At 36.8% G+C, this 72,089-nt stretch overlaps 3 protein-coding genes across 3 annotated transcripts; 2 read left to right on the top strand and 1 right to left on the bottom strand.

Annotated features, from left to right (window-relative positions):
• The first annotated feature begins 22,446 nt into the window (after positions 1-22,446).
• Positions 22,447-32,576, top strand: LOC117322400 (ornithine decarboxylase-like). The gene is made up of 11 exons (XM_033877278.1): positions 22,447-22,564; positions 23,035-23,131; positions 23,534-23,610; positions 24,225-24,397; positions 25,120-25,257; positions 26,464-26,629; positions 26,824-26,971; positions 27,921-28,033; positions 28,705-28,910; positions 29,899-29,972; positions 30,421-32,576. The coding sequence occupies exons 1-10, from the start codon at positions 22,478-22,480 to the stop codon at positions 29,927-29,929; spliced, it is 1,236 nt and encodes a 411-aa protein (XP_033733169.1). The 5' UTR covers positions 22,447-22,477; the 3' UTR covers positions 29,930-29,972; positions 30,421-32,576.
• A 2,136-nt stretch (positions 32,577-34,712) lies between these two features.
• LOC117343639 (ornithine decarboxylase-like) lies at positions 34,713-37,960 on the bottom strand. Its single transcript, XM_033906087.1, has 6 exons — positions 37,940-37,960; positions 36,515-36,611; positions 35,972-36,048; positions 35,448-35,620; positions 35,075-35,212; positions 34,713-34,887 (listed from the first exon to the last, which is right to left on the bottom strand). The coding sequence occupies exons 1-6, from the start codon at positions 37,958-37,960 to the stop codon at positions 34,713-34,715; spliced, it is 681 nt and encodes a 226-aa protein (XP_033761978.1).
• Positions 37,961-39,939: 1,979 nt separating this feature from the next.
• On the top strand, positions 39,940-40,494 carry LOC117343631 (uncharacterized protein K02A2.6-like). The gene has a single exon (XM_033906075.1). It carries the CDS (start codon positions 39,940-39,942, stop codon positions 40,492-40,494), a length of 555 nt encoding a protein of 184 aa, XP_033761966.1.
• The last annotated feature ends 31,595 nt before the right edge of the window (positions 40,495-72,089 follow it).

The raw sequence follows: 72,089 nt of genomic DNA, 5'->3' as shown, positions 1-72,089 counted from the left end.
ATAGCTGGTTATTGACATATATGTCCTCGTCCACCTTGCTGTCGTGTAGTTGATATAGCTTTCTCCGCTTGTCTACTCGCTTCTGCTTACTTAAGATGGACTTTGATTTTATTTTCCAGTAATCATATTTGTTTTGGTCATTTTCCAGGTTCCTGGCTACAGAACTACCCGGAGAGATTGGTGATCCAACTGCCTCACAGAGCTTACTGATGGAGTGTCCTGGTCCATGATTGATACAGTGAACAGCACTATGAGCTCGACCAGCAAAGTTCCGGGTAAAGTTCATACTCTTAGGTAAGGATCGCTTTATACGTCGGTTAGCTGACTCAACCTTTTGTGTGTTAAGGTTCCATGCTGTCTTCTTAAGGATACTTTCTCCGAGCCGTAAGTCTAAACACTGGTCTAGTATTGTGTCCCTCTGTTTTCCGGGTGGGATCTTAAAATCACTGTCCAGGTAGGTGCTTTTTTTGAGCCAGTCACCATTACAGACTAAGGACTTAGTCTTACATAAAGTGTGTCTACCTCGGTAGCACAGCTTTATGGCTTCACGTGCACGTTGAGCTGAGATCTGTAGCTTTTCGGGATCACCAGCATGTATTTTGTACATGGCTGACATCTCGGACTGACACCTGTTGGCGAGGTCTGCTGAGAATCTGTCCTTCTGTTTTTCTCTCTCAGGTTTAGTCTTTCCTGGCATAAAAGGTGTGAGTGAGGCTAATTTCTTTAATGTTTTCCTCTGATTTCTAGCTACATGAGTAGTATCCAGGAAGTGATGAGGCCGTGTTGATGATTCGCCACTCTCATACAAGTCCACTGCAGCTTTATATGTCTTCGTGTCCGGATCAGTCACAAGTTTATCCACCTCCAGCCCGTCCTGTAGCATGTCAACCAGGATTTCCTTACTCCATGCTCGCTCGTTACCAATGGAGGAACCAAGGGGTAAGTTACCTTTACACCTGTGCTGATGTTCATTTTCACAGGCAGGTTGGATGTTGCACAGTTTACTTTTTGTTGCCATAGCAACAATGTCCTTTTTCCTGGTGATTGTCTCCGCTGCTATCTGTACACATTGGGTCCCAGCTTGAAATGGTGTATGGCCTCCTCCAGAATAAAGCGGGTTATTATATGTCCCATCCATTTCCAGGTCGATCAGGTGTTCCGGATTGCCCCTGTACTTATTTACCTCCCTGAGTCTTCTCCGTCGACTACGTAGGTCACTCGTGTTGGTGACGGTGATTTCGTCACATACCTTGTTGGCCTGTTTCTGCATCCCCCAGTGTGATGGTGCTTTCACATTAGCACTTGAAAGGATGCGGCGTAGTGATGTGGTACTTATTGGTGCTTGACTCAGGCCAATATGGATGCCTCTGTTCATCTTGGCTGCCTTACGGCCCGGGGAACCCGGGGTCTGAACTTCTTCATAGAGTGAATACATGTTGGACATGTAATGACATTTTGAGCACACAAGTCTCACTCGGCATCCCAGTCCCCAGGACTCTTCAGTCCTGTAATCCCATTCCAGGTCCCTCCAGCAGTTCTCAGCTGTTATCCGATGTTCGTGGTAGGCAGCGTTGAACATGGTCATTATTTTCTCAATGCACACTATGCGATTAGTCGAGTTTTCTTCTCTGAAAGTAAAAGAGAAATGAAATCAGATTAAATCAATGTTTCAAGTCAGTATACATAAAAAATGAAGTGTCAGACAGTTGTTTCTGGAGAAACCTGTGTATAAGGACCACTGGTCGTTGTAGACAGGTCCACTGGTCGTTGTAGACAGGTTTTTTGGTAGCACAGTACCAGGCTACTTAGAAATGAGTCAGGAGTTCAAGTCATGTCTTGCGGTCAAGTTTAAGTGCTTATTGTGTAATTGTTTTGATGCAGTAATTTTTTATGTGATTGCTCTAGTTCACCCAGTTACATTAATGTACATGCAGCAAATAAAGCTGAGATGAGTTTTAAGTTTATTTCTCTTTACTACAATAGATTTAGCTCAGATGAGCTTATTCTACTATCAATTAATATCACTTGTAATATTTTTCTCTTATTATCATAATAGTTTATTATCATAATATTGATTATTATAATATATAATATTTATGATATCAATACAGTTAAATATTTATGTAATACATTAATCAAACTTATTCTGTTCCTATTAATGATGTATGATCATTGTATTTCAGGACTTTGAAGATTTCCTTACCTGGGTGACTGTTTGGTGGTTTCCGGTCTGGGACGCAGAAATCTGTATGCAGAGCTGTCAGTTACAGACGAGGATGCAGGTGAGTCAAAAACTGCATCATGCATATTCTTGTCCAGTCTTACAGTACACTTTCTTTCTGACTTTCTCAGATGATTTCTTGTATTATATTCACCTTTGTTGTAAGGAACATGCCCTTTCTTGTACAGTTGGTACTTGGTCTGATTTTTTTGGGTTTTAGCCATTTTCTTTCTGTGCTGTCCTGTTAATGGTCTCTTGTAAAGTGGTCACTTTTAGTTAGACTGTCTTCTATTTGTATATAGAATGTTTCTATACTAACACAATTCCAATAGGGATTGTATGTTCATCTGTCAATGGCTCTCATCTTCTCCATCTTGCTGTCAACAATCTGACCCCACCTCAGCCAGTACCTCCTTTTCTCAGTGCAGGTGCCCCTTTTCTCTCCCTCCCCTCTTTCATCTTTGTTTATTAGTATACAAAAGGCCTCTGGAGTCCTATTTTGAAAGACTCTGTGCACCAAGTTTGGCTGATTTTCTGTTTTCTTTCAAAATCTGTATATCTCCTTTATATTAAGGGGGTACCTGTCTCTGTCAGGAATTATCTCCCCTTAATTTGAGACAAGTCCAACTTTTTCTTTTCTCCTCAGAAAGAGTAATCATATAGGTAATAAAAAACTAAAACACCTTTAATACAATTTCAATATTTAATATATAAATTGTAATAAATCTATGCTTTGCTTCAATTCACAATTTCACTTTTTCAGAATAACTCTGCTGGTAGGTGTCCGAGGATGAAGCTGTGACCCGGACTAACCAGTGGGCAGATGAAGTTCATGTTACAGTTTTGATATGTCGATGAAGTATACTTTCCTTCTGAGGTAAGAATTTAAAATTTATTTTCCTCTATAGGGAACAACCAACCAATTGAAAAATAGACTTTTGAAACTTGCCCCTGTGTATAGAAAGTTGAGCCAAGGATAAAATATCTGGCTGCCACTGATTGGCCAGTATATTATGCAGTTCCAAAACAGATATGTGGCCTGATAGGTAACTATCCATAGATAATGTTGATATAAATTTGGTAAGTCAGATTATTATTTTTTTCGAAAGTAGAGGTCATGAAAAGTAACAGGTGAAAATGTCAGATTTCTCAGATTTTTTAGTGCGGAATTCACCCAATTTCAAAATGGATACCCTGGAGAAAATTTGAGCTGAAGGACCCCACATTTTTTTGTAATCAAGTGTTATATGAGACCCTATACTTTAATTATAGATGATAATTTTCCAATTGAATTCAAGAATTTTAATGAGATACTCTAAAACGTTAACACTGAAGTCTATGGAAAATCAATTGGTTGGTTGGTCTCTTATAAGCTTTACGGGTTTTGGTCCCAGTTCCGAGTTCCGTTTAAGAAAAACTGAAATACTATGTATTAGCTTTATTGATTAAGGTCCCAGTTCCGAGTTCCGTTTAAGAAAAACTGAAATACTATGTATTAGCTTTATTGATTAAGGTCCCAGTTCCGAGTTCCGTTTAAGAAAAACTGAAATACCATGTATTAGCTTTATTGATTAAGGTCCCAGTTCCGAGTTCCGTTTAAGAAAAACGGAACTGGGAACCAGTTCCGAGTTCCGTTTAACCAGTTTCGAGTTTCGTTTAACCAGTTCCGAGTTCCGTTTAAGAAAAACAAACAAACAGAGTCATTTGGGTGGCTGAGATGTACAAATGTACATGAACCTATATAAATGTGATATCATGCTCGAAGTTTCAGGGTTATGAATATATCATTGCTTCTTGGCTGACACATCAGTTTTAACATAATACTGAGCACCACGCTCCACATAAACAACAACAACAACAACATCAGTTTCCAAAGTCAAATCAAAAGTTCACAAATGAAAGTCACGAAATAAGTAAAGTGGAATATTATAAATGTTACCCTGGAAACAGCAGTAACATGCCTTAATACTTGAGAAAAATAATAACTGAAGGTTATGCTGCCGCGTAACGCCAACTGGTTACCCTGGAAACAGCGGTTACCAGTCTTGATTATTAGGTTCACATTCAGTAACGCCGATATGAGACAGCATGCCTCCAGTATCTGACTTCAGTCGTGCCGAGTTTAAAATCCTCTAAATCCCTCCCAGATAGTCTATCTGTTCTTTAAAAGCTTTAACAGGAACTGGCGCTATAAAAAAACAACAACAAAAAACAACAACAACAGCAGTACCATTCCTTTAATTAGGTACAGAGACAAGGGAAGGGTGGGTGGGTCTTATCAGAAATTGATATCTTTGTGACATAAAATTACACTTGCCTTGCTTTGGCTGGTCTTGCGTGAAGGGGGATGTAATGAAAGGGAGGTAACTCTAATAGGTAAAAAGGGGCCAACACCCCAATCTACTATCAGAGCAAAACAACACTAGTTAAACTGTAATAACCTGAACGATTCAGAAAGAATACTTCATTAATTGATATAGGTCATTGAATTACGAGGGATGATTGATATGTTGTGAGTCTCGTATTGTAGGAGGTTCTCAAGGATTTCCTTTTAAAGTCCTACTATTCTCTGACTATAAAGGCCCGTGTACCCCAGTACTGGTCTCAATTGATTAGTTTATATCGACGAGGTAGCATTCTAAAATATACAGGACAAGCAGCGTTTGCAAAATGAATAAAATCGGTGAAATATTTTTATGGGATGCCGAAGGTATTCTGCTAATAGATTATCTCTAAAAGGTACAAACAATCAATGACACATACTATGCCTCACTTCTTAGGCAGTTACGGGAAATATTAAGCTTAAGCTAAGTTAAACTAAAGGTGTATTATTCCTTTAGGATAATGATCCTGTTCACAAATCTGTCATTGCCATGGCTGCCATTCACGATTGTGGCTTTAAATTGATTGGCGTCCGCCTTATTTACTTGCTCTCTCTTAGGCACCCAATTTCAGTCCGATGATTATGTCATACATGCAGTGGATGACTTTCTGCACAGCCAAGAAAAGATGTTCTATCAAAGTGACGTTGAGGCCCTGGCAAAAGTGTCTAGATACTAAAGGGGATTATGTTGAAAAAAATACAATATGTCCGGCAAAATTGAAATCCTTCAATATGAGGCTAACAGCACATCAATCAGCCTACTATCGACAGTGGACTCGCCTCCAAAGCAGAATTGTGAACATATTCGTCCACCCCGTCTGATTCAGTATCATCTCTGTGTCTGATATGATGGCTGCACACACTACGATGACTACAGAAAAAACTGCTGTAAAAGTTGATACTGGGCAGATTCATATCAAAGACAGTTTTTTAAGTGTGAACAAATGCCACAGCACTTACGACAATTTGAATTATAAAGTATGTAAGTGAAGCAATATCAGAAAAAAATTACATAATTGCATATAGTAGGAATTACGCAATATCCATGTTGTTGTTTGCATAGTTGTTACTGTGACAAAAAATGTCAAATATATTTGCGCAATGGGAAAAAAAGAAAAAAAAACAAAGTTATCTAGCCAATCACATGTAAGACAACTATTGTGTAATGGGTAATACTATCTTAACTGTGTACAATTCCACTGCCCTAATATATGTCTTCAGAAAGCGATATACAACTAGCATATAAAGTGAGTGGTCGCATTATTTAGCATCATTTTACGGGATCATTTACTTATACATGTCAGTAACACAAAGCAGATGACGTGCGTTTTAGTAATGGTGGACGGTTCAACGATACCAGGTTACGAAAGGGTACTCGTTTTCAGATGGAATCTCGGTATTTGAAAGTAATGAGATCATTTGACTGTATACACATAGCAATATATTCCCTTATGTCGGTGGTATTTCTACGGGTACTCCGGCTTTCCACCATCTCCAAAATCTGGCAAGTCCTTAAATGACACTTGCTGTTAATAGGACGCTAAACAAAATGAACCAAATCAAACCAAATCAGGACCTGACCACGGATATATCTACTAAATAGTATTACAGATGTCATTTTTCTTATCATCACATAATGAAGAGTTACCTCCCCTATCATATTTCATAACTTTGTTCTGTCGCATGCCTGGTATCAAAGACCAATATTGATATAATGCAAATTATCCTAAGGATAAAGTGTCTAAAAAGAAAACTAGATAGCTTTACGTAATTTCTTTACTGCGAATTAGTAGAAGACTGATAGTGGAGGAGCGGGTCATGTATCACGGAATATCAAAAAGACGAAGTAACAATTGACAGTATCAAGAGGAATAATCGGGAAATATATCAGAAACAGAATATGATAAATAAACCATTTTAGACAATTGTTATCGTAAACAATCTCATCACAGATTATGTTAACATAGACATCCACATCACATACCATGTACGAACAAACAACTAAATCGCAAAGCCATGTCAACATAAACAACCACATCACAGACCATGTCAACATATCCAACCATATTAAAGACATGTAATTATATAAACAACCGAATCACAGACTATGTCAACACAAACAACCACTTCAAAGACCATGTCAACATATCCAACCATATTGAAGACTGTCAACACAAGCAACTGCATCACCGACTATGTCAACTTAAACAACCACATCCAGACCACGTCAACGTAAACAACTACATCACAGACAATTTAAATATATAAACAATCATATCACCGATCATGTCAACTTAAGCAACCACATCACCGATTATGTCAACTTAGGCAACCACATCACCGATCATGTCAACTTAAACAACCACATCATCGATCATGTCAACTTAGGCAACCACATCGCCGATCATGTCAACTTAAATAGCCACATATAAAGTCTTATACACTTATAATGATTTGTTGTGTCATCTTCTAAATTGACGGTATTAGATATAGAATGCACTGACACATTTCCGAGAAAGTATTTTGTGTACTTTATAGCATGATTTGCTCGTGTGAACTTTCTTTCATGTTTTGGAGTTATATGATTATTTGGTATAGACTCTTGTGGTTGGCCCATGCAACTGATATAGCAATAATACATATTTTTGGTCCCATGCAACGAAAACAACGAACATTTATATACCACAAAATAGTTCATGTTATACAGTACATAATCTTTCATCATTTATCACACTTTATCTGGAATGATTCGAAAAAAGTGTTTGCATATCTGTAACGCGTAACTGTCAGTATAGAAGACATTTACAAAACAGATTCGGGACATAATTTATATTCACACTTATAAGAACAAGAAAGAATAAATCAGAAATGTATATCCTATACTATGAAACTGATATTGTCGCGACGTGGTGGCAACGGCCATGTCTGACCTAAATGTTATCAAGTATCTATTTAAAATTCTGATACCCGATATTGTCGAGAATAATTTACAGTTCAAATTAGTACTCAAATGATAATGTTGCAGAGGAAGTACAGATAGGGTAAAAAAAGAATAAAAGAACCAAAATAGAAGATGCAAGAGAACTAAATTCAATTCAATATCAGCTAACGATGGTTTTTAGGTACTGTTTGGTACTATATTACATATGATTCAATTTTACATAATTATATTTACATATTTATCGTTATTTCCCTATTTTTTCTGCCCCTCAAAGTATCCCCCCTCCGCTTATGCGAAAATAAGTAGTATCAATCAAAGGAGACCATGGGTGACAGATGACGAACAAAGGACATTATTGCTTTGGAATAGGTTCGATGTGTTTTGTTTTTTAAACCTCTAGAAATAAGTTGTGTAAACTTTGTTATTTTCTTGTGCACATAGTTATATGTGAATATACTAAATGAGAATAAAAAACCGTTGTTTAAATATTAATGGTTTTACCTGTGCTAAAGTATGTTGTTATCATTAAACATCACAATGTTAACATATGTGGGTTAATCCTGCGCCCCATTCTGCTCATAAGTATATTTATGTAAAACATATTTGTTGTACATTGCTGCAATTTGTACATTCCGATGTTAATTAATCAAATAGGATAAAACAACATTAATCAATAGGAGTTCTGAATGTAGCTTAATGAAAACATGGCATGATCCGCATAAGACTTAAACTTTCACTTTGTGAGTGCATGCATGCTCGCAGCTTGGATCTGCTGTCAAGGAAACGACGAGAACGGTGCCGAAAACTTCTACACCATACCTAATGCCTTTGGGAATCATCTATAACTAATCAAATTAATTAACAACGATCCATTGCATTCGTCTATCAACGTTTGTTCGTTTCTATATGCCGACTTGGGATAATTAAAACTCTGAAGAGTTCCAACACCGACGTATGATAATAGTTCTAGAGCACCCCATTGCGCTCAATTAATATTTACGAAACAAATAATAGCGGGAAGGTATTTGTACATGAACAACAAAAAGTGCTGTACATGCTTACAAAAATGTAAAAAAAACATCAAGAATTATAATTAAAGTAGTCAATTAAATGACACTTTGTCAATTGATGCCATTTTCAAACGCCGTTGAATAGTTATACGTGAATAAATAAAAGAAAACCGCACTTTTCTCAATTTTCAAGGTACAATGAAAAAGTGCATCACATTTATTTGTACGAAAAATATACGTTTATTGGATCCTCTGGTTATACGTACGACCAAATGTTAATGTATTATTCCGTGCCTGTTACACGAGGAAGGAAGAAAACATTCTGATAAGGACGTTGGATACCGAACCTTGAATTCCGGTTGTGAACACATACATAACTGAAAAGGACATTATCAAACAATGCATTTATGAAAAGAACATAATAATTTATGTATTGTTTGATTAATAATGCAACATTAAGCACCATGCGAAAGCAGATCTTGACTATCATTACAAATTCTTATTATTTTAAAAGAATTTCACATACATTCATCATGGCAGTAATATGTGTTTTGTTTAGAGATTAGTTATATGTGTTTTGTTTAGAGATTAGTTATATGTGTTTTGTTTAGAGATTAGTTATATGTGTTTTGTTTAGAGATTAGGTATATGTGTTTTGTTTAGAGATTAGTTATATGTGTTTTGTTTAGAGACAGTAAATGTGGTTTTGCGATAAAATTTAATTAAGTTTCCTGTGTGACAGGACTTATAATATTTTATGCAAGATGTGGTGTATAATAACGCTAACGAATACAGTCACTTTTATTAATTAAAATATTAAAAAAAACATTACGTCATCAGCATTTGCTGTAAAAGTTCAGTCTAATTTTATGATTTTACACTTATAGCCATGGCATAGACAGTTTGAATTAATATCACTCAAAATTTTATATGAGATGACATTCCTCAAAATTAGGGTAAGTGGACCAGTGTTGAAAATTCCATTCAAGAAGGACAGTGGTAAATGTTAACATTATCGTCAATTGGAATTATCATTTGGTTCTGTGGTTCCTATAGGAATGCACGGACACATTTAAGAAATAATATCCGTACATTAATATACACGCGACGACAAATGACGAACGATTGCCTTAGGACATGTATTCGATTTCCTTAAACTTTCACTGTGTCAGTGCATTCATGATCGCAGCTTGGATCGGCTGCCATGGCAACGACGAATACGGTGTTTTTGCCACAGTGTTCAATATACAAAATTGTATGTACAATCAAAACCTTCTTCACAATACCTTTTACCTTTGAAATTCATATGTTAATAATTAATGAAATTGATAACGATACATTTCATTCGTCTATCAACGTTTGATTGTTTCTATATGTTGAATTTGATACAACAAACACAGCAGAGTTCTTATACCAAAACATGGACATTAATACTTGCTCTGTGTGTTGTCCTAGTGCACCGCATCACCAAATCCAATACTAATGAAACTGATAATAGCGTGAAGGTATTTTACGTGAAAAACGAACAAAAACCAACAAAACAACTTAACACTCTTAAGGAAATGTTAAACATTGCCAAAATCATTTAAAAAAAAAAGGAAGTCAATAAATTGGCACTCCGTCAATTTATTTCAGTTTCTAATGCCATTGAATAATTAAATGCGAATAAAAAGAAGATTGTACAGCACTTTTATCTAGTTTCTAAGTACAGTGAACAATGGTATCACAATCATTTGTACGACAAAATACGTTAATGGAGTGTTCTTGCCACATGTACCGACCAAGTGTTAATGTAGTCTTTCGTACCGGTCACATGACCGCACAAGAACACGAGGACCGAAGAAAACATCCGGATTTGTACGTTGGACACCGAACATTGAAATCCGGTTGAGAAAACATGCAGGACTGACGAGGAAGTATTTAAATAATGAATTTATTTAAAAACATAAAGAATTTATTCTGATCAATTATTAATGCAACATTTACCCATATGCGAAAGCAGGTCTTGCCTAGTGGTAAAAAAATACTTAAAAGAAATGTCGCATACACTGATCATTGCAGTTTGGTTGGTTTGGTTTGTTCTTGTTTAACGTCCTATTAACAGCCAGTGTCATTTAAGGACGTGCCAGGTTTTGGAGATGGAGGAAAGCCGGAGTACCCGGAGAAAACCACCGGCCTACGGTCAGTTCCGGGCAACTGCCCCACGTGGGTTTCGAACTCGCAACCTAGAGGTGGAGGGCCAGTGCTAAAGTGTCATGACAACTTAACCACTCTGCCACTGTGGCCACCATGGCAGTAACATATGCTTTGTTTAGAGATGCAACAGGACTTTATAATTTGCTATGCAAGATGTGGTTTAAAACCGTTAAAACATATAATTACATTTATTTAAAAAATATCTAAATTATAATTCATAACATCAGACACCTGCCATGTTTTAATCACAAAAACTAAATATTAAGAATTGACAATCGTCCAGTCCTCTACCCGATGTTACTGGAACTTACAAACCACTGTGAATAAACAAGTTGTGTGATAAATAAGTTGTGTGAATGAACAAGTTATGTTATAAACACGTTGTGTGATAAACAAGTTGTTTGATAAATAAGTTGTGTGATTGATAAACAAGTTGTGTGATAAACAAGTTATGTTATAAACACGTTGTGTGATGAACAAGTTGTGTGAACGAACGAAAGGTAAATGTTAGCATTATGTAGAAGGTCAACGTATTCCAAACAGATGATGTTGCTATCAGGTGTTTTATCGGAGACGCATCACCGGCTGAGATACTGTTCAGCTACAGTCAAAGACGGGAACATTCTGTGGTGTAGTAGACATTTGCACTTGTTTCGTGGAGGATAGACTTTGTAGTGAACAGAGGGATGAGCTTTCAGTCTGTTTGGCTATAATATAGTGATATAGTGTAGTGGTGTAATATATATATGTGAGTATTAGTGTAGATTAGGACTTTATATACATATATAGATTTATTAATATTTGTGTAAGAGTGGTTTATAGCGTGTGTGAAAGAGTATGCCTTTTATGACCAATATGTTTTTGTAGATAATGTAAATAAATGTAAATATTGTAATCGAGACTAATTTTATCAATAACAACATCATCTGTTCGGCATACGTTGACAATGTTTGGTGGCAGCAGTGGGGTGATTGTGATGTTGTTTGTAGTTGTGAATGGGTATGTTCGTTGCCTTAGTGAGATCCTGTGTTGACCATATTCAATTCCCCGTTACCCGCTATTGTTCATATTATTGAAAAGGTTTATGATGATTACCGTTTGCTTCCTTGGTTGTTGTTTGTTCATTTTGGCGTGTTTTCATTGTGATATATCTATTGTTGTCCTTCGTGGACCTGCTCTATTTCTCTGTCTCTCAAATCCCTTTTTTATGTTCCCTCAGTTTTTTTCTTTTTGTAATTGTTGCTACCAGCGTCCCTGATAGGTCAATAAATGGCACGTGTTTTATAGTTGTGGCGTGACTAAGTAAACTAATTTTAAGCACCGTGTCCTCGCTTGGAAAGATAAAACAAATCGTCAACACCGAACCGAAATCGAATAATCTATGAAGACACATTACTAGGTTTAGTTTTGCTCAAGCCCAAGGTTTGTTTTGATAGAGGAGAAACCAACCGACTCATTCAAAGAGGTAGACTAATTCTTTATAGAAGTTAAATGTATCGGCGATTTTCATATAGCTTTTACTTGTTCGTCAATAGTTAATATTTATATTTCCACTTAATTCAGACTCAATGATCCAATGAACACAGTTAACTCAAGTCATTTTTCAATGAACTATATCAAGTCCGGCGTAGGAATACATTTGTTGAGCTTGGACTATATTTTTAAATTCCTTTTCAAAAGTGATCATATTTATATGAAATGAATTCCATTAAAAATTACATTTGTTTTAATACGTTATTAAGTTTGTTCACGAAAGAAATCCTGAAAGTAATAACCATGTGTAGACGAAGAGTGATGACGTACATTTCGGTAAGTTCCGTGGTAGACTTGCACTAGTCCCTTTTTGTCAAGGACAAAATATTATACAAAAATATCAAAAAAATAAATATAAGGATTGAATAAAGTTATGTTGAGGTGTATGGGGGTATAAACCTCAATAGGTCTTGAGACAAATTTATTATGAACCTCATAAAATTTATCGCAAGACCTATTGAGGTTTATACCCCCATACACCTCAACATAACTTTATTCAATCCATAAATATCTGTCACTGAAGTTGTGATAAAGGGAAGAAACCTTTGACTTATCGAAGCCACTGGTACATGTAAACATAGCATTAAGAGAACATTTTGTAACAATCTTGAAATTAGAAATTAACATTTGAGAAATTGATATCGTTACGTACACCGTACCGTGCAGCTTCATTGTAAGTTTTCAAATGGATCAAATTACTGTTTATGACTAGCAATATGATATGGTATTTCTCAATGTTATTTCCTGAAGTTCTTTAGCCTCATGGCACAATGCTAGTCGTATCGTGTCACAATTGAAGGTCGCAATGAAACGGTTATTGATTGGGTCTGGACCTTCTACTGTGGTAATGCCCAAGACCTAGAGTGATGTGGCTATCTTAGTTACGTAATCGACTGAAAAATCTTGATTGGGTATATAAAGTAGTCAATATACGGTAGTTAGTTGTAGCTACCTATGATGTGATGTTGTTTGTTTACAGCTTTTTTCAAAGTAAGTAGATGTCTTGAGTTTTAATATCACCCCCTAAACAGAAACGTTAACATATCCATCTGATTCAACGATTATTGTAATTTGTAAAATTGTGAAATTCTGGTAACTGCATGGAAAGCGACGGCATCAGTAATTGATGTAAAAGCTCAGCCTGAATTTATTATTTAACAACTGTAAGCATGGCATAGACAATTTAAATCAACATCACTTAAAATTGTTTGTTCTCCATCGTTGACCCTGGCGTACTGACAGAAAATGCACATTATTTAAGATTCATGATATTGATATTGAGTTTAAGGACAATTAATCGATATCCTGAAGCTATATTAAAATTTTTTTGTAACGCTGCTACAGTCTTATAATGTATATCTAATAAATGGTTCTTGTATTCGTAAACAGGGAAGTATATGTAATCCACACCAGACAGTAGATGTGCCATTAATTTAACATGATATCTAATGTTTTGTTCATCGATCATTGTCGTCATTTAATACAGAGTGTCAGACTCAAATATCTATCATATAAATACATGTACCGCGTAGTTATTCTGGTAATTAAAACATTTTATCTGGAGATTCTCTGTTGACTGTTTAGGACCAGCTCAAGAATACATGTACACGGTATACCTAGCAGCAAAAGGTCAGTAAGTGTTATTAATTGTTTTATAATCACCATACCCTAAAATCTCGATAATAAGCCTGAATCGAAAATCTTGAAAATAAGCCTTATATTTCTTGCAGTCAAATGTGTCTTGCAAATATGCAGGCTTTGAAAATAGGCCGTACTTGAAAGTAAGCCTTCGATTCCTTGCAGTGAAATATATATCGAAAATAAGCCGATATTATTTGTCAGGTTGACACTTCTCATAACCCTTTGCTCCCCCCCCCCCCCCCCTTTTTAACGAAACCCCATTTGCTGAGCATAAATATATATTAATAATATGTCCATGTACTTGTACTTAATTTATAACTGTACCGTCAAACCCCTATAAATTCGAACTTCGTTGATTCCCGAATTTTCTCACAATATCACGCTACTAACGAACCTATGTATGACTCGAATTTTTACAAATCGAAGTTTTAGATGTATTAAACTTTTTTCATTGACTGTTAGCTATGATATTAAAGGTAATTGACATCTTATGATTCGAACGAAAAAATAATTATTGATGATTTTTTTTACCGATGAAAGGTTTCGAAGGTAAGAAGGTCTCGTAAATAAGCCTTACTTGCCTTACAGGATAAATGACTTCGAAAATAAGACGGCCTTGAAAATAGGCCTGCTTCGAAAATAAGCCTAGGATTCCTTACAAAAAGAAAAAGAAAAAAAAAAGAATAAGCCGCGGCTAATTATCGATATTTTAGGGTATACATACATCAAATAACTTGCTGTAAAATAGATTTTTTAAGGGCATTATGTTAACAGTCGTCTGTGAGTACGTTCATCAGTCTACGTTTACATACCATAGCTATTGTACTCAGTCTGGACGGATTGTCTACATCTAATGGAATGATATTTAATTAGAGTACTGAAAATGTGCTTATTTTGGCGTACTAAAATCTTTACACATGTCCACGTTTTATCAGATTAGCCAAATGATGAATTGGGGCACCCACATTATATTGATAGGAATAGATATATGAAAAGTGTAATTATCGCAGTCATGATTTATCGTTATGGTTCCAGCGCAAACAGCACTGACAGGAAAATTACCACTAGAATTAATACAGAAAAACTTTGGTGTCATAACAATTAACATAAACAGATACAAAAAGATAATAAGCTGAGGAAGTTGCTCTTTGGAACAAAAGTCAATTTCAATTACTGAAATTATTTGGACAATGCTTTTTGTGGACATCTAGCTATAATTACATTCAGCACTTTGGTTATATGCTACCACAGGGACAAATAACAAAATTATGATCGTAGTATGATACAATGCTAGTAATTCAACTAGAACTTTTATTTATTCTACTATGGCGAATTGTTGCTAGAATGGTTTACAAAAACATGTACCCCACTCCACAATTATTCATGGTTCACAATCTGCCTGTCCCAATCATTTGTTTTTACACATCAGTACACATTGTGGCGAAATAGCATATCAAATCAGTTAGCCCAGATGCACATCAGTGTACATGTGTGCTTGTAACATAAGGGGCGCAACTACCATAGAAACAAGTGGATGTTATGATAAATAAGTTAAAGAGGCAAACGTGCAACAAAATATATGCGATTTAATAGTTTATGAATGGAGATATATTTGACAAGTCCACTACGTACGTCCTGTCGGTTTTAAACAATACTTTCAGACTCGACTAACAACAATTTTTGTTAACTGCGAGTAATAACTAGAGCGGCCGACACTATATATACATCAATTGTTTATCGAAGAATGGAAACATGCAAATTTATTATATCAAAGTAAGAATACTTATCTAATTTCTCAGTTTCAAGATATGCCATGACTTGATATGTTGCTTTTTACAATGTGAAAAAGTCAAGAACAAACCCCTGGGGTGAGCAATATTCTGTATCAAGTATATATAACGTTTGTGTACTTAGAGTTTAAAGCAATCACTGGTTTCATAAACTTCATGAGTGCTAATACATACATCACTTTAACATGTTATAGCACTTATTCAGCTATGACGAAATGTATGTAGGTGAAACATACCTGGTGATTAGGAAGGGGTTTCAAGGAGAGAAGAAACCAAAAATATATAAAGAATCATTGAAAACAAGAATAATTGATTAATTAAGACCATGGTATTTATTGTCAAACAATAAGAATCTCACACTTGTTGCAAGATTTAGCTTCCGTAGTTTTACTTAATGGTCATAATGCAGGTATAAAATATAAATACAAACAAACGGCTAGGGGACTACGATAACATACTAGGATTACCAACTCTCGACTTTTATTTACAATGATGACGTTCTACCAAACGAGATATGCATTGGCGGTGTCACTTAATTTGTATTGTGTTTAATCTCACGATTGTAAAGTTAAGTGATTTTTGGTGCTGAATCCAATGCAAGATAGTGGCCACCATAAGTAAAAGGTCAAACTGGTCACACTTTTAAATGTTCTATTAACAAGAGTGTCAGATAAAATTCTTCAAACAGGGTTAGTGGACCAGTGCTACCATTTTAGCGGGACAGTGGTAAACGTTAACATTATCGTCTATGGAGAATAATTTGGTTCTGTGGTTGCTATAGGAATGCATTGACACATTTAAGAAATAGTATCTGTACATTAATATACAAGCGGGAAAAAGAAAGTTCGGTTTTGGTAATTCAACTTTCAGACACTTGGTCTAAATTCAATTAAATTTCACATTGAGCTACCTCTGTGCACTGTAAAAATGTTCCTCAGTTAAATTCAGTCGACCGTGACTCCACATGACGCTGCATGCTTTCAGCAGATCATATCAAGAAAAAGTGCATCCAGAGTACACTATATTTGTACTTATCAGTTACACAACATTTCTTTTCGAAGCAATTGTACATCGTAATGCCGCGACTTGAGGACTTCGATAGGGGTAGGGCCATTGCTCTGATAATGCAGGGGCATTCGCAGGGGTGGGCACACACGCTACTGATTTGGATCTCGTAGGGGGCTCTTGTTTTAACGGTGTTCACGCAAACACCGTCTATGATAGGATAACTAAAATCATTAAAATGTATTCAATAATAATGAAATAATCGAGACCCCAACGCCATTAACAAATGTTCATCAAAGAATCAGGTGAAATGATAACTCCCGAAAACCAACAATGACCCGTTTCATGTTATACAGTATTTTATTATTCATCATCGTATACATCATCGTATATCATAATTCAATTTTACGTATACGTCCATAAATCAAATATATATCTTATTTCGTGAAACTGATACTGTCGTGACGTGGTGGCTGCGACCGTGTCTGACCTCAATGTTAACTCAGGTATGTACTTAACTCAATTTCACATCTTTCTATTTACATTTTATCGGTACTTCCCCTATCTAGTCCCGTTTTTCTCCCATCAGAGGTTACAAACTCCCCAGTTATGAGAAGTTTAGTCGTATCCATAGAAGGATAACCAATCGATTGAGAAAACAATGGACAACACATGAAGAACGATTGCCTTAGGGCATTTATTCGATTTCCTTTCGGATTAGGTTTTGTGCGTTCCTTTTTTTCCATTCGGAATAGATTTTGTAAGTTTTCTTATATTCTCATGATCATAGTTATATATATTTAAGTATACACAATGACAATTAAATAGAGGTTACACAACGAGTGGTTGTTCGATATGGAATTTATTGCACACGAGTAAGTTATTTATTACAAAAGACACGAGCTTTAGCGAGTGTTTTTTGCAACTTTTAAAAAATAACTTACGAGTGTGAAATAAATTCCATATCCAACAATTTCGAGTCGTGTGACCTGTTTCTACCACAATAATATCGGCTTGAATCAAAGGGAAACTTGGCCAAGTATAATTTCGCGTATGCAAATAAAGTGTACCGGTGACGTCCGGGACCCGGTGATGTGACGTCATAAGATTATTGATGACGTCAATAACAATTGCAGCTTGGGTCAAAGTTCACCGTGTCAGCCAATCAAAATGCGTACAGAGTTTATACCACGTGTGGTATAAACAGATTGTTAATCAACAGCTGTAATGATTAACTGATGGTCTGAGAGTTGAATAACACAGGGTATTGTGGTAGAAACCATTGTTAACTATAATAATTTTTTCTCGTGTCGATACACATCTGCAAATGTATGTTATCATTACACATAACCATGTAAACCCATGTGGGTAATGTTGCCCCCAATTCCATTCCTCATTAGTGTATTTATGTAAAGATACATTGATGTAATTTGTTGTAAACTTGTCATTCCGATGACGTCACATTTTTTCATGGTCTCGCATTGTGTCTGCACTGCCTCACGCGCGAAGCTTTAATCTGTGTTTTTTAGTGATTTTGTTAGTTTCCTTATTAATTTTTTGAAATTGACCAGATGATAAAACGACACGAATCTATACGAGTTTTAACAAAAAAAAAAAAAAAAAAAATAAATAAATTTAACTTTGTCAGTACATATATGATCGCAGCTTGGATCGGTTGTCATGGCAACGACGAATATGGTGGTTTTATCACAGTGTGCAATCTACAAACTTGTAGGTATGACCAAAACTTCTACATAATAGCTTCTGCCTTTGGAAATCATCTTTAAATGATTAATTAATAACGATACATTGCATTCGTCTATCAACGTTTGTTCGTGTCTATATGCCGACTTCGATACTACAAACACAAAAGAGTTCTTATAACAAAATATGAACATATATATTTGCTCTATATATTATTCTAGTGCACCCCATTACCTAGATTATTTCAAATTAAAGCGATAAGATCGTGGAGGTTTTTGTAAATAAAAATAAAAGAATAAACAGAAGATTGCACAACATTTTTGACAAGTTTCTAAGTATGATGAACAAGTGTATCAGAATTATACCAAATACGTTAATGGGGTGCTCTGGCCATATTTACCGATCAATTGTTAATGTAGTCTTTCGTGTCGGTCACGTGACTGCGCGAGAAAACGTGAACCGATGAAAACTTCCGGATTGGGACATTGGAAACCAAATCTTGAAATCTGATTGTATAAACATACAGGGCTGACGAGGAAATGATTAAATAATGTATTCATTCAAAAACATAACGATTTTTGTTCTGTTCGAATTAATGCAGCACTAACCTTTATGCGAAAGAAGATCTTGCCTAGCGTTACAAGTATTATATTCGCTTGAAGGAGTATCACATACACTGATCATGGCAGATACATATGCCCTGTTTAGAGACAACAAAAGTGTTTATACATACAATTTTAGTTTATTTTCTGTGTAACATGACTTTATTATTGTTATCCGCTATTGTTTATTGATCGCAAGGGTTCATGATGGCTTCCCGTGTGTTTCATTGGTTGTTGTTGTTTGTTTATTTGGGAGTGTTTTCATTGTGATCCTGTATTTGTCTTTCATTGACCTGCTCTGTTCCCAGTCTCTTCTGTTTTCTGTTCCCTCAATATTTTTCCTTTGATAGGTCATTCCATGGTATGTGTATTATAGTTGTAACGTGACTCAGTAAAATAATGTTAACCTTAAATTGGTAAAAGATAGTGGTTGTTGTACGAGGTAAGTCTTTTCTATTCTTTTAGCCGTGACGTTTAATTTCCAATCTTAAAAAGCATCGTGTTCTCGTTGGGAACGATATTTACTAAAACAAAACGTCAACACCGGACCGAAACCAAATTTGTAGCTCTAAACAAAATATAGATTTCTATGAACTGAACACAAATTATTAGGTTTAGTTTTGCCCATGCCCGAGATTTGTTTTGATAGAGGAGAAAACAACTGACTCATTGAAAGAGGTAGGCTAATATTTTTGAAGCTATTGACGATTTACATATACCTTCTTATCATAGATAATTAATTTTCTGACGTTTTTATGAAGGTTCCGTCTTTAAAAAGACAAACAATAAATGTCATTTTTATTAATAAGTACATCCGGTTAAGTATGACTATGACGTTTATCAATTACTTGCAAAGGGGAGACTATAAAAATAAAAATATAAATGTGTCGCGATATAAACAGTCTACCATGCTTCGATGTTTATTATATCTTTTAAATAGCATTTGTATGCCATTTCCTGCCATTATTTTGAAAGATTCAGAAACATACCTTTACGAAATTGATAAGGGATACATAATAAATGATTTAATAATGACAACCCCCTCATCCAGTCACGCCAATATTGACCGCAAGCAAATCCAGAAAACATGAGATTGTTTTGATCGACAGACAACTTGAAAATGTGAAAGGTCAAGTAAATGTGACCGTAGTAAAAGACCGAAGATTAGCCAATCAGAATTATTAAAGGTAAAAAACTCGGAGGCTTTGAAAGTGGATACACATCATTATATGTAAAGTATAATAAATATAAAAAAAAAACCTTTAACAATAACCATTATTTATGATGAATTTACGGAAACTGTGGAAACAGTAAGTTAAGTTTAAAATAAGGACGTATTGCTGTCAAATCAGGCTTTCAACGTTTCATCAAGCACGATAAAAAAACCCTATTTTAACTTACATCTGGGACGAAATGAGTCGGCAAATTAATATATGAACATCAGAGCACACACACTTCACTTACGATATACATATAAATGTAAGTACGTTGTCGAACTCTGATATTTCTATATACGTCTATTTTGAAAGAAATGACACGTCATTTTCAACACGTGACTCGGCTGGATTATAGATAATATAACTTTGATCACGAGCTTATATAGATATAAGAAAAGTGTAACTCTTCATTTGGGGATCGCCGTCTTGAGGTACGTGAACAGTGTTAAATATGTTTGCAAATCTAATATTGTTGTCTGTTTATTTTGCAGGTTAATTAAACATTAGAAAAGCAGAAAGTATTGATAATTAAGAATGGAGCACAAACAATGTATAAATGCATTCACCTGTATTTTGACTTTCGTACTTAACGCATTATAACATTAGTAAGACACATGGTCTAAAAGACAAAATTGAAGTTAGATATAAGAGTGTAATTCAAAACACGTCTGACGATAAAACGTTTTAATGATTATGATAGTATTATATGTATAGTCCATTCAAACACATTCCGAAACACCCAATAGAACTTTGTGTAGGGATTAAAATTAAAAGATATTATGATGCAGGCAATTCTGAATATACAAACACGCATTCATGTTGAATACGTCAATCAAAATTTGTATTCATTTTTATTTGTAGGTAATTTGATAATATATATAAAAGACCAGAAACTGTACCGTAAATTTAGGCCTATGACATGTTTCATAACTGGCAATGAATAAGTCTGAAGCATTGCAGGCGTTGGCTCAGGCAATGGCCAGTTAACAAATCTAAGATGTTTTAATGACATCTGGTTGAAGTCATTGGTAAATGTATGAAAAATAGCCATATCATTACTGATTAATTCACCTTAATATTTTGAGATTTTTATATTGACAAATATGCTTAAAAGTAGTTGTTAAAAATGGTTATATTACATACACCACAAGCATACACATAATCTTTTTTATCTTTATATTTACTGAATATCTATCAACCAAACAGAGCATGTTATTTTCCTTCAGATGTTAAGGAGATGATTATATTCTTATTAGGCTTTCAGTGATATGATACGATGTTAACAGATATTTACGTGCTGTAGGTACTAATTTGGACAATATCATCACCTATTGTCGCAACAGGTTGTCCCAATGATCCGAGCGGTATATACTGTAATGATGAATCCAACATTATAATGATTATGCTTGCAAAGATCAACCACTGCTATAGCATTATTCTTTTAATTGTGATACAGTTAAAATATTGTAACATTAAACATGCATATATGCAAACTCTCATTCACGTCATAAAACGCTTGATGTTATCTGATAATCGCTTAAACTTATATTAAATTAATCTGTTCACACCGATTTAAGCAACTTCCGACAGATGCATTCTGTGGTGGGAAATATATTAGGTATGTGAGGGAAATCTGTATAACGTTTTGCAGAATGAGTCTTCTTGAAGTTCACTTTCCGGATCATCTTACTGAATACCAAGTAGACGGAATAACCGACACTTGATAATAACGGAACGGTGTCAGGTGACATGTGATGCAAATACTATCCCTTTAAATATCTTCCAATTAAGAACTATCTGCGTTCGCTCTTGTGAGTTTTTTCTCTCGAAAATAATGCTCACCAAATCGGCAGTATGTTTGACCTATGAAGTCACCATTGACGCATGTGATTTGTTCGTTGTTGGTTGGTTTTTATTGAATTGTGTAAGTATTGAAAAAAAAGTATATTAATTCATTGGTTAGCTATTTTGTTTTTGTTTTTGTTGTTATTTTGTTTGTTCTATTTTTAGAGAGTTCTAATTTTGAGAAAAGATTATAATAGGTTATCCTATTTCATACCTACATTTACCCTTTCTTTTCGGATTCCCTCAACTACTAAATAAACACATACAATATATCTATACTTATGAATGATGTATGTGTTCAATTGACAGGGAGAACACTACAGTTCTTTCAAGAGTCATTGCAAATGCTGTTAAATTTATTTTAATGGTGATACATTTTCTTTAAGAAAATGGAAGATAATAACGTACTGATTGTGGACGTCAGAAGGTCCCGTACAGACTACATTACACGACAAGTTAAATTCCAAACAGAGACGGTAAGAATGGCAATAAATGGAATTTTGATATTTGTTTACAATCCGAATGTCTGTCACAATTTCTCCCGCAAACTTGACAACAAGTGAATGACATAATCTGTGTTAACACAATAAAGTAATTAAATTTATGTATAAGAATAATTTTCTTTGGCATACAATTATCAATTTGATGTAGAAAATGAAACATTTTTCACATGTTGCTACATTATCGTCAGCACATTGATATGAATAGAGACGATATTCAGTAAGGGAAAGGTTTTAACAAACCTTTGTGGATTTCAATTAATTTTACAATAGCGTTAACTGTTCAAGAAATTGCAATTTTCATACGACGAAATCGTGATTTTGTCATGAAGAAATCGTATTTTCTAATATGAAAATCGTTTTGCTATATGAAGAAATCGTTATTTTATATCAAGAAAACGTGATTTTAAGATAAAGATTTGTTTTATACAATTTATGCAATATAGGGTACAGATGATCCGCTGGTTATCGTTGATATTGACGAGATCGTGGAGAGGTACAGGAGATGGTACAAACTGCTGCCAAGAGTGAAACTGTTCTATGGTATCTTTACTTTTTCGTTAATCAATATATCCTTACTGTTAACCTGTGATGTGTTTGGCGACTTAATACTATAATTGGTTTAAACAGTATTGTATTACCAAAATATTTACAACATATGAGTCAATATATACAACAATTCAAGTTTAGGGATCTGGCAACAAGAGTACGCTGTTATTTGAAGCCATCTCCCTACGTATATGATTTACAAATGTGCTATACAAATGAGTTTACTGAATACTATAATTAAAGTCTGTGTCTAAATTATATAAGATATACAAACATGGTTATTTTAAAGTTGTAGAAATATGTAAAAGTCAGAGAGTGTTTGAAGAAAATATTTATGTGAATATCATTTTAATATATGCGCAATCCTAAATGTAAAACATTTATTTGTCTTAACAGCTTTGAAATGCAACAACGATGAGAGAATCGTGAATGTCATTGCAAGGCTCGGAGGCAGTTTTGATTGCGCGAGCAAGGTAAATATATACATATCTTTAAAATTACCATTAACAATCTTAGTTGTCCAAGTTGTAGAATGAAATACAGCAGATCCTTTTAAGGATATTGTATCTGTGTTAAAATTCCAGACATGTAAGAGTTTTGTATAAATCTGTTAAGTATTTTCCTACCAGCGAGACAGGTTTGATACTATCTATCCAAGTAAAGAAAATTATAACCGGTGTCAGAAGCAAGGTTCACTGGTAACACTTTTACATTTCTTATTTTTTTGAACTTTTCTTATAATAAAAATAAAACACAAATAGGAAATTAAAGTTCGTAGGAAATGCATGTCAATCAAGGTAACAGTGTCAATGAAATTTAATGGAATAAAACCACTAAGGATTACATTCATATGCTTTTCTCCATATCTTTAATTGCCATCTTAATATTCAGACACTTAAGACAATAGATTCAATTCCATGACTCCTGAGATGGCACGTGGAATGAAATCGATTCGTCACGACAGTGATATTGGCTTACAAAGGTGGACGCATTGTGGGTAACATGATTATAGGTTATAGGAATGTATCTGTTTTAAGGAGATTTATGTAAAACACATGCGTTAATGCAATATTTATTTCTCAAATAGTCAGAAATACAGCAGATATTAGATTTGGGCGTTGATCCGTCTCGCATCATCTACGCCAATCCGTGCAAACAAATGTCGCACATTACTTACGCCAGGGAGCACGATGTTGATTTGATGACCTTTGACAGTGAAGATGAATTGGTCAAGATCAAGATGCTGTATGGATCAGCAAGGTACATGTAGATAATAACATGAACTACATACAAGTGCTCATTCATGTACGGTTTGGCTTATAATAGTCCTGAGGCCTTTGATTTCGCTTATTTAGGGTAATTAATCATAGCGCGAATAAAATAACAAGCGCATGTATAGAATTGTTTAATGCAAGATGTGTGCATGGTGAAACCTTTTGCCCGCAAAAATATTTCCGTCAGGGACAACCGCAAACTAAAAGCCCGTGAAATATAGCAAACATACAGTAAGATGCCATATTCCTGCCACTAATTGTTTTCTGTTGTCAACATATCTTTATATATTGCCGTGTTGACTATCTCCTTAAGACACTGTGATGTAGTTAACGCGACGAATTCAGTTTTCTTTGCCGTCTTAGCGAGATAGGTATTATTATTTTAACTTCTTTAGTAGGTCGTCTAAATCATGTCATATTATATCGATTTACTGATCAGTAGCCGTATTCATAAAACAATGTCGCCGAGATAACAAATAGACAATTATAATCTGACGCACTATCGTTGCGAAAACAATTACGAAACATCACAGTCTTATATGAAATACGAGAGCGAATATATCTTTCCAACGTGTATCTTGAAACCGTCATTTAATGCTTGGCATGAGTGTTAAGTATTTGTGTTGAAGTATTGAATTATTTTTTTCAAGCTGCATTCAAACTCAGTGTATGATGTTTATTTTATTGAATCCTTGTACTGTTGAACAGATTATTGTTGCGATTCCGATCAAAACTCATATGCAAGGCAATGTATGACCTCGGAAAAAAGTTTGGCTGTATCTTCGAAGAAGCGACGGATTTGCTCCTATCGGCTAAGCGAAAAGATTTGGACGTAATTGGTGTGAGGTACGTGACAATAATGATATGATACAAATTCAAATATATATTTTATGATTTCCAAATTTCAACAAATACATGCAATTGGTATAACCTCATTTATTTTTATATTGTATTTTCAAAAATCAGTTTCGTGGTCTCCATTCTAATATCATTGACAGAAATATCATGCCCTTCAGTTTATATTACTTTAGCAACGGTTTGCCATAACCAGCGTTTACATTACTAGATTTACATGCCGGGTGCCATAAGTGACGTAGATAAGGACTTTATCACTCTTGTTTGTTTACATGTTTCTGTTAATGACGGTGAAATTAGATTCGTCATATGCAGATTGATAAAGAACACTGTAAATTGTTCGACATCATGATTTGGAAATATCATATTTTCGTTGTGCGATATAAATTCAGACGTGTTTCCGTTATCAGCACCGTAGGTTTTGAGAATATGACTATAGGGACCAACCAACCAATTGTTTTCCCATAGACTTTAGTGTTAACGTTTAGGAGTATTTCATTCAAATTCTTGAATTCGATATGACAATTATGGTTTATAACAAAAGTTTAGGGTCTGATATAACACCTAATCAAAAAAAAAAAAAGTTGGGTCCTTCAGCTCAAATTTTCTCCATGGTAGCCATTTTGAAAATGGGTGAATTTCGCTGTACAAATTCTCAAAAATCTTAAATCTTTACCTGTCAATTATTATTACGTGAACTTTTGGGAAAAAATCAATCGGACTTACGAAATTTATATCAACATTTCTCATTTATAGTTACCTATCAGGCTACATATCTATTCTCTCGCTTCATAACATACTGGCCAATCAGTGGCTGCCAGACATTTTATCCTTGGCTCAACTTCTATACACAGAGGCTGTTTCAAAAAAAAAAAATTTTCAATTGGTTGGCTGTTCCCTTCAACCGGATCTGATACAGTTTTATGTCGCGTGTGTAGTCGATGAAGCAGAATGCGCTTACTCTTCCAGAACACTTGGTCCTCCTATTGTACGTTTTCAAGGTTCTCTGTGCTTGTTTATATTTGGTGTTCGTATTTGCCCTAGTTTCATCTATTTCGATATGACCTAGAATTACGGTTTCGTTATATGTCACTATTCCCTGTAAGTGTAATCCATATTTTTCGTTGTTATTAATCGATTGATATTAGTAAGAAATGATGTTTTGTTCATACATTCTTATTATTTTTTATTTTTAAGTTTCCATGTTGGAAGTAACTGCCTCAATGCCGATGCATTCTCGTCGTCAATCAAAGAAGCAAGAATGATATTTGACATAGGACAACAGATCGGCTTTGTTATGGAGATCCTTGACATAGGCGGTGGCTACCGGGGTAGAGACTGCGATCGGCCAACACTTGAAGAGGTTCAATGTTATTTTAATTTGAAACCGATTTTGCTTCATTTTCATTATATATACATATATATACACCTGCAGTCTTCTAAAACCTTGATCGACGTATTTTATTTATAACTGATAAGGTGAAATTAGTTTTTGTATACAAGTGACATTGAAATGATCGTACGGAAATAATGGTTGATATTTTTTTTGTATGAAAGAATGCTGCTATCATAAACCAGTGCTTGGATGAGTATTTCCCAGAAGCAGATAGAGTAAAAATCATCGCTGAGCCAGGACGTTATCTTGTAGAATCTGCTTTCAGTGCTGCAGTGAATGTCATAGGGAGGAAGCTTGTGTATACCAACGGTAGGTAATCAATACCTATGTATGCCGTGTACCCGATAGCAAAGCTAGCTGTGTGCTTTGAGTTTGTACAATATTAAAAAAGATGTCGAAATGTATACCAACGGTAGGTTAATGATACAAAGGCATGTTATAAGTTTGTACAAAAGAATAAAACGTGTTAAACATATATTAAATATATAGACGGAAACTATGCTAATTAATAATTCAATCTGTACCGTTTGTTAGTCGTTTTACTACTTTGACGACTTTGGGTACACTGGTATCAAAATGAGAATATGCAAAGATTTTAAATGTTTCACAGGACTCTAGAATTATTGAAAAATGTGTCGTCTAATCAGCATGATTCATACGCATATATAACCATCTTATGCACCTATGTAATATAATAGACAAAGATATCATAATAAAACTGGTACAAGACGAGTGATCTTTCTTATGTATAAAACGTAAGCGATACTCCGCATTACCTGTAATAATAGAATAATAGAATCCAACATGGGTTTGTACCGTGGACAGGAATATCTAAGCCTGAGTATAAAAGTTTTGCCAGTTAGCACGAGGCTTGCCGAGTACTGGCCAGCCAAACTTTTAAACGAGTGTTGAGATATCCATGTTCATGGAACAGACCCATGTTTGATTATTTTTCTCACATATTTGCAACCAAAAACAACTTTTTTTTTCTAATGAATTTTTTCATCTCGCCATTTACAATGTTCCTTGGAATGTGTGTCAAAATTGATACTGTCATCATTTACGACATGATCACTTGACTTGAAATAATGACGTTTCTAAATATGAGCAGTGTCATATAGCGCGTGCAAGCTGTCTTTACTCCCCTGTGTGAGATAGATTTACCTTTTTTTCTAGCAAGCGAGAAATAACCATTTGGTGTATGTGGGAATATAGCTCGACCCTTTTATATACTATTTTAAACTAAATGTGATTTCAGATAAATCCAGTATTGATCATGTTATGTACAACCTCAATGATGGAATATATGGATCGTTTAACTGGGTAAACGAAATCAAAGATGGATTTTCAATGTCACCAGTTAATAAAAAGGTAAATTTCCCCGAGTAATTGACTAGGACAATTCTATTATCTCTTAATTGTAGTTTAACAAAAAAGCCTAACTTTGTGGAGATATGATGAAAAAACAACTTTGTTAATGTTCAGTTATTTTAATTTCCCCGGGACCAATTTGGTGCAAGTAAGATTAGTGAACCCTGGGTTTATCTTATAAAATATCATAGGAGTTTATTGTCTCATTCATTCATTCATTCATTCATTCATTCTCCAATTCTCATGCATCCAAACTATGCATTAGAAATCGGAGAAAATATCATATATAAATCAAAGGAAAAGAATAACGCATGGAAATTATCTTGCGTAATCAAAATGGCGTAAATTTGTTCTATGAAACTGCATACTGTTTAAAAAATCATAATCAAATGCAATGGTAATATATCCGACCAAGTTTCAAATAGATTGAGATTTCCTGACAGAAATCAACAGGTAATACTTATTCTATGAATAAAGAAGTCGTCTAGTAGAGAATAGTGAAAATAAGATAGAGAATGGATCAAATAAAATCATTTATGTCCTTTTTTATGGTACCTGATTAGTATCAATGTCAAAACATTGTTCCTAAAGAAAATATGTCGAACAGGAAAAACGATTCTTGAAGATAAAATATCACTTAAATAGTAATTACTGTTCCTATTTTGTTCTAGGCGAGACAAGAAAAACACAGCAGCACTGTGTGGGGTCCAACCTGTTGCTGCACAGATTGCCTAGCAACCGATATCCACTTACCATTGCTGGAGGTCGGAGAGTGGGTGAATGTCAGTGATATTGGGGCATATTCCTTCTGTCTGTCAACCACCTTTAACAGCATGCCACACCCCAATATGTATTACTTCTGTTCCCGTGACAATTGGTAAGTGAATTAAAAAATCCGTGCGCAATATGATATGTTTGCTCTGTATTTAAATAACTACATGTAACGTATCAGGACTAATCAGTATTATATTTACGATTCTGTTTCTATTTTTGAAAATGATTTAATCAATTTCACGTTATGGTTAAAATTCCTAGCCTTACCGACAACTCCGACATTTGGGTTAAACAACTGGACCAGCCTGTTGTTACGTGGATATTAGTACACAGATTAGTGCCAGAAATAAGGAAAATGAATGAAGAGGCTATGCTTTTATTATATTTGTTTACCTGTGTTTCATTGCTTAGCGTACATCATTTTTTTTCTAATTGTCACTCTGAGCAAATTATTGCTATGGATAAATTGAAAATGTTGCTTGAAACGTTTAAATTTTTAAAGAGACTTTGCATGAACTTATTCATATATTTTATAGAGATATGGCGGGGTCTTTACACAAGGGAACGTCCCTATCAGTTTATTCTATTTCCCATGACAATGCAAAGTCTTCAGACAGTGACATGCCCCTGTGATACGGTCTTATAATACGAGCGAAGAGAAGTGGCTGTTGCGCGTACAAAAATACATATTCATACGCTTCGGTGAATGACACGCTTAGAGTTAGGTATCAGGTATGCTCTCATAAGCTACATATCGATCAAATTAGTTTAGATCGTGAATTTGACATGCAAACTTAAATATGAACACTAAGACATCAAGTTGGATCCTTAACTTTTTTCATCTGATACAGTGCCAATTTCGATAAAAATAGTCTTTGTCGTGCTTCCAAATAAGGTTGCATGCGCAGAAAAGGTTCAACTTGATCTTGTCCATCACGAAGAAATTCCACTGGCTGAATCCTGGTCGTCCAGACATGCGTATAGTCTCTTTATGTGCGCATTATATTTAACGATCTTTCTATAGCTAAGTATACTAGACAACGTTGTTGACAAAATTAAATAATGGATATTCATTTTCTGATATTTTTTAGGACATTAATGAAGTATCCTTTGGATCCATGAAGATGGAAAGTATCTCACCGGAATATATACGGCAATAAAACAGGTAGTTACTCCTGATTAAATGAAAGTCAAAACCTGCCTGCTGCCTGTATTGTCTCTAACGCTGACATAGATCTAACCATATTTCACATGTAATGGCGATATCTTAGTTACAAAGTATTCTAGTGTTCAAAGATAGTTTCTTCCCTTTGTGAGCAATATAATTTGGTTCATTTTAAACTAGATATTAAAGGTAACACAATTGAATTACAATAGTTAAATGTCCTTTTTTTGGAAATTTGGAACCAAATAACATAATGACGGTTCAATTCCCTCAGTTCTCCGTTTAAAGACAGCACTGAAATTTTTTTTATAAATGTCATTGTTATGAATATCATTGTCGAATAGTATTGTGCTAAATTGTATCGAATGATATAATGGCTACCTTGAAAGACAATCCCTGTATACATCGTTAACTCATTGTTTTATATTCAAAACCTGATATTTTTCAGTTACCTTGTACAGACGATGACCACGGAGTGTTATGTTACGTTCCAAAACGCTCACTGTTCACTTAATGGAATTCCCTTCTTTTGCATTCTATCGCAAAAAAATCACGCGAATAGGACATTACATATTACAACATATTTATGAGTTTACATATCTTTGGATATAAATATCTATGGATATAAAAATTATATATATATATATACATGAATTATAACTTACTCTTCTGATTATATTAAAGTATAAATTTTAGTACATACATTGTATATGTGAGTTATTGATTCGGTTGTACATCACTTTTAAATAAAACAGTGTCGATGATTGACACTTATAAGGTAAACGAAATTAACGTAAATGACTCGAAAGACTTTAAACGTTTCAAAACCATAATTAAAAAAAACAAAACTTAGCGTTGTAACGAATGGCATAAATGTATTATATTTTTAGCTATTAATTTGTCGAAGAAAAAAAAAGTTAAAATGTTGTTAAAGGGAGAAAACTGATTTACGCTTATACGCAAAATTTAAATAACAAAGTAAAAATTGTCAACGCTGATAAAACACGAGATAAATAATCTCATTAAAATGTCAAACGGTGATATTTTTAAATGTTACTTGACATAAGCATATCTACAGTATTTGAAATACACGAGCAATATAACATATACACTTGATATAATTCAGTGGATTTAAAATACAGATAACTTTAAATTGCGAAACACCAAATTGATATGAAATGTATATTTATTATTCTACAACACGGACTATTTAATGCAGATTCACCCCATGAGATGTTATACATATTAACATTGATAAGTTTGACTGGCGGTAGTGAGAAATGCAGGCTAAGGTGTAGATCTGATACGAGTGGTCGATCACTGCCAGGGTGGTCTGTTTCTTATGGAACCTGAGACGAGAGACAACCCTGTCCTTGGTTGGTTTGCCATTGGGTAATACGTAGATCTCATACCCTAACTGCGCTGGGTATCATGCCATATTGCCACGGTGTATTTTGCTGTGAGGTTGCCTTCATCTACAACAATGACACATCGACCCAATAACGAGCATGACTGGTCACAATGCGATCAACACAGTATAAAAAGGTCTTGGAGTGTGAACTATCACAGATGAATAGATATTTAAATAAAATGTTTCTGTAACAAAGACAATAACAGCAGCGTTGCACTGACGATATCAATCAACGGTATTAAAGCCTATAGTTTGTGTTGTATTCAATTACACGGTTAAGTATCTGAACAATTAAAATGTCGAATGTATAATAAATTGCCTATGTACAACAGTTGAATAAATGACACAAATTCGCCTTATAAATGCTTAACGGAAGAGTAGACAACCCAATGCATCAATACATTCAAGTATACAGTATAGGCTGCTCTGACATCACGACAAATGATATTAATGAAATGGATATATATAGTAAAATAGCAATTATTGCTGGAAAATCAAACTCTCCAACTCATGATTAAAACTGATTGAGAATTATGTCTGATAAAATGCATACAAAACAATAAATCAAATAATATCATATATGTTTTTTTTCGATTCATAGTTCTACTGTTCAACTATCGTAATCTTTTATGCAGCTAATTCAGTATTTGTTAATGTTTCATGTTGTAATTCCTTGAAGTGAACGTTTGCTTTCAATCAATACGTCTTTTATTTAAAATAAAACACTAATAGCCTCAGTCTTGCCTTTATTATTTTTAGATAATATGTATCATTGTAGCCTTGCAATATATATATTAAGACTATCGCAATGGCCTTTTGATTTTTCTCATTACAGGGTTATATTCACGTGATCATATATCAACCTTAGACTTCTTACCTGGTCCATATTTTTTTTTTTCGGGTTGATAAAACCAAATATCGACCTATCAAAAGGATTTAATTTTAGTATTTAGCAAACAGTGACACCATTTCAATTTATATAAACATCACATTTAAGACAAGTCAGCGGGACGACCATCGGTATTGACGTAATTTTGGTGAAATATTTATAAATATAATAATGAGCAGAGAAGGTTTAACATGTATGTATTTCCGAGGTAAAAATGAATTGTCTTCCGTTGTGATACGCAATCTCAAATAAAAGTACGACATGATCCCAAAGAGCTGACCGATGATGAGGAAGAGAAATCACCTGGCACAATACTGCAATATAAGTAGCCATGTAATTAAAAGTAATAAAATAATTATAGAAATGTACCATTTAAGGGTGTATTGACAATAACACTTTAGGCGAGACATTCATTCCACCATTTAATCAGATTCTAATATAACTAAGTCAGAAACAAATACCGTTAAAGTGTTTGGTGAGCCATAGAGTAAGCTTTTCTGTATAACAGCACGATATATATTAAAAAAAACAGTAAAAAGCGTTTACAATGGATGCATTAACAAATGCTGTGTGTAAAATAATATGGCTTGAAACAATATAAGTCTTTTATTTTTACATTCATGAACACAATTAGGGAAAACATTTTATAAAGGAACAACACTTACCTTGATTAATGATATTTCAAATGATCCGTCAGCGTTCCTATTGTTCTCTACAATTAAACCGATTTCATTTTATCAAATACAAATTGACGAGCTTTTATTGTGTAAAACGTCATTTAGATTATGTGTAGGAATTTGATTACGTACATCGTGTCACGTGAAGAGAAGTAATATATTCGGGGATGTGGCATGCTGTTGAAGCTTGTCCGGAAGTTGAATGAGTAGGCTCCGGTATAATGGATATGTACCCACTCTCCGACTTCCATCAATGGCAGCGGAACATCAATGGCTACACAATCCGTACAGCAACATGTTGGACCCCACACTATGCTGGTATGTTTCTTACTATCCGCCTGAAGGATATTACAAAAACATACAAGGAGATATCACTAAAATATTGTCTTAAACAAGAAAATAGTTTTCAATTTGTTCCAGATAAATTCATAATTTCCAAATACAAGTACAGTACAATTTTATTCTTCCTTTCATAGCATGCCATATTAATGAGAATGTTCTTAAAATAATTTAATTTAAGCGAAATATTTTTCTTGACTTTCAAATTTTTTGAGAATCTTAGATATGTAAAATGTTAATTTCAGAAGTCTGTATGTAATATGTATGCTACAGTGACAGTATATTGGTTAGAACATTATCGATATTTGATAACGACCTTTTCAAAAACCGTTGATACTTCAATCGCATCTCTGACTTTTACCCAATGAAAAGTTCCATACACGCCATCGTTAATGTTATACATTACGCGGTCAATGCTGGTTTTGTCTGAAATCATAAGTTATAAACAGTGTAAGAGGTATTTCTGTTTCTCATAAATATCAGCAAAATCCAGGATACGTTGAAAGTAGTATTCCTTTACCACTTGGAAAGTCTTCCTGAAATAACATAATATTGTTTGATATAGTTACAGCACTTGGTTGTTTTAGTTGTTGTTCCCAAATTGTTGTTACTGTTTTATTTCAGAAAACGTTTCCCGAAAGTAAATGCTGCACTTTTGGTAAAATATCACCATTATTAATATCAATATTATATAAACATTATATAAATATTTTTTACCATAATCGAAATTCCTCTGTAGAAGATGTCTAGAAACATCATTTGGCTATTGGAAGCATATTATACGCGCCTAAGTCACAAAGTCTTTCAGCAAGATTGAATTGATATGGCTACTTACCTTAATAAATGAACACGTAACATCTTACTCATCATCGGAGATCTTTGGCGAAGTATACATCTTCTATCTAATACGTACCATGGTTATAGATAAATTTCCGTCCAATGATATTAACTCCAGCACTGATAGCACTCTCAACAAGGTAACGTCCTGGCTCAGCGATAATTTTGACTCTGTCTGTTTCTGGGAAATGCTCATCAAGACATTGGTTTATGACGAATGCGTTCTGCATCGTAAGAAAATACTGATAAATATTTCGATTTTCATTCAAGCTGTTCATGACATTCTTTTGAAATTCAATATTGATAGTAATAATGCGTCGTGGGATCTGAATTTTGATATTATTTTTGACATGTTCTTGTTTCAACAGTATCAACACTATAGAACACTTAGCATCCCTGACGTAATCTAGAAGGCGAAACATCTTCATTATGCACTTAATCCATTTTTGCACTACTGTATACAACTTTTAATTTGTATTGAATTGTGCTATTATCTAGTGTGTTTTTATACAGTCCGTTGACTATTCGATAACCTTGCCATTAAAATATCGTCTTGATGTTACTGATTGAACTTCCTAACCGTCACTTTAAAATACCTCTTCTATAGTCGGGTGATCAATATCTCTGCCCCGGTAGCCACCTCCTATGTCAAGGGTCTCCATAGCAAAGCCGACCTGTTGTCCAATGTCAAATATTATCCTTGCTTCTTTGATTGACGACGAGAACGCATCGGCACTGACACAGTTACTCCCAACGTGGAAACTAAAACATATTGATAGTGTTTTGACTCTTTATGATTTATTTCAAATGCCAACAAATATACCTTATAAAACACTAGAAACAGAGAGGTGATCTACATTTAGCAAAGTATAGTGAAAAATATTAGATTATTTCTACCGGAAACTTTATTGGTTATTTATAGGATAACTTTATAATTTATGTCACACACCTCACACCAACGACGTTTAAGCCTTTATTCTTTGCCGACATGAAAAGATCCTTGGTTTCATCGAGGGTACATCCGAACTTTTTCCCAAGGTCATAGGTAACTTTGTACGAATGTTTTGGTCGGAATCGCAACAGCAGTCTGTAATGTGATGTCATTGCCCATTACAAACGTCTGGTATTGATGTTTAGCTTCATTCATCAAGAACAAAATATAATACTGGTAAAGAAACGTCTGGTTTTCTGTGAAGCTCAGCGTTATTTTTTATCATTGCGAAATTGCTCTTTCAAGAGCAGAAGGCAAGCAGTTTCGCACGTCTTTAGCAATAGGAAAATAACATAGATAACTAGAATATCATATTAATGTAATAACTCACCTTGCTGATTCATACAGCATCTTGATTTTGATCAATTCATCCTCACTGTCAAAGGTCATTAAGTCGACATCGTGTTTTTTGGCGTAAGTAAGGTGCGAGTTTTGTTTGCACGGATTGGCGTAGATGATACGAGAAGGATCGACGCCCAGTTCTAAAATCTGTTGTATTTCGGCCTATCGAAAAACAAAGAGAAATGTTTTACACTTTATTTAATATATGATTAACGTTTTAGAAATGTCTGCTCTTCTTTGTAACACATTTACATTTAAACAAGTTACGTCTTCAAAATGACGTCGTTGGTGTCGTCAATGTTTCCAAATTTTGTTGATTTTGTCTTAAAATTATGAGGACTGTTAAATGGTTTTATTCAGTAATGACTTTCCAATATTTAATTCTCAATTTGTATTGAACGGCGATAATATCTGTCGTTTGTGCAGTCCTTTCACAATATCACGGCAAAACTATATAAAGTAATTCAGCGAACATGTACAGGTAAGCGGGAGCGTGACAATGAAAAACTTTACCTTGCTTGCACAGTCGAAACTGCTCCCAAGTCTAACAAGGGCATTAACGATCTTTTCGTCGTTATTACACTTCAAAGCTATTAATAGAAAGGGAAATGAAGTTGGACAATTCGTAACCACACAGACGATTATCGTTATGCAGTTAAAGATGAAAGAAATATTTTAACTTCTGACGGAGAACAACAAATATTTCTTACAGATGTTGGTCGATCAAAGCTAAGCAGAAGTTTTCGACATCATTGTCACATGAAGATCTCTATTTTCTTGTTGTTAAGCAACCACACGTATTCGATTATTGTTCCTGTGTCTGTCTCTTCCATTGTAACCACCCATAGTTATTTGAAAACATGACATTACTTGATCTGACCTAGTATCCCGTGCCGAGTATTATTTATGAAACAGAAGATGTTTCCTCTTAAGATACATCTAATCATATTTTACATTCTGAACCTCTATTTTATATACTCGTCAATAGTATCTTGTTGATTTGAACATATGAAACAAGTGTACAACAAAATGATTATCAAATGATAATAAGCATACCATAAAACAGTTCAACTCGAGGAAACAACGTGTACCATTTTCTGTACCTATCCACTACCTCGTCAATATCAACGATAACCAGAGGATCATCTTCACCCTGTAATGAATAATAAATTAAGGTAAAACACATACAAAAGAGGACCTGAGGTTGATCAAAGAAACATGTATACAGCCTCTTATCAACAAAGGACAATAATGAATACAAGTTTACACTCAGTCTGTATAATGAATAATAAGTATACAAATGATATTTTCTATGTAGCTAGTAATTATGAAATGGCGCTACTGTTACATACCATTGTACTTTACTTTGTATTTCGCGCCTAAAGACTTGTACGTGAACCGGATGTGTGATCGGATATATGACAAAGGACATTCCAGAACGTGCGGTGTAAACACGTCAACATGCAGGTGTAGCGGCACAACACCGCGGCTATTTACTTATTTTTGGGACATAAATACGCAAACTACAGCTTGCGGTGAGTACCGTACATACAAACCCAACTGTATATATTGTTTATAACTAATGTTGACATGCTGTGTAGATAAACAGCAAGGTATTATAGTTGTCTATTTATAGATACCCACCCGGTATGTTGCACGGATGTATACAGGTGTGCTTAGCGTATTGTATATATATTAATAGGGTATTATACGACATGTACTGTTATATAGATGATATTTTAGAGATTTACCAATCATGTGGCATTATATACATATAAGTTAATGTCTACATAGTCTGAATTACGGGTGGTCATTGTTATATACACACGTGTAACGTGAGTGCATGTCAGTGTAGTAAATATTAAGGCGTCGTGTGTCATACTTTCCGTAATTTAAGGTGTAGTCATTTTATTGCATATATGTTTTATATTAGTCAATATAACGGTTGTAAATAGGTTAGGTTAGTTGGGCCATAATTATTTAGTAGTATATTTGTATTATATTTTAGTTTAACCCATTGGTGAGGATATACCATAATGTGGTGTGGATGATCCTGGAAGGATCATGGTCAGAACAGTGTCTTGACAGGGACATATGCCAGACCGATGTGTGGTGGAGCGAGGTGGCCTGGGTACTGTGGTTGCGACTCACAGCCAGAACCTTGATAGACAGCCATGAGTGGTATTCTTTTCTGGCAATATAACAATTATTCGTGGAGGCTTGATGGTGCCGTCTTGTGAAGAGAACTGGGTTCTTGTTGACACTCCATGGTGGAAATCTGCCCACCAGTGTAGACTATTTAGGTGACCTCATAGACAGTGATGGAAATCTGCCCATTCCTTGAGTGAACCATTTATTTGTGATATATGTTCTTATTAAATGTGTGAAAGTGAGTGTGGATGTGCAGTTGTTCATAGTGTATATTGTAATTAAATGTTGTAAATAATGTAAATACAGTGTGTTGTGTTTCTATCTCTGCACCAGATTGGACAATATGCTCATCCCGTTACAAATTTTGGTGGCAGCGGTGGGATAGTGTGATTGTTTAATTCCGTGAAGGGTTTGTAATGCACACATTTGTTTACATTGTTGGTTGTATATTTTCACAATTATTGTAACAAATATGTCTGCCTTTAGAGACCTGATATCATTAGGTAAGGAAATGGGTTTGTCAGGTTTACCGCTCGTTGAGTTTGTACGCGGGGAACAAGACAGAGAACGCGATGAACGTCAACTTCAACGTGAATCGACTAAACAAGAGGAAGATAGACGACGGCACGAGCGTGAACTCCAATCAGAGAAGGAAAAGATAGTTCTCCAACGAGAACTCGAGAAGGAGCGTGAAGAAAGGGCCGTAGAGGAACATCGTAGGAGAATTGAAATTCTCACTTTAGAAGGGAAACTTAACACTAAGTCTGAGGGAGATAGTCATATTTCATCGATGCGTGGTCCTAAGCTTACTCCGTTTGATGAAGATAAGGACAACATGGACTCTTATCTACAACGGTATGAACGGTACGCGACAACGCAACGTTGGGACAAATCGCTTCATTGGGCTACTAACCTCAGTGTTCTTCTCAAGGGACGCGCCTTGGACGTGTTTTCGCGTTTACCGAGGGAACAATCGTTAGACTACGATATACTCAAAGCGGCGCTCCTCAAGCGATTTGATATGACTGAGGACGGTTTTAGGAAACGGTTCAGGACAGGTAGGCCAGAGTCTGGAGAAACATTTACACAGTTTGCAGTAAGACTGGAGAGTTATTTTGTTAGATGGCTTGAGATGGGTCGTACTGATAAGAGCTTTGATGCACTTAAAGATTTGATGGTTAGGGATCAGTTTCTACAGGCTTGTGGTAACGAACTGACGCTTTTCTTAAAAGAGCGTATCCCTTCGTCGATTCAGGAAATGTCGAGATTGGCCGACCAATATGCCGAGGCCAGAGGTAACCTTACTAACTTAGTTCGTCCTAAGATTGGGAAAAGTTCATCGCAAGGAAATCCAAAGCGCGATCATTCGGATAGTGCGAAGCAAACATCTAGTGCTAACCCAAGGGACAGTGTGAGGCAGTGCTACGTGTGCAAAAGTACTGATCATCTCGCGAACAAGTGTCCGAAAAAGGGGTCTAAGAATCGCGTGATGTCTGTTACGGGTAAACCTACCAAGAATGTATCTGTAGGTAGGAAACAGAGGAGGAAGGAGATCAAGCAGGAGGTTTCTGTTGATGTGGAGGTAGATGATGGGGAAAGTCGTTTACAAGATGGGACTCACATGAATGTATCTTGTAACGTCCCGGCTCCGACACCTTGTAAGATGCCAGTTGTGAAAGGCGTAGTTGGGAGTCAACGAGTTTCCGTCCTGAGAGACACTGGTTGTTCAGGTGTGGTGGTTAAAAGAAGTCTCGTGACTGAGGATCAGATGACTGGCGAGGTTCGTACATGCACTCTTGCAGATGGCAGTTCTTTGAAAGTACCTACTGCCACAGTAGTTGTGGATACACCATATTATGTTGGACATGTAGTTGCCTGGTGCATGGAAACCCCAGTCTACGACCTTATCCTTGGTAACATAGACGGTGCTAGAGTCCCAGATGAACCAGATTCAAGTTGGAATCAGAGGATGGCTGATATAGCAGTTGTTGAGACCAGAGCTCAGAGGAAACTTAAGGAACGACCTTATCGTACCCTCAAGGTACTAGCAGCTTTGAAGGAGGTTCAACCATCTGATATAGAAACAGCTCAACAGGAAGATGATAGTCTTGTCAAGATTAGAGACATGGTTTCAAGTGATGAGGTAAAGGAAAGGCGTGATGGTGGAAAATCGAGATTCTTCAAGCATCGCGGTCTGATATACAGAGAGTACCAAAGCCCAGCAGTAGCAAACGGGAGAACGTTTAAGCAACTCGTAGTTCCTACAAAGTATCGTGAGAATGTACTTCGCTTAGCTCATGAGTCAATGATGGACTAGCGACCGAATCATGATGGAGTTCTTCTGGCCAGGGGTTAACGCCGACGTAACCAGGTTTTGTCGGTCTTGCGACGTCTGCCAGAGGACGTTCCCGAAAGGACGCGTATCGAAAGTTCCTCTAGGAACGATGCCCCTAATCGACATACCGTTTCAACGTGTTGCCATTGACATCATAGGGCCTCTTCAACCAGCCACTGATCGCGGTAATAGATACATCTTAACCATTGTTGATTATGCGACGCGATATCCAGAGGCTATAGCTCTGAGGGGAATAGAGACTGAGCGAGTGGCTGAAGCGTTGGTTGATGTGTACAGTAGAGTGGGCATTCCGCGGGAAGTATTGACCGACCAGGGTAGCCAATTCACATCGGAACTTATGCGTGAAGTGAGTCGTCTTTTATCCATTCGACAGTTAACAACCACTCCGTATCACCCAATGTGCAACGGCCTTGTAGAACGTTTCAATGGTACCCTGAAACAGATGCTCAAAAGAATGTGTTCACCTCAATGCTTTACTATTTTCCTACCGAGAGGTACCGCAAGAAAGTCTTGGATTTTCGCCTTTTGAACTGTTGTTTGGTAGAACTGTGCGCGGGCCGATGATGATTTTGCGCGAGCTTTGGACCAAGGACGTTTCTGATACCGATGTCAAGACTACATACCAGTATGTGGTCGATTTGAAAGAGAGACTTGAGGAAACTTGTAAACTCGCGCAAGAGCAGTTGAAATCTGCTAAGTCCCGACAGGCCAAATATTACAACCGGAAGGCAAAGGATGTGATCATGGAACCAGGACAGAAGGTACTAATTCTTTTACCTACCAAACGCAACAAATTACTGATGCAATGGAGAGGGCCCTACACCATTGAGGAGAGAAGGGGAACAATGGATTATAGGGTGAATGTCGACGGGAAGGTCAAGACCTTACATGCGAACTTACTTCGTCGTTATGTGGAACGCGTGAACACGCAATCGTCAGCCGTGGTAACAGAACCTGGTGTTCTATCTGTAGTGTGCGCGTCAATCGTCACAGATGACACGGGAAGCGACAACGAGGATGTCTCTGAAAGACAGTTAGAGACGACACCCAGTCCAATCAGAAAGGAATCAGTTGATGATGTGAAGGTTTCTGATCAGCTAGATCAGACACAACGACGTCAGATAAGAGACATTCTTAGTAACTACTCTGATGTACTAACTGATGTTCCGGGGAAAACAACATTAGTCGAGCATGAAATCAGGCTTACCACTGACGATCCAGTTAGAGTGAAAGGTCGAGTTCTTCCTTTCCATATGAAAGAAACCATTCGCAGGGAGATGGATCAGATGTTAACTATGGGGGTAATCGAACCTTCGGAATCTCCATATGCGGCTCCAGTAGTCATCGTCAAAAAGAAGGATGGATCGAATCGCTTCTGCATCGATTATCGTCAAATCAACAGAGTCACCGTATTCGATGCTGAACCTATGCCTAATGCCGATGACATCTTTTCACGATTGGCTGGTCATAGGTATTTTTCGCGTTTGGATCTGAGCAAGGGGTATTGGCAGGTGCCAATGGCGAAGACATCCAAGCCAAAGACAGCCTTCACTACACCAGTTGGATTGTTCCAATTCACTGTGATGCCTTTCGGCTTGGTAAATGCCCCTGCAACTTTCTGTCGCCTGATGAGAAAGCTTCTCTATGGAATGTCAAATATAGAGAGTTTCATTGACGATATCCTCATATATACACAAACTTGGGAGCACCACGAGCAAATTCTTCGCGAACTGTTCGACCGTCTACGGAAATCTGGCATCACTGCAAAGCCGTCGAAGTGTGCACTTGGATTTCAAAGCCTGGGTTGTCTGGGTCACGTGGTCGGAGACCAGCGGTTGTTACCGAATCCAGACAAGGTTAAGGCAATTCTAGAAGCACCACGACCAGAAACCAAATCACAAGTTCGATCATTCATCGGTTTATCTGGATTCTATCGCAAGTTCATCGCAAACTTTGCTGCTATCTCGGTTCCGTTAACAGACCTTACAAAGAAAGGCCAACCCAACAAGGTGATCTGGAAAGAGCCCCAAGAAGAAGCCTTCACGACTTTGAAAAAGATGCTGTCTTCAAGCCCAATCCTTAAGCTTGCTGATCTCGAAGCCGATTTCACTCTTAGAACAGACGCTTCGGATACGGGAATCGGTGCCGTCCTTCTACAGGAGGAATCTGGTGTCCTACTTCCTGTTGCGTATGCAAGCAGAAAGCTAAAGGGAGCAGAGAAAGCTTATTCTGTTGTCGAGAAGGAATGCTTGGCGGTCATCTGGGGAATTTCAAAATTCGAGCGATATCTTTACGGACGCGAATTCATCATCGAAACTGACCACCAGCCGTTGGTTTATTTGAATAAACTGAAAGGAACTAACTCACGGCTGATGCGGTGGGCATTGCTTATGCAGCCATATAGGTTTCGGATACGCGCTATTCGCGGAAAGGACAATGTTGGTGCAGACTGTCTCAGTCGTTTGTAAGAAACCTATGATTTCGCATGTGTGCTCAAGTAACATATGTAATTTCGTCAAGCGTGGACAAAGACTCTAGCTATCAAACTGACTATGCTATGTATGTGTTGAAATGAAATTCTCAAAATTTCATTCTTCTAGTGGGGGCGTGTGTTACATACCATTGTACTTTACTTTGTATTTCGCGCCTAAAGACTTGTACGTGAACCGGATGTGTGATCGGATATATGACAAAGGACATTCCAGAACGTGCGGTGTAAACACGTCAACATGCAGGTGTAGCGGCACAACACCGCGGCTATTTACTTATTTGTGGGACATAAATACGCAAACTACAGCTTGCGGTGAGTACCGTACATACAAACCCAACTGTATATATTGTTTATAACTGTTGTTGACATGCTGTGTAGATAAACAGCAAGGTATTATAGTTGTCTATTTATAGATACCCACCCGGTATGTTGCACGGGTGTATACAGGTGTGCTTAGCGTATTGTATATATATTAATAGGGTATTATACGACATGTACTGTTATATAGATGATATTTTAGAGATTTACCAATCATGTGGCATTATATACATATAAGTTAATGTCTACATAGTCTGAATTACGGGTGGTCATTGTTATATACACACGTGTAACGTGAGTGCATGTCAGTGTAGTAAATATTAAGGCGTCGTGTGTCATACTTTCCGTAATTTAAGGTGTAGTCATTTTATTGCATATATGTTTTATATTAGTCAATATAACGGTTGTAAATAGGTTAGGTTAGTTGGGCCATAATTATTTAGTAGTATATTTGTATTATATTTTAGTTTAACCCATTGGTGAGGATATACCATAATGTGGTGTGGATGATCCTGGAAGGATCATGGTCAGAACAGTGTCTTGACAGGGACATATGCCAGACCGATGTGTGGTGGAGCGAGGTGGCCTGGGTACTGTGGTTGCGACTCACAGCCAGAACCTTGATAGACAGCCATGAGTGGTATTCTTTTCTGGCAATATAACAATTATTCGTGATGAGGCTTGATGGTGCCGTCTTGTGAAGAGAACTGGGTTCTTGTTGACACTCCATGGTGGAAATCTGCCCACCAGTGTAGACTATTTAGGTGACCTCATAGACAGTGATGGAAATCTGCCCATTCCTTGAGTGAACCATTTATTTGTGATATATGTTCTTATTAAATGTGTGAAAGTGAGTGTGGATGTGCAGTTGTTCATAGCGTATAGTGTAATTAAATGTTGTAAATAATGTAAATACAGTGTGTTGTGTTTCTATCTCTGCACCAGATTGGACAATATGCTCATGACATTTAATAAGAACATATATCACAAATAAATGGTTCACTCAAGGAATGGGCAGATTTCCATCACTGTCTATGAGGTCACCTAAATAGTCTACACTGGTGGGCAGATTTCCACCATGGAGTGTCAACAAGAACCCAGTTCTCTTCACAAGACGGCACCATCAAGCCTCATCACGAATAATTGTTATATTGCCAGAAAAGAATACCACTCATGGCTGTCTATCAAGGTTCTGGCTGTGAGTCGCAACCACAGTACCCAGGCCACCTCGCTCCACCACACATCGGTCTGGCATATGTCCCTGTCAAGACACTGTTCTGACCATGATCCTTCCAGGATCATCCACACCACATTATGGTCTATCCTCACCAATGGGTTAAACTAAAATATAATACAAATATACTACTAAATAATTATGGCCCAACTAACCTAACCTCTTTACAACCGTTATATTGACTAATATAAAACATATATGCAATAAAATGACTACACCTTAAATTACGGAAAGTATGACACACGACGCCTTAATATTTACTACACTGACATGCACTCACGTTACACGTGTGCATATAACAATGACCACCCGTAATTCAGACTATGTAGACATTAACTTATATGTATATAATGCCACATGATTGGTAAATCTCTAAAATATCATCTATATAACAGTACATGTCGTATAATACCCTATTAATATATATACAATACGCTAAGCACACCTGTATACACCCGTGCAACATACCGGGTGGGTATCTATAAATAGACAACTATAATACCTTGCTGTTTATCTACACAGCATGTCAACAACAGTTATAAACAATATATACAGTTGGGTTTGTATGTACGGTACTCACCGCAAGCTGTAGTTTGCGTATTTATGTCCAATAAATGAGTAATATAATCCAAACTTTTTGCAAATAAACAGACTGTTCAAGTTCACCTCTAGGTCAGTTGGAAGGGACGTAGAGTCCCAAACAAAACAATACATAATACGTTTACCCGTTCTATATGCTGGTTAACTTGTTGTTTGATGTACTCGTTACGGGTACGTCTGATCTCGACAATCTGCATTTCGTTATCTTCCATTTTCTTAAAACAAAATAAGAAAGAAAGAAAAAAAATACATGTTTTTTCTGTGAATACAGCTTTGTTTCATCTTAAATTTGATATTTGTATATGTTAGGACAAAAATCGTACTATATGTAATTCTGTGTATTGGATTACATTAAAGGCTTTCTTGACAGGCCGTCTACATAGATTGTCCATACTATATGTAGCCTTTAAAAATGTCACCTAGACATATATCACTTTAATGTTGTTTAGCTTTCGCATATGGGTCAGCCACCACAAGCGTGGCCAAGAAACCTGAACTAGATATCAGTCGATACAAGCAAGATAAGTGAGCTAACTATATATTGAAGGAAATATGTATATCATGGTGAGCTAGATAATGCATTGATAGTCATTGACATACCCTAGTGAGCTTAATATTGCATTTATAGACATGCATACACCCTAGTGAGCTTAATATTGCATTTATAGACATACGCATACCATGGTGAGGTTTTGTAATTTATTGTTCAAACACAGAGTATTCAAAGACAACACAATTGGATAAAAAAAAATCATCACTTTTTCAAAACATCAGGACAAACTATTTGACAGTGACAACATAGTCAAAATTAATCACAGGTAAGTAGTGGAATACCTAGACTTCCATACATATCCGATCAATTGCTAATTTTCCTTATAAAATCTGTCACCTGACTATTGAAAGAGAAAAGTTGCTAGACTCCAGTCACTTATACATATCATGAAATTGAAGGTGTTAGTGCTTTTTTTGAAAAACATATCTGTACGTACCTTCAAACGGTGTTCCGGTGGTAAGGTGTTTGTTTGGCCAAGTCGTATATCAGCGAGTCCCTGTTACTGACTATATCAAACCAACCACTAGCATTAACAATACATAACCCGACGTCCGTAGTAAATGTGTATAAAATTAGTATCACGTAAAACTGTATCATACAGTTGTTAGACGGGTCTCGATCTCGACAGTGATGATATAGGTCAAAGGTGTGGAGATCCGTAATGGAAATATAGATCTGGTGAGTGATGATATAGGTCAAAGGTGTGGAGATCCGTAATGGAAATATAGATCTCGACAGTGATGATATAGGTCAAAGGTGTGGAGATCCGTAATGGAAATATAGATCTCGACAGTGATGATATAGGTCAAAGGTGTGGAGATCCGTAATGGAAATATAGATCTCGACAGTGATGATATAGGTCAAAGGTGTGGAGATCCGTAATGGAAATATAGATCTCGACAGTGATGATATAGGTCAAAGGTGTGGAGATCCGTAATGGAAATATAGATCTCGACAGTGATGATATAGGTCAAAGGTGTGGAGATCCGTAATGGAAATATAGATCTCGTGAGTGATGCTAGGGTAGCACACTTTAGTAGGAGAGTCTGGCCATGGGTGATTTTATTTTGTCAACAATTTTTTATGATAAGCATAAATGTAAAATATAATTATTATATTCATTATGAAGAAGTATATACAGGCCTCACATTTGTTAACAAAATACCACAGAGGGATATTGACGCCCACTAAGGAATGATCCATATCAGCCAAATGAAAGACTTATCTTTTCTCTTCTTTTTCCGTCTTTGACTCTTCCTTCAAAACATTTAATATATTTATATTAAACTATATAGCAATTGGACATGCCTGCACAACTGGAGACCAACGGAAACCTCTACATTCAACTTTAAGATAGACCCAAAATAGTCATTATGTGCTTTAAAAAATCTAGAGACCAAGGGAAGCCTACATATGGAATGGAGTAAAACCCCTTCAGTACTTTTTTGAGATATGGCGGTAAAAAATGCGATTGTAAACATCCAAGATGGCTGCATGTTAACCATTTTGTTTTCAGATCGATCCCAAAATACAATATGCATAACTAGGGAACTCACATATGAAATATTAAAAAGATCCCTTTAGTACGTTTTGAGAAATAGCGATTACAAACTCCAATTGTCAAAATCCAAGGTGGCCGCCTGTCGTCCATGTTGTTTTCTGATCGATAACAAGAATTGCTTACGGAGGGACGGACGACGGATCACAGACGCATGACGATTTGAATAACTAACCTTATGATGGTGGTGGGCTTACAAAAAGTAGTTTCAAGATTATATATTTCCGAATTTTCCGAAAAAAAATGTTTACAGCGGAATTTTGCCCACAGCAGAAAATTGTATCTAGCAGAGGAGGTGAGATAGCAGAAAAAGTTAAAAATAAACATATGTCAAAACAAGATAAATTCTGTCTTTGGGAAAGAGATATTAGATTTCAAAAAGTTTCAGAAAAAAATGTGTAGGGAATTGTGTCATTTCGAATTAAAAAAAAATCATAATATTTTGCAACTTTTAAGGTTTTATTGAAGTGGTTGTCATGGTTTTCATAGGTCTGGAAAAAGGTTACTTATCGACAGCTGTATTAAAATTATAAATGTTGTATATATTACAAATATATATACCTTAGTAAAGGTATTAGGTAGGTAACTGGCTGTGTTTTTACAAATCAAAAACATGTGTCCTATATTCAGAATTGGACATTTTACCATATACTGCTTAATGTAACTAGAGGCCATATATGTGGGAATCCGTTCGAGAGGGTGGTGAAACATAAATCTCTTAAGTGATGCTGGCGGCCTAATTAGTTGTAATACGTAAGAGACGGCAAGGAAATCTAGATCACGTGTGTGATGCTAGAGGCCAAATGTGTGGGAATCCGTAAGGGTATGTAGTGAAAAATAGATATCGTGTGTGATGCTAGAGGTCAAAACTGACGGAATCCGTAAGGGAAGGCAAAGGGAATCTGGATCTCGTGAATGATGCTAGAGGCCTAATATGTGATTATATGTAAGAGACGCCAAGGAAATATAGATATGTCGTGTGATGCTAGAGGCGTAGGGTGATGTAATACGTAAGGGGTAGGGGAATAAAGATCCCGTGAGTAAGGAAAATGGCTAAATGTGTGGAAATCAGTTAGGGTGATAGAGGAATCTAGACTAAAACTAAAAAAATGTTTACAGATAAACGTTATTGTCGTCCATTTGAGTGATCGTTTTCTTTGCGAGACGAAATGAAACCCAGGTCGACAATTATTGAAATTTAAAAACAGGTGATGTGTGTCACAAAGTTTTGTAAACGGGTAAATCTGTTCTGCGTAAAATGTGTGCTAAATGTGTGGGAATCCGTAAGGGATGGCAGTAAGATATAGATATCGTGAGTGATGCTAGAGGTGAAAGCATGTGGGAATCCGTATTGGAAGGCAGTAAAATTCAAATGTCGTGAGTAATGCAAGAGGCAAGCTTTCTATGCGGGCGGATCGTTCCGAAACTACGAAAATATATATATATATATATCTGTATTATACTTCTTTTTTTTTTTACAAATTAAGGCTATTATCGTGTAGCTGATTGATCGTGTGCTTTGCGAGATGAAGTGAAACTCAGGTAGACAAGTGGTTGAAGTCTCTAAACCAGTGATGTGTTTAACATTTTTTTTCTACCAGTGTACAATATGTAGTGCGTAAAGTTAATAAATCTGATATAGATACTTAAAGAGGGTTATATTGTCTGTATTTGATAACTCTTTGTACTTTTTATGACCTGGATAATGTGGCGAAGCATGGAAGCCATTAATCTGTATACATAAAAAAAATTGTTATCATGAGTTGACTTACATTCTTGAAACCAATGAATATACTTCTATATATTTCTACTGTATTAAGACTGCTACGGAAATAGTTCTCATCGACATATATGAATGAAGCCAAGCCGTTCATACAGCTCAACTAGAGTGGTTTGAGTGGTAGGGAAGCACGGAGGTAACATACTTGTCTTTCATATTTGTATATAAATCAACTGTGTAAATTACCGAAAAATGCGTCAAAAAGATTGAAAATCTAGAATTCGTAAGGAAACATGTTTAACTAATTTATATACCCATGCTTTGAAAAAAAACGTAGAATTATTTCTTGGTTATCTAGATATATGTAGCCTAATTTTAAGAACAAGATGTCGAATTTGCCGACAAGGCTTAAATTGGTAGACGTATATTCTACTGCTTATCGTTAAATGTTGTTTCAGTGACATGAAAATACTTAAATTACGATGCCATATACTACATATTATAAAAGATAGATAAAACTGAAACATACGATTTGTCCTATAATCCAGGACTTGTCGGTCGTGTGAGGGGTCAGCTACACCAACCTTGCAGAACATAAGTACCCTTTTATTGACTTGCGCATTGACTTGTTTATCAATATCGATTAATATTCCTTCGTATTTCAGGTACTTTGGTTTACTGTTACACACTAACAACACTTGGTGTGGGGTTTATTCTAGAGTCATGTTCAGGTACTTTGGTTTACTGTTACACACTAACAACACTTGGCGTGGGGTTTATTCTAGAGTCATGTTTATGTACTTTGGTTTACTGTTACACACTAACAACACTTGGTGTGGGGTTTATTCTACAGTCATGTTCGGGTACTTTGGTTTACTGTTACACACTAACAACACTTGGAGTGGGGTTTATTCTAGAGTCATGTTCAGGTACTTTGGTTTACTGTTACACACTAACAACACTTGGTGTGGGGTTTATTCTAGAGTCATGTTTATGTGATTTGGTTTACTGTTACACACTAACAACACTTGGAGTGGGGTTTATTCTACAGTCATGTTTATGTACTTTGGTTTACTGTTACACACTAACAACACTTGGTGTGGGGTTTATTCTAGAGTCATGTTTATGTACTTTGGTTTACTGTTACACACTAACAACACTTGGTGTGGGGTTTATTCTAGAGTCATGTTTATGTACTTTGGTTTACTGTTACACACTAACAACACTTGGTGTGGGGTTTATTCTAGAGTCATGTTCGGGTACTTTGGTTTACTGTTACACACTAACAACACTTGGTGTGGGGTTTATTCTACAGTCATGTTCAGGTACTTTGGTTTACTGTTACACACTAACAACACTTGGTGTGGGGTTTATTCTAGAGTCATGTTTAGGTACTTTGGTTTACTGTTACACACTAACAACACTTGGTGTGGGGTTTATTCTAGAGTCATGTTTAGGTACTTTGGTTTACTGTTACACACTAACAACACTTGGTGTGGGGTTTATTCTAGAGTCATGTTCGAGTACTTTGGTTTACTGTTACACACTAACAACACTTGGAGTGGGGTTTATTCTAGAGTCATGTTCAGGTACTTTGGTTTACTGTTACACACTAACAACACTTGGAGTGGGGTTTATTCTAGAGTCATGTTCAGGTACTTTGGTTTACTGTTACACACTAACAACACTTGGAGTGGGGTTTATTCTAGAGTCATGTTCAGGTACTTTGGTTTACTGTTACACACTAACAACACTTGGTGTGGGGTTTATTCTAGAGTCATGTTTAGGTACTTTGGTTTACTGTTACACACTAACAACACTTGGTCTTGGGTTTATTCTAGAGTCATGTTTATGTACTTTGGTTTACTGTTACACACTAACAACACTTGGTGTGGGGTTTATTCTAGAGTCATGTTTATGTACTTTGGTTTACTGTTACACACTAACAACACTTGGTGTGGGGTTTATTCTAGAGTCATGTTCAGGTACTTTGGTTTACTGTTACACACTAACAACACTTGGTGTGGGGTTTATTCTAGAGTCATGTTCCGGTACTTTGGTTTACTGTTACACACTAACAACACTTGGAGTGGGGTTTATTCTAGAGTCATGTTCAGGTACTTTGGTTTACTGTTACACACTAACAACACTTGGTGTGGGGTTTATTCTAGAGTCATGTTTATGTACTTTGGTTTACTGTTACACACTAACAACACTTGGTGTGGGGTTTATTCTAGAGTCATGTTTATGTACTTTGGTTTACTGTTACACACTAACAACACTTGGTGTGGGGTTTATTCTAGAGTCATGTTTATGTACTTTGGTTTACTGTTACACACTAACAACACTTGGAGTGGGGTTTATTCTAGAGTCATGTTCAGGTACTTTGGTTTACTGTTACACACTAACAACACTTGGTGTGGGGTTTATTCTAGAGTCATGTTATGTACTTTGGTTTACTGTTACACACTAACAACACTTGGTGTGGGGTTTATTCTAGAGTCATGTTTATGTACTTTGGTTTACTGTTACACACTAACAACACTTGGTGTGGGGTTTATTCTAGAGTCATGTTTATGTACTTTGGTTTACTGTTACACACTAACAACACTTGGAGTGGGGTTTATTCTAGAGTCATGTTCGGGTACTTTGGTTTACTGTTACACACTAACAACACTTGGAGTGGGGTTTATTCTAGAGTCATGTTCGGGTACTTTGGTTTACTGTTACACACTAACAACACTTGGAGTGGGGTTTATTCTAGAGTCATGTTCAGGTACTTTGGTTTACTGTTACACACTAACAACACTTGGAGTGGGGTTTATTCTAGAGTCATGTTCGGGTACTTTGGTTTACTGTTACACACTAACAACACTTGGTGTGGGGTTTATTCTAGAGTCATGTTTATGTACTTTGGTTTACTGTTACACACTAACAACACTTGGTGTGGGGTTTATTCTAGAGTCATGTTCGGGTACTTTGGTTTACTGTTACACACTAACAACACTTGGTGTGGGGTTTATTCTAGAGTCATGTTTAGGTACTTTGGTTTACTGTTACACACTAACAACACTTGGTGTGGGGTTTATTCTAGAGTCATGTTCGGGTACTTTGGTTTACTGTTACACACTAACAACACTTGGAGTGGGGTTTATTCTAGAGTCATGTTTATGTACTTTGGTTTACTGTTACACACTAACAACACTTGGTGTGGGGTTTATTCTACAGTCATGTTTAGGTACTTTGGTTTACTGTTACACACTAACAACACTTGGTGTGGGGTTTATTCTAGAGTCATGTTCAGGTACTTTGGTTTACTGTTACACACTAACAACACTTGGTGTGGGGTTTATTCTAGAGTCATGTTCAGGGTACTTTGGTTTACTGTTACACACTAACAACACTTGGTGTGGGGTTTATTCTACAGTCATGTTCAGGTACTTTGGTTTACTGTTACACACTAACAACACTTGGTGTGGGGTTTATTCTAGAGTCATGTTAGGTACTTTGGTTTACTGTTACACACTAACAACACTTGGTGTGGGGTTTATTCTAGAGTCATGTTCAGGTACTTTGGTTTACTGTTACACACTAACAACACTTGGTGTGGGGTTTATTCTAGAGTCATGTTCAGGTACTTTGGTTTACTGTTACACACTAACAACACTTGGTGTGGGGTTTATTCTAGAGTCATGTTCAGGTACTTTGGTTTACTGTTACACACTAACAACACTTGGTGTGGGGTTTATTCTACAGTCATGTTCAGGTACTTTGGTTTACTGTTACACACTAACAACACTTGGTGTGGGGTTTATTCTAGAGTCATGTTCATGTACTTTGGTTTACTGTTACACACTAACAACACTTGGTGTGGGGTTTATTCTAGAGTCATGTTCAGGTGATTTGGTTTACTGTTACACACTAACAACACTTGGTGTGGGGTTTATTCTAGAGTCATGTTTAGGTACTTTGGTTTACTGTTACACACTAACAACACTTGGAGTGGGGTTTATTCTAGAGTCATGTTCAGGTACTTTGGTTTACTGTTACACACTAACAACACTTGGTGTGGGGTTTATTCTAGAGTCATGTTCAGGTACTTTGGTTTACTGTTACACACTAACAACACTTGGAGTGGGGTTTATTCTACAGTCATGTTCAGGTACTTTGGTTTACTGTTACACACTAACAACACTTGGTGTGGGGTTTATTCTAGAGTCATGTTCAGGTACTTTGGTTTACTGTTACACACTAACAACACTTGGTGTGGGGTTTATTCTAGAGTCATGTTCAGGTACTTTGGTTTACTGTTACACACTAACAACACTTGGTGTGGGGTTTATTCTAGAGTCATGTTTATGTACTTTAGTTTACTGTTACACACTAACAACACTTGGTGTGGGGTTTATTCTAGAGTCATGTTCGGGTACTTTGGTTTACTGTTACACACTAACAACACTTGGTGTGGGGTTTATTCTAGAGTCATGTTTATGTACTTTGGTTTACTGTTACACACTAACAACACTTGGTGTGGGGTTTATTCTAGAGTCATGTTTATGTACTTTGGTTTACTGTTACACACTAACAACACTTGGTGTGGGGTTTATTCTAGAGTCATGTTTAGGTACTTTGGTTTACTGTTACACACTAACAACACTTGGAGTGGGGTTTATTCTAGAGTCATGTTCAGGTACTTTGGTTTACTTGTTACACACTAACAACACTTGGTGTGGGGTTTATTCTAGAGACATGTTCAGGTACTTCGGTTTATTGTTACACACTAACAACACTTGGTGTGGGGTTTATTTTAGAGTCATGTTCAGGTACTTTGGTTTACTGTTACACACTAACAACACTTGGTGTGGGGTTTATTCTAGAGTCATGTTCAGGTACTTCGGTTTACTGTTACACACTAACAACACTTGGTGTGGGGTTTATTCTAGAGTCATGTTCAGGTACTTTGGTTTACTGTTACACACTAACAACACTTGGTGTGGGGTTTATTCTAGAGTCATGTTCAGGTACTTTGGTTTACTGTTACACACTAACAACACTTGGTGTGGGGTTTATTCTAGAGTCATTTTATGTACTTTGGTTTACTGTTACACACTAACAACACTTGGTGTGGGGTTTATTCTAGAGTCATGTTCAGGTACTTTGGTTTACTGTTACACACTAACAACACTTGGTGTGGGGTTTATTCTACAGTCATGTTCAGGTACTTTGGTTTACTGTTACACACTAACAACACTTGGTGTGGGGTTTATTCTAGAGTCATGTTCAGGTACTTTGGTTTACTGTTACACACTAACAACACTTGGTGTGGGGTTTATTCTAGAGTCATGTTCAGGTACTTTGGTTTACTGTTACACACTAACAACACTTGGTGTGGGGTTTATTCTAGAGTCATGTTTATGTACTTTGGTTTACTGTTACACACTAACAACACTTGGTGTGGGGTTTATTCTAGAGTCATGTTCGGGTACTTTGGTTTACTGTTACACACTAACAACACTTGGTGTGGGGTTTATTCTAGAGTCATGTTCGGGTACTTTGGTTTACTGTTACACACTAACAACACTTGGTGTGGGGTTTATTCTAGAGTCATGTTTAGGTACTTTGGTTTACTGTTACACACTAACAACACTTGGTGTGGGTTTATTCTAGAGTCATGTTTATGTGATTTGGTTTACTGTTACACACTAACAACACTTGGAGTGGGGTTTATTCTAGAGTCATGTTCAGGTACTTTGGTTTACTGTTACACACTAACAACACTTGGTGTGGGGTTTATTCTAGAGTCATGTTTATGTACTTTGGTTTACTGTTACACACTAACAACACTTGGTGTGGGGTTTATTCTACAGTCATGTTCGGGTACTTTGGTTTACTGTTACACACTAACAACACTTGGTGTGGGGTTTATTCTAGAGTCATGTTTATGTGATTTGGTTTACTGTTACACACTAACAACACTTGGTGTGGGGTTTATTCTAGAGTCATGTTCGGGTACTTTGGTTTACTGTTACACACTAACAACACTTGGAGTGGGGTTTATTCTACAGTCATGTTTATGTACTTTGGTTTACTGTTACACACTAACAACACTTGGTGTGGGGTTTATTCTAGAGTCATGTTTAGGTACTTTGGTTTACTGTTACACACTAACAACACTTGGTGTGGGGTTTATTCTAGAGTCATGTTCGGGTACTTTGGTTTACTGTTACACACTAACAACACTTGGTGTGGGGTTTATTCTAGAGTCATGTTCATGTACTTTGGTTTACTGTTACACACTAACAACACTTGGTGTGGGGTTTATTCTAGAGTCATGTTTATGTACTTTGGTTTACTGTTACACACTAACAACACTTGGTGTGGGGTTTATTCTAGAGTCATGTTCAGGTACTTTGGTTTACTGTTACACACTAACAACACTTGGTGTGGGGTTTATTCTAGAGTCATGTTCAGGGTACTTTGGTTTACTGTTACACACTAACAACACTTGGTGTGGGGTTTATTCTAGAGTCATGTTCAGGTACTTTGGTTTACTGTTACACACTAACAACACTTGGTGTGGGGTTTATTCTAGAGTCATGTTCGGGTACTTTGGTTTACTGTTACACACTAACAACACTTGGTGTGGGGTTTATTCTAGAGTCATGTTCAGGTACTTTGGTTTACTGTTACACACTAACAACACTTGGTGTGGGGTTTATTCTAGAGTCATGTTAGGTACTTTGGTTTACTGTTACACACTAACAACACTTGGTGTGGGGTTTATTCTAGAGTCATGTTCAGGTACTTTGGTTTACTGTTACACACTAACAACACTTGGTGTGGGGTTTATTCTAGAGTCATGTTCAGGTACTTTGGTTTACTGTTACACACTAACAACACTTGGTGTGGGGTTTATTCTAGAGTCATGTTCAGGTACTTTGGTTTACTGTTACACACTAACAACACTTGGTGTGGGGTTTATTCTAGAGTCATGTTCAGGTACTTTGGTTTACTGTTACACACTAACAACACTTGGTGTGGGGTTTATTCTAGAGTCATGTTCAGGTACTTTGGTTTACTGTTACACACTAACAACACTTGGTGTGGGGTTTATTCTAGAGTCATGTTCAGGTACTTTGGTTTACTGTTACACACTAACAACACTTGGTGTGGGGTTTATTCTAGAGTCATGTTCAGGTACTTTGGTTTACTGTTACACACTAACAACACTTGGTGTGGGGTTTATTCTAGAGTCATGTTCAGGTACTTTGGTTTACTGTTACACACTAACAACACTTGGTGTGGGGTTTATTCTAGAGTCATGTTCAGGTACTTTGGTTTACTGTTACACACTAACAACACTTGGTGTGGGGTTTATTCTAGAGTCATGTTCATGTACTTTGGTTTACTGTTACACACTAACAACACTTGGTGTGGGGTTTATTCTAGAGTCATGTTCAGGTACTTTGGTTTACTGTTACACACTAACAACACTTGGTGTGGGGTTTATTCTAGAGTCATGTTTGGTACTTTGGTTTACTGTTACACACTAACAACACTTGGTGTGGGGTTTATTCTACGAGTCATGTTCAGGTACTTTGGTTTACTGTTACACACTAACAACACTTGGTGTGGGGTTTATTCTACAGTCATGTTCAGGGTACTTTGGTTTACTGTTACACACTAACAACACTTGGTGTGGGGTTTATTCTAGAGTCATGTTTAGGTACTTTGGTTTACTGTTACACACTAACAACACTTGGTGTGGGGTTTATTCTACAGTCATGTTCAGGTACTTTGGTTTACTGTTACACACTAACAACACTTGGAGTGGGGTTTATTCTAGAGTCATGTTTAGGTACTTTGGTTTACTGTTACACACTAACAACACTTGGTGTGGGGTTTATTCTAGAGTCATGTTTAGGTACTTTGGTTTACTGTTACACACTAACAACACTTGGTGTGGGGTTTATTCTAGAGACATGTTTAGGTACTTTGGTTTACTGTTACACACTAACAACACTTGGAGTGGGGTTTATTCTAGAGTCATGTTCGGGTACTTTGGTTTACTGTTACACACTAACAACACTTGGTGTGGGGTTTATTCTAGAGTCATGTTCAGGTACTTTGGTTTACTGTTACACACTAACAACACTTGGAGTGGGGTTTATTCTAGAGTCATGTTCAGGTACTTTGGTTTACTGTTACACACTAACAACACTTGGTGTGGGGTTTATTTTAGAGTCATGTTTAGGTACTTCGGTTTACTGTTACACACTAACAACACTTGGAGTGGGGTTTATTCTAGAGTCATGTTCAGGTACTTTGGTTTACTGTTACACACTAACAACACTTGGAGTGGGGTTTATTCTAGAGTCATGTTCAGGTACTTTGGTTTACTGTTACACACTAACAACACTTGGAGTGGGGTTTATTCTAGAGTCATGTTCAGGTACTTTGGTTTACTGTTACACACTAACAACACTTGGTGTGGGGTTTATTTTACAGTCATGTTCAGGTACTTTGGTTTACTGTTACACACTAACAACACTTGGAGTGGGGTTTATTCTACAGTCATGTTCAGGTACTTTGGTTTACTGTTACACACTAACAACACTTGGTGTGGGGTTTATTCTACAGTCATGTTCAGGTACTTTGGTTTACTGTTACACACTAACAACACTTGGTGTGGGGTTTATTCTACAGTCATGTTCAGGTACTTTGGTTTACTGTTACACACTAACAACACTTGGAGTGGGGTTTATTCTAGAGTCATGTTCAGGTACTTTGGTTTACTGTTACACACTAACAACACTTGGTGTGGGGTTTATTCTAGAGTCATGTTCAGGTACTTTGGTTTACTGTTACACACTAACAACACTTGGTGTGGGGTTTATTCTAGAGTCATGTTCAGGTACTTTGGTTTACTGTTACACACTAACAACACTTGGTGTGGGGTTTATTCTAGAGTCATGTTCAGGTACTTTGGTTTACTGTTACACACTAACAACACTTGGTGTGGGGTTTATTCTAGAGTCATGTTCAGGTACTTTGGTTTACTGTTACACACTAACAACACTTGGTGTGGGGTTTATTCTAGAGTCATGTTCAGGTACTTTGGTTTACTGTTACACACTAACAACACTTGGTGTGGGGTTTATTCTAGAGTCATGTTCAGGTACTTTGGTTTACTGTTACACACTAACAACACTTGGTGTGGGGTTTATTCTAGAGTCATGTTCAGGTACTTTGGTTTACTGTTACACACTAACAACACTTGGTGTGGGGTTTATTCTAGAGTCATGTTCAGGTACTTTGGTTTACTGTTACACACTAACAACACTTGGTGTGGGGTTTATTCTAGAGTCATGTTCAGGTACTTTGGTTTACTGTTACACACTAACAACACTTGGTGTGGGGTTTATTCTAGAGTCATGTTCAGGGTACTTTGGTTTACTGTTACACACTAACAACACTTGGTGTGGGGTTTATTCTAGAGTCATGTTCAGGTACTTTGGTTTACTGTTACACACTAACAACACTTGGTGTGGGGTTTATTCTAGAGTCATGTTCAGGTACTTTGGTTTACTGTTACACACTAACAACACTTGGTGTGGGGTTTATTCTAGAGTCATGTTCAGGTACTTTGGTTTACTGTTACACACTAACAACACTTGGTGTGGGGTTTATTCTAGAGTCATGTTCAGGTACTTTGGTTTACTGTTACACACTAACAACACTTGGTGTGGGGTTTATTCTAGAGTCATGTTCAGGTACTTTGGTTTACTGTTACACACTAACAACACTTGGTGTGGGGTTTATTCTAGAGTCATGTTCAGGTACTTTGGTTTACTGTTACACACTAACAACACTTGGTGTGGGGTTTATTCTAGAGTCATGTTCGGGTACTTTGGTTTACTGTTACACACTAACAACACTTGGTGTGGGGTTTATTCTAGAGTCATGTTCAGGTACTTTGGTTTACTGTTACACACTAACAACACTTGGTGTGGGGTTTATTCTAGAGTCATGTTCAGGTACTTTGGTTTACTGTTACACACTAACAACACTTGGTGTGGGGTTTATTCTAGAGTCATGTTCAGGTACTTTGGTTTACTGTTACACACTAACAACACTTGGTGTGGGGTTTATTCTAGAGTCATGTTCAGGTACTTTGGTTTACTGTTACACACTAACAACACTTGGTGTGGGGTTTATTCTAGAGTCATGTTCAGGTACTTTGGTTTACTGTTACACACTAACAACACTTGGTGTGGGGTTTATTCTAGAGTCATGTTCAGGTACTTTGGTTTACTGTTACACACTAACAACACTTGGTGTGGGGTTTATTCTAGAGTCATGTTCGGGTACTTTGGTTTACTGTTACACACTAACAACACTTGGTGTGGGGTTTATTCTAGAGTCATGTTCAGGTACTTTGGTTTACTGTTACACACTAACAACACTTGATGTGGGGTTTATTCTAGAGTCATGTTCAGGGTACTTTGGTTTACTGTTACACACTAACAACACTTGGTGTGGGGTTTATTCTAGAGTCATGTTCAGGTACTTTGGTTTACTGTTACACACTAACAACACTTGGTGTGGGGTTTATTCTAGAGTCATGTTTAGGTACTTTGGTTTACTGTTACACACTAACAACACTTGGTGTGGGGTTTATTCTAGAGTCATGTTCAGGTACTTTGGTTTACTGTTACACACTAACAACACTTGGTGTGGGGTTTATTCTAGAGTCATGTTCAGGTACTTTGGTTTACTGTTACACACTAACAACACTTGGTGTGGGGTTTATTCTACAGTCATGTTCAGGGTACTTTGGTTTACTGTTACACACTAACAACACTTGGTGTGGGGTTTATTCTAGAGTCATGTTCAGGTACTTTGGTTTACTGTTACACACTAACAACACTTGGTGTGGGGTTTATTCTAGAGTCATGTTCAGGTACTTTGGTTTACTGTTACACACTAACAACACTTGGTGTGGGGTTTATTCTAGAGTCATGTTTAGGTACTTTGGTTTACTGTTACACACTAACAACACTTGGTGTGGGGTTTATTCTAGAGTCATGTTCAGGTACTTTGGTTTACTGTTACACACTAACAACACTTGGTGTGGGGTTTATTCTAGAGTCATGTTCAGGTACTTTGGTTTACTGTTACACACTAACAACACTTGGTGTGGGGTTTATTCTAGAGTCATGTTCGGGTACTTTGGTTTACTGTTACACACTAACAACACTTGGTGTGGGGTTTATTCTAGAGTCATGTTCAGGTACTTTGGTTTACTGTTACACACTAACAACACTTGGTGTGGGGTTTATTCTAGAGTCATGTTCAGGTACTTTGGTTTACTGTTACACACTAACAACACTTGGTGTGGGGTTTATTCTAGAGTCATGTTCAGGTACTTTGGTTTACTGTTACACACTAACAACACTTGGTGTGGGGTTTATTCTAGAGTCATGTTCAGGTACTTTGGTTTACTGTTACACACTAACAACACTTGGTGTGGGGTTTATTCTAGAGTCATGTTCAGGTACTTTGGTTTACTGTTACACACTAACAACACTTGGTGTGGGGTTTATTCTAGAGTCATGTTCAGGTACTTTGGTTTACTGTTACACACTAACAACACTTGGTGTGGGGTTTATTCTAGAGTCATGTTTAGGTACTTTGGTTTACTGTTACACACTAACAACACTTGGTGTGGGGTTTATTCTAGAGTCATGTTCAGGTACTTTGGTTTACTGTTACACACTAACAACACTTGGTGTGGGGTTTATTCTAGAGTCATGTTTAGGTACTTTGGTTTACTGTTACACACTAACAACACTTGGTGTGGGGTTTATTCTAGAGTCATGTTTAGGTACTTTGGTTTACTGTTACACACTAACAACACTTGGTGTGGGGTTTATTCTAGAGTCATGTTCAGGTACTTTGGTTTACTGTTACACACTAACAACACTTGGAGTGGGGTTTATTCTAGAGTCATGTTCAGGTACTTTGGTTTACTGTTACACACTAACAACACTTGGTGTGGGGTTTATTCTAGAGTCATGTTCAGGTACTTTGGTTTACTGTTACACACTAACAACACTTGGTGTGGGGTTTATTCTAGAGTCATGTTCAGGTACTTTGGTTTACTGTTACACACTAACAACACTTGGTGTGGGGTTTATTCTAGAGTCATGTTTAGGTACTTTGGTTTACTGTTACACACTAACAACACTTGGTGTGGGGTTTATTCTAGAGTCATGTTCAGGTACTTTGGTTTACTGTTACACACTAACAACACTTGGTGTGGGGTTTATTCTAGAGTCATGTTCAGGTACTTTGGTTTACTGTTACACACTAACAACACTTGGAGTGGGGTTTATTCTAGAGTCATGTTCAGGTACTTTGGTTTACTGTTACAACACTAACAACACTTGGTGTGGGGTTATTCTAGAGTCATGTTCGGGTACTTTGGTTTACTGTTACACACTAACAACACTTGGAGTGGGGTTTATTCTACAGTCATGTTTAGGTACTTTGGTTTACTGTTACACACTAACAACACTTGGAGTGGGTTTATTCTAGAGTCATGTTCAGGTACTTTGGTTTACTGTTACACACTAACAACACTTGGAGTGGGGTTTATTCTAGAGTCATGTTCAGGTACTTTGGTTTACTGTTACACACTAACAACACTTGGTGTGGGGTTTATTCTAGAGTCATGTTCGGGTACTTTGGTTTACTGTTACACACTAACAACACTTGGTGTGGGGTTTATTATAGAGTCATGTTTAGGTACTTTGGTTTACTGTTACACACTAACAACACTTGGTGTGGGGTTTATTCTACAGTCATGTTCAGGTACTTTGGTTTACTGTTACACACTAACAACACTTGGAGTGGGGTTTATTCTAGAGTCATGTTTAGGTACTTTGGTTTACTGTTACACACTAACAACACTTGGTGTGGGGTTTATTCTAGAGTCATGTTTAGGTACTTTGGTTTACTGTTACACACTAACAACACTTGGTGTGGGGTTTATTCTAGAGACATGTTTAGGTACTTTGGTTTACTGTTACACACTAACAACACTTGGAGTGGGGTTTATTCTAGAGTCATGTTCGGGTACTTTGGTTTACTGTTACACACTAACAACACTTGGTGTGGGGTTTATTCTAGAGTCATGTTCAGGTACTTTGGTTTACTGTTACACACTAACAACACTTGGAGTGGGGTTTATTCTAGAGTCATGTTCAGGTACTTTGGTTTACTGTTACCACTAACACACTTGGTGTGGGGTTTATTTTAGAGTCATGTTTAGGTACTTCGGTTACTGTTACACACTAACAACACTTGGAGTGGGGTTTATTCTAGAGTCATGTTCAGGTACTTTGGTTTACTGTTACACACTAACAACACTTGGAGTGGGGTTTATTCTAGAGTCATGTTCAGGTACTTTGGTTTACTGTTACACACTAACAACACTTGGAGTGGGGTTATTCTAGAGTCATGTTCAGGTACTTTGGTTTACTGTTACACACTAACAACACTTGGTGTGGGGTTTATTCTAGAGTCATGTTCGGGTACTTTGGTTTACTGTTACACACTAACAACACTTGGAGTGGGGTTTATTCTACAGTCATGTTTAGGTACTTTGGTTTACTGTTACACACTAACAACACTTGGAGTGGGGTTTATTCTAGAGTCATGTTCAGGTACTTTGGTTTACTGTTACACACTAACAACACTTGGAGTGGGGTTTATTCTAGAGTCATGTTCAGGTACTTTGGTTTACTGTTACACACTAACAACACTTGGTGTGGGGTTTATTCTAGAGTCATGTTCGGGTACTTTGGTTTACTGTTACACACTAACAACACTTGGTGTGGGGTTTATTCTAGAGTCATGTTCAGGTACTTTGGTTTACTGTTACACACTAACAACACTTGGTGTGGGCTTTATTCTACAGTCATGTTTAGGTACTTTGGTTTACTGTTACACACTAACAACACTTGGTGTGGGGTTTATTCTAGTCATGTTCAGGTACTTTGGTTTACTGTTACACACTAACAACACTTGGTGTGGGGTTTATTCTAGAGTCATGTTCAGGTACTTTGGTTTACTGTTACACACTAACAACACTTGGTGTGGGGTTTATTCTAGAGTCATGTTCGGGTACTTTGGTTTACTGTTACACACTAACAACACTTGGTGTGGGGTTTATTCTAGAGTCATGTTCAGGTACTTTGGTTTACTGTTACACACCTAAACAACACTTGGTGTGGGGTTTTATTCTAGAGTCATGTTCAGGTACTTTGGTTTACTGTTACACACTAACAACACTTGGTGTGGGGTTTATTCTAGAGTCATGTTCGGGTACTTTGGTTTACTGTTACACACTAACAACACTTGGTGTGGGGTTTATTCTAGAGACATGTTCAGGTACTTTGGTTTACTGTTACACACTAACAACACTTGGTGTGGGGTTTATTCTACAGTCATGTTTATGTACTTTGGTTTACTGTTACACACTAACAGCGTGCGTGGGGCATGTGGTTGGGTCAAGTCGTAGAGGATCTCACGCTAGTTCGAGAAAGGTACTAACAGCGGGTTGTACAAAGGGGGGCCGACGAACAACACGGGAAGATGTGGTGTGGCATGGGTAGTATGGTCGCCAGATCAGAGGTCTAGGACTTGTTAGCATGTCAACGGCCGGGCAATAACGAACCTGGAGATGTGTATGGGCACACTAGGATGTAGACAAAACAGGATAGAGAATTGATTACGTATACACACTATACAACAACGTGTGGTTACTGGAGAGGCAGGGAGTACTGCGGATTACGGGTGTTGCCACTAACAACACGTGCTGTGTGCCGATTATTCTGCTGCCACAACATGTGCCTAGACCCCGGGTGGGCAGGTGTCACACGAACTACACACTTAAGCATGGCCCACAAGGGGCTATCATGTGATATATCTGAAGCAGGAGGACGGTTGGGCGGTACACGAACAACGGGGGGGGGGAGGCGTATTCTAGAGTCATGTTAGGTACTTTGGTTTACTGTTTACACACTAACAACACTTGGTGTGGGGTTTATTCTAGAGCATGTTTAGGTACTTGGTTTACTGTTACACACTAACAACACTTGATGTGGGGTTTATTCTAGAGTCATGTTCGGGTACTTTGGTTTACTGTTACACACTAACAACACTTGGTGTGGGGTTTATTCTAGAGTCATGTTCAGGTACTTTGGTTTACTGTTACACACTAACAACACTTGGTGTGGGGTTTATTCTAGAGTCATGTTCGGGTACTTTGGTTTACTGTTACACACTAACAACACTTGGTGTGGGGTTTATTCTAGAGTCATGTTAGGTACTTTGGTTTACTGTTACACACTAACAACACTTGGTGTGGGGTTTATTCTAGAGTCATGTTCAGGTACTTTGGTTTACTGTTACACACTAACAACACTTGGTAGTGGGGGTTTATTCTAGAGTCATGTTCAGGGTACTTTGGTTTACTGTTACACACTAACAACACTTGGAGTGGGGTTTATTCTAGAGTCATGTTCAGGTACTTTGGTTTACTGTTACACACTAACAACACTTGGTGTGGGGTTTATTTTACAGTCATGTTCAGGTACTTTGGTTTACTGTTACACACTAACAACACTTGGAGTGGGGTTTATTCTACAGTCATGTTCAGGTACTTTGGTTTACTGTTACACACTAACAACACTTGGTGTGGGTTTATTCTACAGTCATGTTCAGGTACTTTGGTTTACTGTTACACACTAACAACACTTGGTGTGGGGTTTATTTTACAGTCATGTTCAGGTACTTTGGTTTACTGTTACACACTAACAACACTTGGTGTGGGGTTTATTCTAGAGTCATGTTCAGGTACTTTGGTTTACTGTTACACACTAACAACACTTGGTGTGGGGTTTATTCTAGAGTCATGTTCAGGTACTTTGGTTTACTGTTACACACTAACAACACTTGGTGTGGGTTTATTCTAGAGTCATGTTCGGTACTTTGGTTTACTGTTACACACTAACAACACTTGGATGTGGGGTTTATTCTACAGTCATGTTCAGGTACTTTGGTTTACTGTTACACACTAACAACACTTGGAGTGGGGTTTATTCTAGAGTCATGTTCAGGTACTTTGGTTTACTGTTACACACTAACAACACTTGGTGTGGGGTTTATTCTAGAGTCATGTTCAGGTACTTTGGTTTACTGTTACACACTAACCAACACTTGGTGTGGGGTTTATTCTAGAGTCATGTTCAGGTACTTTGGTTTACTGTTACACACTAACAACACTTGGTGTGGGGTTTATTCTAGAGTCATGTTCAGGTACTTTGGTTTACTGTTACACACTAACAACACTTGGTGTGGGGTTTATTCTAGAGTCATGTTAGGTACTTTGGTTTACTGTTACACACTAACAACACTTGGTGTGGGGTTTATTCTAGAGTCATGTTCAGGTACTTTGGTTTACTGTTACACACTAACAACACTTGGTGTGGGGTTTATTCTAGAGTCATGTTCAGGTACTTTGGTTTACTGTTACACACTAACAACACTTGGATGTGGGGTTTATTCTAACAGTCATGTTCAGGTACTTTGGTTTACTGTTACACACTAACAACACTTGGTGTGGGGTTTATTCTAGAGTCATGTTCAGGTACTTTGGTTTACTGTTACACACTAACAACACTTGGTGTGGGGTTTATTCTACAGTCATGTTCAGGTACTTTGGTTTACTGTTACACACTAACAACACTTGGTGTGGGGTTTATTCTAGAGTCATGTTAAGGTACTTTGGTTTACTGTTACACACTAACAACACTTGGTGTGGGGTTTATTCTAGAGTCATGTTAGGTACTTTGGTTTACTGTTACACACTAACAACACTTGGTGTGGGGTTTATTCTAGAGTCATGTTTAGGTACTTTGGTTTACTGTTACACACTAACAACACTTGGTGTGGGGTTTATTCTAGAGTCATGTTCAGGTACTTTGGTTTACTGTTACACACTAACAACACTTGGTGTGGGGTTTATTCTAGAGTCATGTTCGGGTACTTTGGTTTACTGTTACACACTAACAACACTTGGTGTGGGGTTTATTCTACAGTCATGTTCAGGTACTTTGGTTTACTGTTACACACTAACAACACTTGGTGTGGGGTTTATTCTAGAGTCATGTTAAGGTACTTTGGTTTACTGTTACACACTAACAACACTTGGTGTGGGGTTTATTCTAGAGTCATGTTTAGGTACTTTGGTTTACTGTTACACACTAACAACACTTGGTGTGGGGTTTATTCTAGAGTCATGTTCAGGGTACTTTGGTTTACTGTTACACACTAACAACACTTGGAGTGGGGTTTATTCTAGAGTCATGTTCAGGTACTTTGGTTTACTGTTACACACTAACAACACTTGGTGTGGGGTTTATTCTACAGTCATGTTCAGGTACTTTGGTTTACTGTTACACACTAACAACACTTGGTGTGGGGTTTATTCTACAGTCATGTTCAGGTACTTTGGTTTACTGTTACACACTAACAACACTTGGTGTGGGGTTTATTCTACGAGTCATGTTCAGGTACTTTGGTTTACTGTTACACACTAACAACACTTGGTGTGGGGTTTATTCTAGAGTCATGTTCAGGTACTTTGGTTTACTGTTACACACTAACAACACTTGGTGTGGGGTTTATTCTAGAGTCATGTTCAGGTACTTTGGTTTACTGTTACACACTAACAACACTTGGTGTGGGGTTTATTCTAGAGTCATGTTCAGGTACTTTGGTTTACTGTTACACACTAACAACACTTGGTGTGGGGTTTATTCTAGAGTCATGTTCGGGTACTTTGGTTTACTGTTACACACTAACAACACTTGGAGTGGGGTTTATTCTAGAGTCATGTTCAGGTACTTTGGTTTACTGTTACACACTAACAACACTTGGAGTGGGGTTTATTCTAGAGTCATGTTCAGGTACTTTGGTTTACTGTTACACACTAACAACACTTGGTCTTGGGGTTTATTCTAGAGTCATGTTCAGGTACTTTGGTTTACTGTTACACACTAACAACACTTGGTGTGGGGTTTATTCTAGAGTCATGTTCAGGTACTTTGGTTTACTGTTACACACTAACAACACTTGGTGTGGGGTTTATTCTAGAGTCATGTTCAGGTACTTTGGTTTACTGTTACACACTAACAACACTTGGTGTGGGGTTTATTCTAGAGTCATGTTCAGGTACTTTGGTTTACTGTTACACACTAACAACACTTGGTGTGGGGTTTATTCTAGAGTCATGTTCGGGTACTTTGGTTTACTGTTACACACTAACAACACTTGGTGTGGGGTTTATTCTAGAGTCATGTTCAGGTACTTTGGTTTACTGTTACACACTAACAACACTTGGTGTGGGGTTTATTCTAGAGTCATGTTCAGGTACTTTGGTTTACTGTTACACACTAACAACACTTGGTGTGGGGTTTATTCTAGAGTCATGTTCAGGTACTTTGGTTTACTGTTACACACTAACAACACTTGGTGTGGGGTTTATTCTAGAGTCATGTTCAGGTACTTTGGTTTACTGTTACACACTAACAACACTTGGTGTGGGGTTTATTCTAGAGTCATGTTCAGGTACTTTGGTTTACTGTTACACACTAACAACACTTGGTGTGGGGTTTATTCTAGAGTCATGTTCAGGTACTTTGGTTTACTGTTACACACTAACAACACTTGGTGTGGGGTTTATTCTAGAGTCATGTTCAGGTACTTTGGTTTACTGTTACACACTAACAACACTTGGTGTGGGGTTTATTCTAGAGTCATGTTCAGGTACTTTGGTTTACTGTTACACACTAACAACACTTGGTGTGGGGTTTATTCTAGAGTCATGTTCAGGTACTTTGGTTTACTGTTACACACTAACAACACTTGGTGTGGGGTTTATTCTAGAGTCATGTTCAGGTACTTTGGTTTACTGTTACACACTAACAACACTTGGTGTGGGGTTTATTCTAGAGTCATGTTTAGGTACTTTGGTTTACTGTTACACACTAACAACACTTGGTGTGGGGTTTATTCTAGAGTCATGTTCAGGTACTTTGGTTTACTGTTACACACTAACAACACTTGGTGTGGGGTTTATTCTAGAGTCATGTTCAGGTACTTTGGTTTACTGTTACACACTAACAACACTTGGTGTGGGGTTTATTCTAGAGTCATGTTCAGGTACTTTGGTTTACTGTTACACACTAACAACACTTGGTGTGGGGTTTATTCTAGAGTCATGTTCAGGTACTTTGGTTTACTGTTACACACTAACAACACTTGGTGTGGGGTTTATTCTAGAGTCATGTTCAGGTACTTTGGTTTACTGTTACACACTAACAACACTTGGTGTGGGGTTTATTCTAGAGTCATGTTCAGGTACTTTGGTTTACTGTTACACACTAACAACACTTGGTGTGGGGTTTATTCTAGAGTCATGTTCAGGTACTTTGGTTTACTGTTACACACTAACAACACTTGGTGTGGGGTTTATTCTACAGTCATGTTCAGGTACTTTGGTTTACTGTTACACACTAACAACACTTGGTGTGGGGTTTATTCTAGAGTCATGTTCAGGTACTTTGGTTTACTGTTACACACTAACAACACTTGGTGTGGGGTTTATTCTAGAGTCATGTTCAGGTACTTTGGTTTACTGTTACACACTAACAACACTTGGTGTGGGGTTTATTCTAGAGTCATGTTCGGGTACTTTGGTTTACTGTTACACACTAACAACACTTGGTGTGGGGTTTATTCTAGAGTCATGTTCAGGTACTTTGGTTTACTGTTACACACTAACAACACTTGGTGTGGGGTTTATTCTAGAGTCATGTTCAGGTACTTTGGTTTACTGTTACACACTAACAACACTTGGTGTGGGGTTTATTCTAGAGTCATGTTCAGGTACTTTGGTTTACTGTTACACACTAACAACACTTGGTGTGGGGTTTATTCTAGAGTCATGTTCAGGTACTTTGGTTTACTGTTACACACTAACAACACTTGGTGTGGGGTTTATTCTAGAGTCATGTTCAGGTACTTTGGTTTACTGTTACACACTAACAACACTTGGTGTGGGGTTTATTCTAGAGTCATGTTCAGGTACTTTGGTTTACTGTTACACACTAACAACACTTGGTGTGGGGTTTATTCTAGAGTCATGTTCAGGTACTTTGGTTTACTGTTACACACTAACAACACTTGGTGTGGGGTTTATTCTAGAGTCATGTTCAGGTACTTTGGTTTACTGTTACACACTAACAACACTTGGTGTGGGGTTTATTCTAGAGTCATGTTCAGGTACTTTGGTTTACTGTTACACACTAACAACACTTGGTGTGGGGTTTATTCTAGAGTCATGTTCATGTGATTTGGTTTACTGTTACACACTAACAACACTTGGTGTGGGGTTTATTCTAGAGTCATGTTCAGGTACTTTGGTTTACTGTTACACACTAACAACACTTGGTGTGGGGTTTATTCTAGAGTCATGTTCAGGTACTTTGGTTTACTGTTACACACTAACAACACTTGGTGTGGGGTTTATTCTAGAGTCATGTTCAGGTACTTTGGTTTACTGTTACACACTAACAACACTTGGTGTGGGGTTTATTCTAGAGTCATGTTCAGGTACTTTGGTTTACTGTTACACACTAACAACACTTGGTGTGGGGTTTATTCTAGAGTCATGTTTAGGTACTTTGGTTTACTGTTACACACTAACAACACTTGGTGTGGGGTTTATTCTAGAGTCATGTTCAGGTACTTTGGTTTACTGTTACACACTAACAACACTTGGTGTGGGGTTTATTCTAGAGTCATGTTCAGGTACTTTGGTTTACTGTTACACACTAACAACACTTGGTGTGGGGTTTATTCTAGAGTCATGTTCAGGTACTTTGGTTTACTGTTACACACTAACAACACTTGGTGTGGGGTTTATTCTAGAGTCATGTTCAGGTACTTTGGTTTACTGTTACACACTAACAACACTTGGTGTGGGGTTTATTCTAGAGTCATGTTCAGGTACTTTGGTTTACTGTTACACACTAACAACACTTGGTGTGGGGTTTATTCTAGAGTCATGTTTAGGTACTTTGGTTTACTGTTACACACTAACAACACTTGGTGTGGGGTTTATTCTAGAGTCATGTTCAGGTACTTTGGTTTACTGTTACACACTAACAACACTTGGTGTGGGGTTTATTCTAGAGTCATGTTTAGGTACTTTGGTTTACTGTTACACACTAACAACACTTGGTGTGGGGTTTATTCTAGAGTCATGTTTATGTACTTTGGTTTACTGTTACACACTAACAACACTTGGTGTGGGGTTTATTCTAGAGTCATGTTCAGGTACTTTGGTTTACTGTTACACACTAACAACACTTGGTGTGGGGTTTATTCTACAGTCATGTTCAGGTACTTTGGTTTACTGTTACACACTAACAACACTTGGTGTGGGGTTTATTCTAGAGTCATGTTAAGGTACTTTGGTTTACTGTTACACACTAACAACACTTGGTGTGGGGTTTATTCTAGAGTCATGTTTAGGTACTTTGGTTTACTCTTACACACTAACAACACTTGGTGTGGGGTTTATTCTAGAGTCATGTTCAGGTACTTTGGTTTACTGTTACACACTAACAACACTTGGAGTGGGGTTTATTCTAGAGTCATGTTTAGGTACTTTGGTTTACTGTTACACACTAACAACACTTGGAGTGGGGTTTATTCTAGAGTCATGTTCAGGTACTTTGGTTTACTGTTACACACTAACAACACTTGGTGTGGGGTTTATTCTAGAGTCATGTTCAGGTACTTTGGTTTACTGTTACACACTAACAACACTTGGTGTTGGGTTTATTTTAGAGTCATGTTTACCGAGATTATTTGCATGAATCTAACAACTCTTCATCGGCATCCAGGTTGATTCTTTTGTTAGCATGATATGGTTTTATACCTATTTCTGTTGATTCATTATATAACCTATACTATAATATCAAACAACTAGTGGTAGAAATAACTATACATATAAGTCACCAAAGGTCAATGCTGACATTGATATATCAGTCTTCTATATCGTCAATGTAACCAACGTGTATACAAGTCTATAAAAATATCAAATAATAAAGACCGTAAAGCGGTGAACAAGCAATGGCCTTGACTTAAAATGATCAGATGGCCGACATAGATATGTTAATAATTCAGAGGATAAACGTTATCTTTTTGTACAAACACCTGCTTGTTCAGATTGTGGCATGGACTTCAGCTTACATGTACTCGTTCAATAAGTGAAGTAATCACGGCAGGACATGACTAAAGTTTCGTGTACTGAGAAGTAATACTGACGTTATCATAAGGATGTATTTTCTTTCGTGCTGTTATATAATTCAAAATATGATTCAATTGAAGTTGATAATTTTTGCTTGGCACGCAATTTGTTTTATTTTTTGTTTATTTGTTTATTTTGTTTTATTTTTTGTTTATTTTTTTGTTGTTGAGTTTTTCCGTGTTTTTTTTTCGTTTTTTTTTCTGACGTGTTATCATACTAGATTTTTTTTTTAATTTCAAACATCTTATGACGACTGATTAGAATATCAGTCGCCAGACTGGAAGATAAACCCTATCCATATCACATACACTTACTCTGAAGTGCTGTCATATTTAAATTATACATATTTCACTGACTTCTTGTCCAAGATTACCATCTATGGTTTATGAATGCTTAATTAAATCCGGTAGGGATGCATTAGTGCATACACCAGTTTATATTATAGCAATTATGCCACTTTCCCTGAGATGTTTCTCAAATTTTGTAGAGCAGGACATAATCTGACTCAAAGGGAGCCTGTGTTGTATAAACTCACTGACGACACTACAAATCTCTAAAATGAGCGATATGTGTCTAATGAATTATTGATATTGCGTTATTAATTGAAATCCAGTTGAATTTTAAAATTACTTCAAATCATTGCTAATGTTCACAAAGAAAATAAAACAAAGACGTTTGCAATCAGATGTTACAAACGCCACAATAAGTTTTCCTCTTTTTGGATGACATAACTTCAAAGTTATGTAAGCATTTGTTCTCTAAGTAAATGCTTTTTTGTTCAAGACAGGTATTTTATAATAGGAAATATACATGGATGAGATAAAATGCTTAACTAAGTAAATTCAGTCATTTAAGAAGATCCACATCTTTTGCTCAACTTTGACTAAGTTAAACATGGCATTGCTGCTGAGTGTTAACATCGTTCCATTGTAAGTTATATCATATATGATATTCAAGTCACATTAATGTATCTCGCCGATTTACGGATGCATCAAACATAAGAACACTCCAATACAAAGTCTGTTATAATTTTTCGTCCTTCATAAATATGCCATCGTGTTATATAGTCCCGACGAATGGAACATGACAGATCATAGCACTGGTAGCTATATACAATATGTATTTAAAATATCTATATACATTATCATTATTTAAGGAAGACAAGCACGATGTATCATATGCACTATGTATTGGTGATCA

The sequence above is a fragment of the Pecten maximus genome, chromosome 2 (genome assembly GCF_902652985.1).
Source record: "Pecten maximus chromosome 2, xPecMax1.1, whole genome shotgun sequence".
In the NCBI taxonomy this organism is placed as follows: domain Eukaryota; kingdom Metazoa; phylum Mollusca; class Bivalvia; order Pectinida; family Pectinidae; genus Pecten; species Pecten maximus.
Note: the sequence above shows the minus strand (reverse complement) of the source record. Positions and strands in the feature narration are given on the sequence as shown.

Coding starts and splice junctions, on each gene's coding strand:
- LOC117343639 (XM_033906087.1), bottom strand. CDS start 37,960: ATGAGCATATTGTCCAATCTG. Junction 35,213..35,447: donor ATGCTGTATGAATCAGCAAG/GTGAGTTATTAC, acceptor ATCACATTACAG/ACTGCTGTTGCGATTCCGAC. Junction 34,888..35,074: donor TTAAACGTCGTTGGTGTGAG/GTGTGTGACATA, acceptor AATATGTTTTAG/TTTCCACGTTGGGAGTAACT.
- LOC117343631 (XM_033906075.1), top strand. CDS start 39,940: ATGGAGTTCTTCTGGCCAGGGGTTAACGCCGACGTAACCAGGTTTTGT.
- LOC117322400 (XM_033877278.1), top strand. CDS start 22,478: ATGGAAGATAATAACGTACTGATTGTGGACGTCAGAAGGTCCCGTACA. Junction 23,132..23,533: donor AAGAGTGAAACTGTTCTATG/GTATCTTTACTT, acceptor TTGTCTTAACAG/CTTTGAAATGCAACAACGAT. Junction 28,034..28,704: donor TGTCACCAGTTAATAAAAAG/GTAAATTTCCCC, acceptor ATTTTGTTCTAG/GCGAGACAAGAAAAACACAG.